This window comes from Symphalangus syndactylus, chromosome 17 (genome assembly GCF_028878055.3).
Source record: "Symphalangus syndactylus isolate Jambi chromosome 17, NHGRI_mSymSyn1-v2.1_pri, whole genome shotgun sequence".
NCBI classification, from domain to species: Eukaryota; Metazoa; Chordata; class Mammalia; order Primates; family Hylobatidae; genus Symphalangus; species Symphalangus syndactylus.
Window position 1 is genome coordinate 74,747 of NC_072439.2, and position 72,089 is coordinate 146,835.

Genomic DNA, 72,089 nt, shown 5'->3' on the forward strand with positions numbered 1-72,089 from the left:
TTCCAAGAAGCCTTAGAGATTGTTGCACATAAAAATATGAACCATATTTCTGATTCAAACTTTAATTAGAGAATTCTCTTTATTCCCTCTTCTGCATAAAATTATGTACCGTCACTCTGCTCTCCAGACAAGTAAAACTTCTTACCTGCTATCATTTGAGACACCCAAGACTCAGAACATATTATTTCGTATCTGAAAGTCCCAACAAAACTTCTCAGAACAAAAACAACAGAAAGTTAAATACAGAGAGACAGGGTATAAAACAGTGGTTACCAGGGGCTGGGGGTGAGGAGAGAAAATGGAGACAGAGAATTCAGAGGATGCAAAGTTGCAGATATGTAGAATTAACAAGTTGAGTGATCTGATGCACAACATGAGCACTGTAGGTATTAATATTTACTGTATTTGGCATTTTACTAAAAGAGTAGTTTGTGGGTACTATTTCCTCACACACATATCCAGAAAAAAAGTAACTGAGATTTTCAAAGGGAATGCTTCCAGTTTTTGCCCATTCAGTATGATATTGGCTGTGGGTTTGTCATAGATAACTCTTATTATTTTGATATACGTCCCATCAATACCTAATTTATTGAGAGTTTTTAGCATGAAGGGCTGTTGAATTTTGTCAAAGGCCTTTTCTGCATCTACTGAGATAATCATATGGTTTTTGTCATTGGTTCCGTTTATATGCTGGATTAAATTTATTGATTTGTGTATGTTGAACCAGCCTTGCATCCCAGGGATGAAGCCTACTTGATCATGGTGGACAAGCTTTTTGATGTGCTGCTGGATTCAGTTTGCCAGTATTTTATTGACGATTTTTGCATCAATCTTCATCAGGGATATTGGTCTGAAATTCTCTTTTTTGGTTGTGTCTCTCTCAGGCTTTGGTATCAGGATGATACTGGCCTCATAAAATGTGTTAGGGAGGATTCCCTCTTTTTCTATTGATTGGAATAGTTTCAGAAGGAATGGTACCAGCTCCTCCATATACCTCTGGTAGAATTGTGCTGTGAATCCATCAGGTCCTGGACTTTTTTTTGTTGGTAAGCTATTAATTATTGCCTGAATTTCAGAGCCTGTTATTGATCTATTCAGAGATTCAACTTCTTCCTGGTTTAGTCTTGGGAGGGTATATGTGTCCAGGAATTTATCCGTTTCTTCTAGATTTTCTAGTTTATTTTTGTAGAGGTTTTTATAGTATTCTCTGATGGTAGTTTGCATTTCTGTGGGATCAGTGGTGATATCCTCTTTATCATTTTTTATTGCATCTATTTGATTCTTCCCTCTTCTTCTTTATTAGTCTTGCTAGTGGTCTATCAATTTTGTTGATCTTTTCAAAAATCCAGCTCCTGTATTCATTGATTTTTTGAAGACAGGGAAGCTCTCTATCACCACTCCTATTCGACATAGTGTTGGAAGTTCTGGCCAGGGCAATCAGGCAGGAGAAGGAAATAAAGGGTATTCACTTAGGAAAAGAAGAAGTCACATTGTCCGTTTGCAGATGACGAGATGGTATATCTAGAAAACCCCATTGTCTCAGCCCAAAATCTCCTTAAGCTGATAAGCAACTTCAGCAAAGTCTCAGGATACAAAATCAATGTACAAAAATCACAAGCATTCTTATACACCAGTAACAAACAGAGAGCCAAATCATGAGTGAACTCCCATTCACAATTGCTTCAAAGTGAATAAAATACCTAGGAATCCAACTTACAGGGGATGTGAAGGACCTCTTCAAGGAGAACTAGAAACCACTGCTCAATGAAATAAGAGAATACAAACAAATGGAAGAACATTCCATGCCCATGGGTAGGAAGAATCAATATCGTGAAAATGGCCATAGTGCCCAAGGTAATTTATAGATTCAATGCCATCCCCATCAAGCTACCAGTGACTTTCTTCACAGAATTGGAAAAAACTACTTTAAAGTTCATGTGGAACCAAAAAAGAGCCCACATCACCAAGTCAATCCTAACGCAAAAGAATAAAGCTGGAGGCATCACGCTACCTGACTTCAAAGTATGCTACACGGCTACAGTAACCAAAACAGAATGGTACTGGTACCACAACAGGGACATAGATCAATGGATCCCAACAGAGGCCTCAGAAATAATGCCGCATATCTACAACTATCTGATCTTTGGCAAACCTGACAAAAACAAGCAATGGGGAAAGGATTCCCTATTTAATAAATGGTGCTGGGAAAACTGGCTAGCTATATGTAGAAAGCTGAAACTGGATCCCTTCCTTATACCTTATACAAAAATTAATTCAAGATGGATTAAAGATTTACATGTTAGACCTAAAACCATAAAAACCCTAGAAGAAAATCTAGGCAATACCATTCAGGACATAGGCATGGGCAAGGACTTCATGTCTAAAACACCAAAAGCAATGGCAACAAAAGCCAAAATTGACAAATGGGATCTAATTAAACTAAAGAGCTTCTGCACAGCAAAAGAAACTACCATCAGAGTGAACAGGCAACCTACAGAATGGGAGAAAATTTTTGCAGTCTACCCATCTGACAAAGGGCTAATATCCAGAATCTACAATGAACTCAAACAAATTTACAAGAAAAAAACAACCCCATCAACAAGTGGGCGAAGGATATGAACAGACACTTCTCGAAAGAAGACATTTATGTAGCCAACAGACACATGAAAAAATGCTCATCATCACCAGCCATCAGAGAAATGCAAATCAAAACCACAATGAAATAGCATCTCACACCAGTTAGAATGGCGATCATTAAAAAGTCAGGAAACAACTGGTGCTGGAGAAGATGTGGAGCAATAGGAACACTTTTACACTGTTGGTGGGATTGTAAAGTAGTTCAACCATTGTGGAAGTCGGTGTGGCAATTCCTCAGGGATCTAGAACTAGAAATACCATTTGACCCAGCCATCCCATTCCTGAGTATATACCCAAAGGATTATAAATCATGCTGCTATAAAGACACATGCACACGTATGTTTATTGTGGCACTATTCACAATAGCAAAGACTTGGAACCAACTGAAATATCCAACAATGATAGACTGGATTAAGAAAATGTGGCACATATACACCATGGAGTACTATGCAGCCATAAAAAATGATGAGGTCATGTCCTTTGTAGGGACATGGATGAAGCTGGAAACCATCATTCTCAGCAAACTATTTCAAGGACAAAAAACCAAACACCGCTTGTTCTCACTCATAGGTGAGAATTGAACAATGAGGACACATGGACACAGGAAGGGGAACATCACACACTGGGGTCTGTTGTCGGGTGGGGGGGCAGGGATAGCATTAAGACATATACCTAATGTTAAATGACGAGTTATTGGGTGCAGCACACCAACATGTCATATGTATACATACGTAACAAACCTGCATATTGTGCACATGTACCCGAAAACTTAAAGTATAAAAAAAAAAAACGTAACTGAGATGATGAATATGTTAATTTGCTTGACTATTGAAACTATTTTACTATGTATATGTGTATCAAAACAACTTAAATATGCAATAAAAATGAATGAATATGACATTAACTTCTCATGTGCTGTCACTTTGGATCTAATCTTGCTACGGAATAACAAAAGGTATAGAGATATAATAATCACTCACCATCCTCTAGGTGTTATGGAATATGTTGGGGGAGTGGTGATAGAAAAATGGGTAATTCACAATTATTAACCTCAAGTTGCTTGAAGTTGATCCTATGTGCCCTGTAGCTAAATTTTCATTAATTCATGGGATAATCCCAACTGATACAAACATTATCAAGTTGCCAGTCGTGCCAGCCTTGAAGTGTTGGTCAAACTTTTGATTCTTGGCTGTATTCATTTGCAGGCTCCAGTTTCTGTTTTGTTTTTTATGTAAGTAAGTATATGGACGTTGGCCTCTCATTCTTTAAATTACCTTCTGTTATAAGCTTCTGTGTCGCCATGTTTGCTTGGCTTACTTATGCCTCTAAGGTCTGCCATTGCTATTCTTTCTAGGCTTCTCTCATCAGCTCTTAAATTCTGGTGCTTCTCAGGAGCTGGCCCTCCATCCTCTGCTCTTATGATCTATAATCTCTTAAGAGTTATTTAATTTGCAGCCATGTCTCCAGAAACACCTGTCATTTTATTCCTCTTGAATCTGTACCTATGTTTTCAACATTCCTTTTCTGCTAGAGACACACATGGGCCTCCCATGGTACTCATGATCTCCACATGCTCGTTATGGAACTCTTCCTCTTCTCTTCTCCCATGCTTCCTCTTCCAACTTACTCCTCTCCTGCTTTGCACAGGCAAGTTATGGGAATACGACACACCTGGTTATCAAAGCCAGACACTCCACCTTTTTTTTTTTTATCTCCTGTCCATTCATCGCACCCCCTTCCTCCACTGTATCTGTTACATCACCAAACCCACTTAATTTTACATCTGATATAATTCTACTCTATCTAGCCTCATATTCCCTACCATAAACTTCTCTCACGTGGACTATATTATATTTTTTAAACTGGTCTTTTGCTCCTTTTCATTTTTATTCCTCTACAGTCCATCTTTTTGACATTGCTATGGCACTCAAATCTTCAGAATAAAACAAACTCTTTTCTGGAAATTTAGGCTCTTCAGGATTTAGAGACAGCAGCTATCATCCTTTGCTTGATATTCAGAATATCTGGGTAACTTTTTAAAAACACAGGCTCACAGGCCACTCATCTGAAATTCTGATTTAATTGGCCTGGAATAGGGTCTAGGCATAAGTAAGTATTTCTTAAACAAAAAACCAAGGGATGGAAATATGCAGTAAGGGTATATGTAACAAACCTGCATGTTCTTCACATGTATCCCAGAACTTAAAGCATTAAAAAAAGTTGTATTCATCGAAGAATAATTGTTCCCAGAGGCAGTGGGTAGGTGAGGAGTGAAGGAATGGGGAATTACTGGTCCAAAGTTACAAAGTTTCAGCTAGACAAGAGGAATAAATTTTGAGATCTACTGCAAAGCAGGATGACTGTAATCAATAATAATATGTTGTATATTTCAAAATAACTAAGAGTAGTTTCAAATGTATCACCACAAAAACATCAACGAAGTGAAGTGATGGATATGTTAATTAGCTCCATTTAATCACTCTAAATTGTAGACATATCAAAACATCACATTGTACTATATAAATATAATTATGAAAAAAAATCAGACCTGATGTTTGAAATGATAATTATTTTTATAACCTCATTTCAGATTTAACAATGTCATATTATATCTTAGTATGTATCCATATTACCCACATGGGAACTACATGTCTCTATAGAGTTACCCAGGTGTGATATCCAAGATATTCAGTCAAGAGGGAGTGTATAACTGTTACTTTTAGTCTTCATTCATGTTAGTACTGCCCAGCCACAGTTTGTACAATAGTTTTCCCACTTTACAATTTTAAAAACCTATCATTCTTGATTTTATTAACTTGCCATTCTATCAAATTTAAACATGCTTTTATTTTTTAAAAGACCATGTCCAAGTGGCAATTCTATCTTTATTTCCCTCAAAAAAGCATCAGTTGAAGAAATCTGAGAAATTCAACCAGCTCTGAACTCATCACTATTTCAATGTCTGTTATTTATTTATTATTATTATTTTTTTGAGGTGGATTCTCACTTTGTTGTCCAGGCTGGAGTACAGTGGTGCGATATCAGCTCACTGCAACTTCTGCCTCCTGGGCTTAAGTGATTCTCCTGCCTTAGCTTCCTGAGTAGCTGGTATTCCAGGTGCCCCCAACCATGCCCAGCTAATTTTTGTACTTTTAGTAGAGACGGGATTTCACCGTGTTGGCCAGGCTGGTCTCGTACTCCTGAGCTCAGGTGATCCACCCGCCTCAGCCTCCCAAAGTGCTGGGAGTAGAGGTGTGAGCCACTGGCCCAGCCCCAAGGCATTTTTTTAAACCAGGACTTCTGTATAATGAAACTTTTCTCGATATCTTTTTAACCACATCCTCTTACTTATTACATCCATTCCAACTACCTGTCTTCATCTCGTCACACTGAAGTACTCAAACTGTCCACAGGCTGCAGAATGAATTAACTAGGACTTTATATCATTTTTCAAATCATGGAATTACACAATCTTTTGAGTATGGAATTGGAAGGCCTTTATAGTTCATTCAGTAGAAAACTGGAACATTTTTGAAAGGTGATCTGCTTGACACCTTTCAAAGAGTACAAAACCTTGTGAAGTAGCAGATGCAATGATTGCCAATATACTTTATGAAATGAATTTCAGAGTTTGAGATTAAATTGGCTTTTCTGAAATATGTAAGTCTGGAAAAACACAACATTTCTAATCTTGCTATGGAAAGCCTTTAAGTAAAAATCAATTTCTAATCTTCTTTGAAATAAACATGGAATATCCTAAGGTTTTATTCATGTTTCATGAATTTCGCAGCATTCATCACATTTTAAAGTTATTTTTGATGCTTTGCATTGTATTAAAATCTCTCTTGGAATGAGAGGCCTGAAAAACAATCGTAATATACTGTTGTTGTCTAACAATATATCAAGTTTTTAATGACTCTTACAATGCAATATTTTTATCATTCTTGTAGTTTATCCACACGTATTTAATATTACTAGCAGAAATTTAGATTTTAGTAAATTAATTCTGATCTTTGTAAAATAAAACTATATCTATATCTATTAATTCTTTAGTCCATGAATCCATCTAACAATTATTATTGAACAAGTTCTAGGAGATAAGTACTATATAGTGGCTAAGAATTCTGAAAAATCATCTTATACCTATTATACAGAAGCAGAGCAAGAAAAATGAACCAAAACTTACATAACACTGTGAATGTGTTTCAAGTTTAAAGATCTTAAAAAATACCTTTCATAAAACTAAAGATAAAACTTGATACTTGTTTCTACTACATTTGGTTTTATATACTTAGGCATATTATTTTTGAGTCTGGTATTAAATAAGCCAACGTATGTTTGCAGTCTATATCTTTATTCGTGCCTTTGATTAAAATATTGAATAAGCAAGATCTAAAGAAAAGTAACATACTGAATATGCGACTAGAAACCTCTCTCCAAGTGACCAGGCTGGGCAAAATGCTGAAATCCCATCTCTACCAAAAAATAAGAGGTGGTGGTGCACCCCTGTAGCCCGAGACAGGAGGCTCACTCGAGCTCAGAAGGTAGGGGCTACAGTGAGCTATGACTGCCACTGCACTCAGCCTGACTGACAAAGTGAGACACTGTCTCACAAAAAAGGGAAGAAAACCTGTCTCTGAGATGAAAAAGGAGTAAGAGGGTATTTAAGGCACACGTCCCCAGTGAGGCAGTCTAAATCAATATGAGCTTGAAATCCTTCCTAAACAATATTTAGTTCACTTATATTGTTCTGTTCTACAAAATCAAAGTATTCCTCTTAGAAACAATATTTACCAAATTTTCCTTTAGTATACCAATTGTGGTACAATTATGCCACTTCTGTTTAATCCTGCCTAGTAGTCCATGTTATCTGGTATAGTGTTCAAATGTGCAGACTTTGAGCCACACCATACGGGCACAAAAATTTCTTCTGCCACTTAAAATTGGGTGACTTACTTCACCTCTACATGCCTCAGTATGACACTAGTTGCTACCTCCTATAGTTGTGAGGATAAAATGTGTGTATACAGGCAAAGCACTTAGTATTTAAATACAACTTAATTATAGTCGTAATTATTACTATTACTATGATTATGGTTATTATTTGATTAGCTCCCTCGATGAAAACAAAGCATAGGGAGTTGAATTAGAAAAGATTAGAATGGTGTTTAAGTTGGGTCCTGTGAAGTAAACAGAAGAGTCATGACAATTCCTTTGGCAAGAGAAGCCTCAAAACAGAATCTGGGTTTCAAAATCTTCCTCCAAAGTAGAGAGATATGAAAGCTGGAAATGACATAAAGCTGTTTAGGTAGTCAAGTGGATTTTCTTCTAAATCCATAGCTTTCTTCTAAATCTATAACAACCAGATGAATTAACCCTTTTCTTTGCTCAGGTACCTATTCTCAAATTTAAGGCATTCTGGATGCAGATTCCTTTGAGTTTTGAGATGATCATGATGGTCTTCATGCAGTCTTTCACCCAGGTTGACACGTGGTTATTTCACTTAAACAGATTAAAATCAATACCTGGAAATACAAAGAAATGTATTTTTTAATTTCTCAAAAACTAATATTCACCAGTATGGAATGAATAATTGCATGCCTAGTTCTCCGTGTACTTGCTCTTTTAAGTAATATAGCTTGGTTTGCTTTCTTTTTCTTTTCTATCTACAATCAAATTCAAACTGCTATCACTGGGTCATACATAATCAATCAAATAAACTAAAAAGCTACTGAAAGAATTTTCCATCACTAAGCTGCCTTTTGGCAGCTGTATAATTGGTCTGCTTTACTAGACAGTCAAGTGCATGCAAATGCGTTAGTGCTCATGACTTGCTTCCAGGCCAACCCCAGGCTCACACTGCCAATTTTTTTTGTCATTGTAGGTAGGTGACTTTATGTATTTTTGGATTTTTATTGTATAATAATAGGGACAAGAAAAATAAATGTTCACCTAGGCGTCAAAGATAATTGTTAAGCCACTATTTTAAGTGATAGTTAACTATGGGACTCTATTGTTTTGTGAGGAATATAGAAAAATGTTTTGAATAATTACTCTTCCTGGGACACTTTGAGGGGTCAAATGTATTCTGTTCTTAAGTATCAGTTAAAACGTCTTTTGCATTCTCTCTGATCTGAGTGTTTTGATGTTGTGTGCAATGAACCAAAACATTGCATTACAAAAAGAAATCTTTATACAGTTGACAACTTGTAGGTCTCTGAGGAATCTATTCAATTAGTGTCATGTCCTGGTTCCCTATAGTATCAAAATTCACAGAGAATTGAAATGTCTTAGAAGTTGTGTCTAATAAACCAAGAAAAGCATCATGAAATTTTTTCCTTAAAATGAAAGATAGAAAAAAATGTGTTTCTGCATAACTCATGTAAAAACAGTAGCCTAGAATCTGGCACTTAGTTGTTCATCACTGAAATGTGTTATCTGGGTCTGCTAACTTGACGTTATATAGCTATAATTAAAATCAAACCTACCTTGACTTTGACTCATGCTGCCTATTTTTTTTCTCAATGGAATCTGAGAAAATCCTATTTCTTGGGGAGGAAAGGACATCAATTTGATATTATAGATTGGAATCCAGCATTGGGATCAGGTGGAATAGGATAGATGCTCAGTGTGGATGGGAATGAGTAGAATCTTCTGGGTGAATGTCAACTGCTATCCATGGAAGGCAAAGAAAATGAAGACTAGACCAGAAGCCATATTGAACTTTATAAAGGCCTTTTCTGCATATATTGAGATAATCATGTGGTTTTTGGGTTTAGTCCAGTTTATGTGGTGAATCACTTTTATTGATTTGTGTATGTTGAGCTAGACTTGCACCCTGGGGATGAAGCCTACTTGATCATGGTGGATAAGCTATTTGATGTGTGTCTGGATTTGGTTTGCCAGTATTTTGTTGAGGATTTTTGCATTGATGTTCATCAAGGATATTGGCCTGAAGTTTTCTTTTTCTGTTGTGTCTTTGCCAGGATTTGGTATCAGGATAATGGTGGCCTCATAGAATGAGTTAGGGAGGAGTCCCTCCTCCTCAGTTTCTTGGAATACTTTAAGTAGGAATTGTTCCAGCTCTTCTTTATACCTCTGGTAGAATTCAGCTGTGAATCCTTCTGGTCCTGATCTTTTTTTGGTTGGTAGGACTCTCAGTAAAGTAGGTATTAAAGGAATATACCTCAAAACAATAAGAGCCATACATGCAAACCCAGAGCCAATATCATATGGAATCGGCAATAACTGGAAGCATTCCCCTTGAAAAACAGCACAAGACAAGGTTGTCCTCTCTCACTATCCCTATTCAGCATAGCATTGGAAGTCCTGGCCAGGGCAATCAGGCAAGAGAAAGAAATAAAGCATATTCAAATAGAAAGAGAAATCAAACTATCTTTGTTTTTAGACATGATCCTATATCTAGAAAACCCCATCATTTCTACCCAAAAGCCTCTTAAGCTGATAAGCAAATTCATCAAAGTCTCAGGATACAAAATCAATGTGCAAAAATTACCAGCATTTCTGTATGCTAACAACAGGCAAGCCGAGAGCCAAATCAGGAATGAACTCCCCTTCACAATTGCTACAAAATGAATAAAATAGCTAGGAGTACAGCTAACAAGGGAAGTGAAGGACATCTCCAAAGATAACTACAAACCACTGCTCAAAGTAGAGAAGACACAAACAAATGGAAAACATTCCACGCTCATGAATAGGAAGAATCAATATCATTAAAAAGGCCATACTGCCCAAAGCAATTTACAGATTCAATGCATCCTATTAAACTACCATAGATATTCTGTACATAATTAGAAAAAAAAACTATTTTAAAATTTATATGGACCCAAAACAGAGCCTGAATAGCCAAGGCAACCCTCAGCAAAAAGGACAAGGCCGAAAGTTATCACACTGCCCGATTTCAAACTATACAACAGGGCTACAGTAACCAAAACAGCATGGTACTGGTACAAGAACAGACAGATAGACCAATGGAACAGGATAGAGAACCCAGAAATAATGCTGCACACCTACAAAAATCTGATCTTTGACAAACCTGACAAAAACAAGCAATGGGGAAATGATTCCCTATTTAATAAATGATGCTGGGATAACTGGCTGGCATTAGTTGAAAAAACTGGAACTGGACCCCTTCTTTACACCATATACAAAATCAATTCAAGATGGAATAAGACTTAAATGTGAAATGCCAAACTATAAAAACCCTAGAAGAAAACCTAGGCAATATTATTCAGGACACAGACACTGACAAAGATTTCATGACCAAGATGCCAAAAGCAATTACAAAAAAAGCAAAAGTTGACAAATAGACCCCAATTAAACTAAAGCGTTTCTTCACAGCGCGTGCACACGCACACACACACACACCCACACACACACGAAAAAACAACTATCAACAGAGTAAACAACCTACAGAAAGGGAGAAAATTTTTGCCATCAATCCGTCTAGCAAATGTCTAATATCCAGCATCTATAAAGAACTCAAACAAATTTACAAGAAAAGGCAAATAACCTCATTAAAAAGTGGGCAAAGGACATGAATAGACACTTCTCAAAAGAAGACATACATGTGGCCAAAAACATATGCAAAAAAACTCATCAGTCATCATTAGAGAAATGCAAATCAAAACCACAATGAGATACCATTTAACACCAGTCAGAATGGCAATTATTAAAAAGTCAAAAATAACAGATGCTAGTGAGGTTGTGGAGAAAAGGGAACTCTTTCACACTGTTGTTGGAAGTGTAAATTAATTCAACCATTGTGGATGACGGTGTGGCGATTATTCGAAGACATAAAGCCAAAAATACCATTCAACCTAGCAATCCCATTACTGAGTAATTCCCAAAGGAATATAAATTATTCTATTATAAAGATACATGCACAAGTATATCATTGCAGCACTATTCACAACAAAGACACAGAATTAACTTAAACACCCATCAGTGATAGACTGGATGAAGAAAATGTCACACATATACACCAAGAAATATTATGCAGCTGTAAAAACAAACCAGATCATGTCCTTTGTGAGGACGTGGATGAAGTTGGAGGCCATTATCCTTATCAAACTAATGCAGGAACAGAAAACCAAACACCGTATGTTCTCACTTATAAGTGGGAGCTAAATGATGAGAACACATGGACACATTGGGTGAGGAACAGCACACACTAGGATCTGCTGGTGGGGGGCAGGAGGAGGGAGAGCATCAGGAAAAATAGCTAATGCAAGCTGAGCTTAATACCTAGGTGATGGGATGATCTGTGCAGCAAATCCCCATGACACACATGTACCTATGTAATAAACCTGCACATCTGCACATGTACCCTTAAAATAAAAGTTGGAAATAAAAAAATCCATATAAAAAAAGAAAATGAAGAGTAGAGAAGTTGGCTCTACTACCAACATCAAATAATGAACAAAGTTCTATGAATGACATTAAAAGCTTACCAAAAAAGTAGTTGGGGAGTTAAATATAGGCAGAAAATAAAGAGCAAGGAGCAAGTAGCAGGAGGAAGCAACCCAGGAATATTTTGTTTTTAGCTCCTCAAGCTCACTTTAGTTGGTTATTGTCACTATATTGTATAGCTTTTTGGTTATTGATTGTGTAATATTTGGTTGAAAGGTTTGGCATAAAGGTGCAGTTTTTACGTAGACAGCTTCCTTCCCAGGCTGCAATGACTGCACATCTGCTCCCACCTGCTTGATACTGGCCTCTGCTCTTGGAGAATATAGAGCGACGGATGGCTGCTTATGGCGCCATCGATGCCCCAATGGCTTGAATGATTTCTGACTCTACCTAGACCCACAGTCTGACTCCTTCAAATCTTTTGATTTTTTTTTCCTTTCTATGCCTATGTTCTTCTAGTTTTTCTTATTTACTGCCTATTAGATAGACTTCTTTGTCTCAACTTCCATTTCTGGCATGATGTCAATTCCTGGTTGCCTACTTGCCTTGTGTGCAGGTGTATCTTGATCTCTACTCTGTTATTGGTCCTGACTCTGCCCTATTCAAGTGGTCACAATTTATCAACAGCCTCACACTACACTCTTCATTCAGTTAATGGGCCCACTATTTGCCAAATTTTGTTTTTATCTTATAATCCTAGAAAGTAAATAATTAAACAGCAAGCATAAAATACATTTTCTCCTTTAATCAGAATTTGGTACCTGGAGACTATAATAATGACTGTCATCCTGGCAAGCAAATTGATGATTTTTGCTGGTGGGAGAGTTCTTATTTTAGAAATACTTTTGGCAAGAGATGCCTGATTTTCTAGCCTTGTCAATAGGAAACAGCCATGCATTTCAAAGATTTATGAGGCATGATTATCGGAAGACAAATGACTATATTTTATACCAAAAGTTGTTCCTCCTGTGTATGTGATGTGACTCCATATGTGTTCTGGAGAACTTCATATTTTAATCTGTGCCAGGTGTATCCTCACGGCATAAGAAAAGGCCTAGAGAGTTAAGTTCGTCGTCTTGGACCCATTTTTGTTTGTTCTTTGTCTCATGATTAATTGTTTCCTTTGAATAATTAGTAGAACTTACATTGGATAAGCTTTCTGATTCTCATGATACTGAATGCACAATCTAATCCTTTTTGCATTACTATTTACTCAATATCGTTTTGCTGTTATTAATCAATGTCCACAGTTCTAAGGCTGAAATCTACTAAAATCTCCAGGAGTAAGATCGTTTCATTATAAAGTCCTGTCATGAGAAAATAAATCATTGTGAATATATGAAAGAACTTATTTGAGCACTGCAAGGCAGATCATGGCTTTTACTTGAAGTTATTTATTTTTAATATATAACTTCTGTAATCTCTCTCAGAAATATTCATCAAGAAAAACTACCAATTATGTTAGTGCCATTTCTAAAAAGCTACCTTTTCTTTTTCTAGAAATATGGGAAAGTTGTAAAAAATTATATTTCCTCAAAATTTTAGGTAAATATAATTGCATAATACAACCTATGGCAAATATTTAAATCTTTATTAATCCAAAGGAAAATAAATTGGCTTTGTCTAATAATTACTAAATATCTACTAAATACTAAGACATGTGCTATGATTAACATGTGTTAATTAAATCTCATATGCCCCACCATTTTTTTCAGGTAGCAATTATTATTTATAGGTGAGAAAACAGATTTGAGAAGTTAAGGAGTAGGTAGTCCCTGGATTATATTCACAAAATGACAGAGGACAAGTTAAATCAGAGCTAGTTTAATGAATGCCCATCCTGTCTTTCCTACAGCATGCTATGTAATGTAACACTGATCTAAGCACACATTAGTATACGGTAAATTGGGAAAAGAGTTGCTCTGGATTCTGTACAATTATTAGAACATTTAATAATAATTTTATAGGAACTATTGATTTTTAGTTTAAAATTCAAAACAATTGATAGCAATTCATCTTTTAATATTTTAAATACATTTAGTTATATCTCTGTTTGTAACTGAATCAAACATTGTCAAATTAATTCCAACAAAACTACATTATTTATCATTTGATATAAATTATTAATTGTAATTTATTGATTGTGTGGTTATACATGTATTGGATTTGTCTTATAATTGCATAAGAACTGTAAACGTGAAAAGTTTGATAGAGATTTATGAAAGAGTTTAAATCAACAGTAGGAGCTGAGACTTTTTTTTTTGAAAAGGTGAATACCTTGGACATTTTCAGAAACAGAGACTAAAATTCCTTGTGCTTTGACAATTATGGTGGCCAAAGCTAAGAGATTACAGTTTGGCAGGGAACAGAATGCTCATGCATTTTGGATCTCATGGTGGTTGTTTCTCAATGCAAATCAACAATCTTTTAATTAAGTTATCTTTCCCAAATTTGTATATATTTTCAGTAGTGCCAGTTTCTTAGAGCCTGATTAGTTCTGGGCCCTCGTTTAAAAAGTGAAAGATGAGATAATAGAAAATAATCCCCAAATATTGTTGTTACTAGCCCACCTTCAACTCCATATTAAATTTTATACAAAAAGCTAAAAATTTCTAGGTTTTTAAAATGAGAAATTGAGGCACAAAATGCTTACTTCATCAAAATGGGGACATATATCATACATGAATGGGGAAAGATGGAAGGGAGACAGGAAGCACAGGTAGAAAGAGAAATGCATCCTACAATTTGACTTGAATTTAGGCATTGGGATAAGGATGTTTAGGCATTCGAGTTAAACAGTCAGCTACCTGCTTTCAGTATTTCTTCTAAGTCTGGTTTTGCTTTATGTGGATATTTGTTTTTCTAATAGAATGAATTAGTTTGAGAGAAACTACCACCGCTCAAAATTGAGGTATCATTTTAGCTATCATTAACAGCTAAGAAAGTAGTGGTATTCTAAAATTCCTGCATTTTTAACTCAATGTAATATCATGATGTTTCAGAGAGGTGGGTACTGGGATTATGCCCATTTTACTGATGGAGAAGTAGAGAAATAGAAAGATGATGTAATTTAAACAGACTGTAGGGATAAATTCAAACCAGTGTGCAGCTCCTCAGTCACTATATTGTATAGCCTTTTCCTGACCTGGCAAATCACTTTTGGCAGTCAATGGTTTGGCTTTTGTTTTATTTTGTTTTTGAGACAGTCTCGCTCTGTCGCCCAGACTGGAGTGCAGGGGCGCGATCTGGGCTCACTGCAAGCTCTGCCTCCCGGGTTCCCGCCATTCTCCTGCCTCAGCCTCCTGAGTAGCTGGAGCTACAGGCGCCGCCACCGCGCCTGGCTAGGTTTTTGTATTTTTTTTTTAGTAGAAACGGGGTTTCACCGTGTTGGCCAGGATGGTCTCGATCTCCTGACTTCTTGATCGGCCCAGCTCAGCCTCCCAAAGTGCTGGAATTAATGGTTTGGCTATTTGAAAGCCTCACTAGCGAACATATTTATGGACGATTTAGTTTAAGACATGGAATCTACAATGGTTGCTATTAAAGAGTATTGATTGTCTGTTGGGCGTGTCACAGCTAACTGCTATTCAGTAACTAAAGCTGGTATGTGATGCCAAGGATTGAGCACAGAATGCATGCCTGCTGGTCACTGTGATCTCTTTATAATACTATTCTAAGGACTGTGCATCACTATTTCATAATCTATAGGCTCAATATTTGATGAGATATTGTATCTCTATTGAACTTATTTTGCAATTAAAATTTTTTAAATAAATGGGTTATTATTTTAAGGTTTATGCCATATAGGTTGAAAATGTTACAGTAATCCTCATGATTTTATGAGTAAAAGTGAGGACTGTTTAAAGTGGAATGACTGGGAATATGTACACACTGAGGCAGCCTTACGCTCAATATCTCACAAATCAGTTGGTAGAATTAACTTTTAACATGGTTAAAGTTTTGACTAAACCTACATCCTTATTATGATTAAAAATGGGCTATGTATGAAGTGCAGTTTATGTAAAGAAATCTAATCATATTTTATTTTCCTCATAGGAATATTTTATTTTACTTTGATTTGATTTCTATTTATAATTGATTTGTATCAAATAGTGCTGCTTAAAATGATTATCATATTAATTAATATAAATAAAGTATCCCAATCATAAATTAATTCTATTTTCCTTTGGTAGATATTTCAAAGCATTTTGTCATTATTTATGACAGATACACAGATGTACATACACCTTCTTAATCTGTTAATTTTCCTTGTGGAGCCATCAGATTAAGCTTCTTTCTACTGAATTTCTAATTTGTGGTAGGTAGCCAGATGTAACTCTTTCAGTTGATTTAGTAGCAGGAGATAGATTCACCCACACTCCTTCTGCTAACGTTATGGTGGTATAGTGAGAAGAGAGCTTACAAAAAGAAGCATGCATAGTATTATGATCAGATACCTGAAAAATATTATAATGCCAGTGAAAAACTCAATGACGCTTCAGTATCCTTATATTCGTTTCCAAATTCAAGTACCTTTTATTCCTTCACACAAGTGTCATATCACAGCTATGCTTTCACAAAACCAATAGCTGGCAAACATCTACCTCTGTGAGTAAACTGAGTAGTTCCATCTATAATCAGTTATTTCTATATCAGCTGCTTGGTTGTTAAAATTATTTAGCTGTTGTTGAAAGATTATGATCCTTGTTCCGTTAGATAAGTTGATACATATGTAAAATATTTTGACCAGTGCCAGGATATAGTAAGCAATATAGAATGTGATGTGTTATATTTTTTTCTCAAATTAAAGCTTGGCTCTTTTGGTAGATTTTAAGATGAGACAATACATCTAACTTTCTAGATTTAAAATATCATACACACACTAACACATATTATTTAAAATATATCTTTTAATTTCATCCAGCAACCCTAATAGTGGGTATATCCCCAAAGGAAAAGAAATCATTATACCAAAAATACACCTGTACTTGTATGTTTATTGTAGCACTTTGCACAATAGCAAAGATATAAAATCAACCTGTATCCATTAATGGATGAATGGATAAAGAAAATGTGGTATACTTACACAATGAAATATTACTTCTATTAGTCCATTTTCACACCGCTGATAAAGACATACCTGAGACTGGGCAATTTACAAGAGAAAGAGTTTTATTGGACTTACAGTTCCATAAGGCTGAAGAGGCCTCACAATTATAGCGGAAGGTGAAAGGCACGTCTTACATGGTTACAGATAAGAGAGATTTTATATGGAAACTCCCCTTTTTAAAACCATCAGATCTCATGAGATTTATTAGTGATTATGAGAACAGCATGGGAAAGACCCGCCCCCATGATTCAATTACCTCCTACCGGGTCCCTCCTATGACACATGGGAACTCAAGATGAGATTTGTGTGGGGGCACAGCCAAACCATTTAATTCTGCCCCAACCCCTTCCAAATCTCATGTCGTCACGTTTCAAAACGAATCATGCGCTCTCAAAAATCCCCCAAAGTCTCAACTCATTTCAGCACCAACTCAAAAGCCCACAGTCCAAAGTGTCATTCAAGACAAGGCAAGTCCCTTCTGCCTAAGAGCCTGTAAAGTCAAAAGCAAGCTTGTTACTTCCTAAATATAATGTGGGTATGGGTATTGGGTAAATATAGCTATACCAAATGGGAAAAATTGGCCAAAACAAAGGGGCTATAGGCCCTGAGCAAGTCCAAAATCCAGCAGGGCAGTCAAGTCTTAATAGCTCCAAAATGATCTCTTTTGACTCCATGTCTCAATTCGAGGTCATGCCAATGCAAGGGATGGGTTTCCGTGGTCTTGGGCAGCTCTGCCTCTGTGGCTTTGCAGGGCATAGCCCCCCTCCTGGCTGCTTTCATGGGCTGGCATTGAGCATCTGTGGCTTTTCCAGGTGCATGGTGTAAGCTCTCAGAGGATCTACCATTCTGGGGTCTGGAAGATGCGGGCCCTCTTCTCACAGCTCCACTAGGTGGTGCCCAGTAGGGACTCTCTGTGGGGGATTAGACCCCACATTTCCCTTCTGCACTGCCCTAGCAGACATTCTCCATGAGGGCCCCGCCCCTGCAGAAAACTTCTACCTGGGCATTCAGGCATTTCTATATATCCTCTGAAACCTAGCAGAGGTTCCCAAACCTCAATTCTTGCCTTCTGTGCACCTGCAGGCTCAACACCATGTGGAAGCTGCCAAGGCTTGGGGCTTCCACCCTCTGAAGCCACAGCCCAAGCTGTACCTTGGCCTTCTTAGTCACAGCTGGAGTGGCTAGGACACAGGGCACCAAGTCCCTAGACTGCACACAGCAGAGGGTCCCTGGGCCCAGCCCACGAAGCCATATTTTCCTCCTAAACCTCAGGGCCTGTGATGGGAGGTGCTGCTGCAAAAGTCTCTGACATGCCCTGGAGACATTTTACCCACTGTCTTGGTGGTTAACATTCAGCTCCTCTTTACTTATGCAAATTTCTGCAACTGGCTTGAATTTCTCCTCAGAAAATGAGATTTTCTTTTGTATTGCATTGTCAAGCTGCAAATTTTCCAAACTTTTATGCTCTGTTTCCCTTTTAAAACTGAATGCTTTTAACAGCACCCAAGTCACCAAGCAGCACCTCTTTGCTGCTTAGAAGTTTTTTCAGACAGATACCCTAAATCATTGCTCTCTAGTTCAAAATTCTACAAATCTCTAGGGCAGGGCCAAAATGACTCCAGTCTCTTTATTAAAACATAACAGGGGCCACCTTTGCTCCAGTTCCCAAGAAGTTTCTCATCTCCATCTGAGACCACCTCAACCTGGATTTCATTGTCCATATCATTATTAGCATTTTGGTCAAAGCCATTCAACAAATCTCTAGGGAGTTCTGAACTTTCCCACATTTTCCTGTCTTTCCCTCAGCCTTCCAAACTGTTCCAACCTCTGACTGTTACCCAGTTCCAAAGTTGCTTCCACATTTTTGGCTATCTTTTCAGGAGAGCCCCACTCTACTAGTACCAATTTACTGTATTAGTCTGTTTTCATGCTGCTGAAAGACATACCTGAGACTGGGCAATTTACTAAAGAAAGAGATTTATTGGATTTACAGTTCTACATGGCTGGAGAGGCCTCACAATTATAGGTGAAGGTGAAAGGCACGTCTCACATGGTGGCAGAAAAGAGAAGAGAGCTTGTGCAGGGAAACTCCCCTTTTTAAAACCATCAGATCTCATGAGGCTTATTAGTGATCATGAGAACAGTATGGGAAAGACCTGTCCCCATGATTCAATTACCTCCTACAGGGTGTCTCCCACAACATATGGGAATTCAAGATGAGATTTGGGTTAGGACACAGCCAAACCATGTTATTACTCAATGATAAAACATGGAATCATGTCTTTTGTAGCAACATGGATTGAATTGGAGGCCATTATCTTAAGTGAAAGAAGTCAGAAACAGAGACAAATACCACATGTTCTCAGTTATAAATGAGAGCCAAATAATGTGTCCACATGAACATAGAGTGTGGAATAATAGACATTGGAGACTCAGGTGGGTGAAGTGGTGCTAGAAGCCAATGATGAGAAATTACTTACACAACCTACATTACTCAAGTGCTGAATACCCTAATAGCCCTGATGTCACACTGTGCAATATATCCCTGTAACAAAATTATACAAGTATTTCATACATTTATAGAAATGAAAAAGTAACAAAAGTAATATACATGAATTTATTTTGGATTTCAATGATTGTTTTCATTCATTTTTAAAACACTGCTTCTTAGGAAAATATGATTATGAATTTATTCCTTATGCCAGAAATAACTAACTCATGGGTATCATCTTACATAAATTTCATAAAACATAATTGTCTACTTTAAGTATAGCTACTTTTCTTACACATACAGTACACTTTGTGAGGGTGTTTGCCTTGTGAACCTATGAAGTAATTCTGAAAACTTTGTATAATTAAAACTTTCTAGATGCCTACTTTAAAAAGAATACTATAAATATTTTATATACCATTTCCCCCTTTCTAGCAATGAATTTCACACACAGAGATATGATTGGAAGAATGCATGGGTAAGCATGAGCATTGGGACTGTACACACTGTAATGGATACGTAGGGATTTATAAATAACCATGTGGGAGCTCTGAATAGAGATGAATTGAAAAAAAATCCTGCTTTGTGCTAGCCAACATGAACTACGGCCCAAACAACTAAAAGAAAGACTATATTTATAGTTTGCTGACCCCAAACTGATATATAACAGAAAATTACTGCTAAACATGATGTCAGCAGAAGCTACCTCTAATTATTTTCCATTGCTTTTTGCTGAAAAATGTCTGTTCTCTCAGATTAAAAACTTAACCCTCAAAATTGTTTTAAAAATCCAGTCCCAATAAATTTTGATTATTACCTGCTAAAGTTTATTTAACTGTTAAGATAAACAAAAAGAGAACTCTAACATGGCATTTCATCACTCATCTTTATTTTTAAAATGGTTATCTTGCAGTCATCCGATTTTTTTATCATTATTGTACTTTAAGTTTTAGGGTACATGTGCACAATGTGCAGGTTTGTTACATATGCATCCATGTGCCATGTTGGTGTGCTGCACCCATTAACTCGTCATTTAGCATTAGGTATATCTCCTAATGCTGTCCCTCCCCCCTCCCCCCACCCCACAACAGTCCCTGGAGTGTGATGTTCCCCTTCCTGTGTCCATGCATTCTCATTGTTCAACTCCCACCTAGGAGTGAGAACATGCAGTGTTTGGTTTTTTGTCCTTGCGATAGTTTACTGAGAATGATGGTTTCCAGTTTCATCCATGTCCCTACAAAGGACATGAACTCATCATTTTTTATGGCTGCATAGTATTCCATGGTGTATATGTGCCACATTTTCTTAATCCAGTCTATCTTTGTTGGACATTTGGGTTGGTTCCAACTCTTTGCTATTGTGAAAAGTGCCGCAATAAACATATGTGTGCATATGTCTTTATAGCAGCATGATTTATAGACCTTTGGGTATATACCCAGTAATGGGATGGCTGGGTCAAACGGTATTTCTAGTTCTAGATCCCTAAGGAATCACCACAATGACTTCCACAATGGTTGAACTAGTTGACAGTCCCACCAACAGTGTAAAAGTGTTCCTATTTCTCCACATCCTCTCCAGCACCTGTTGTTTCCTGACATTTTAATGATGGCCATTCTAACTGGTGTGAGATGGTATCTCATTGTGGTTTTGATTTGCATTTCTCTGATGGCCAGTGATGATGAACATTTTTTCATGTGTTTTTTGGCTGCACAAATGTCTTCTTCTGAGAAGTGTCTGTTCATGTCCTTTGCCCACTTTTTGATGGGGTTGTTTGTCTTTCTCTTGTAAATTTGTTTGAGTTCATTGTAGATTCTGGATATTAGCCTTTTGTCAGATGAGTAGGTTGTGAAAATTTTCTCCCATTCTGTAGGTTGCCTGTTCACTCTGATGGTAGTTTCTTTTGCTGTGCAAAAGCTCTTTAGTTTAATTAGATCTCATTTGTCAACTTTGGCTTTTGTTGCCATTGCTTTTGGTGTTTTAGACATGAATTCCTTGCTCATGCCTATGTCCTGAATGGTATTGCCTAGGTTTTCTTCTAGGGTTTTTATGGTTTTAGGTCTAACATGTAAGTCTTTAATCCATCTTGAATTAATTTTTGTATAAGGTGTAAGGAAGGGGTCCGGTTTCAGCTTTCTACATATGGCTAGCCAGTTTTCCCAGCACCATTTATTGAATAGGGAATCCTTTCCCCATTTCTTGTTTTTGTCAGGTTTGCCAAAGATCAGATGGTTGTAGATATGTGGCATTATTTCTGAGGGCTCTGTTCTGATCCATTGATCTATGTCTCTGTTGTGGTACCAGTACCATGCTGTTTTGGTTACTGTAGCCTTGTAGTATAGTTTGAAGTCAGGTAGCATGATGCCTCCAGCTTTGTTCTTTTGGCTTAGGATTGACTTGGTGATGCGGGCTCTTTTTTGGTTCCATATGAGCTTTAAAGTAGTTTTTTCCAATTCTGTGAAGAAAGTCATTGGTAGCTTCATGGGGATGGCATTGAATCTATAAATTACCTTGGGCAGTATGGCCATTTTCACGATATTGATTCTTCCAACCCATGAACATGGAGTGTTCTTCCGTTTGTTTGTATCCTCTTTTATTTCATTGAGCAGTGGTTTGTAGTTCTCCTTGAAGAGGTCCTTCACATCCGTTGTAAGTTGGATTCCTAGGTATTGGATTCTCTTTGAAGCAATTGTGAATGGGAGTTCACTCATGATTTGGCTCTCTGTCTGTGATTGGTGTACAAGAATGCTTGTGATTTTTGTACATTGATTTTGTATCCTGAGACTTTGCTGAAGTTGCTTATTAGCTTAAGGAGATTTTGGGCTGAGACAATGGGGTTTTCTAGATATACAATCATGTCATCTGCAAACAGGGACAATTTGACTTCCTCTTTTCCGAATTGAATGCTCTTTATTTCCTTCTCCTGCCTGATTGCCCTGGCCAGAACTTCCAGCACTATGTTGAATAGGAGCGGTGAGAGAGGGCATCCCTGTCTTGTGCCAGTTTTCAAAGGGAATGCTTCCAGTTTTTGCCCATTCAGTATGATATTGGCTGTGGGTTTGTCGTTGATAGCTCTTATTATTTTAAGATCAGTCCCATCAATACCTAATTTATTGAGAGTTTTTAGCATGAAGTGTTGTTGAATTTTGTCAAAGGCTTTTTCTGCATCTATTGAGATAATCATGTGGTTTTTGACTTTGGTTCTGTTTATGCTGGATTACATTTATTGATTTGCATATGTTGAACCAGCCTTGCATCCCAGGAATGAAGCCCACTTGATCATGGTGGATAAGCTTTTTGATGTGCGTCTGGATTTGGTTTGCCAGTATTTTATTGAGGATATTTGCATCAATGTTCATCAAGGATATTGGTCTGAAATTCTCTTTTTTGGTTGTGTCTCTGCCAGACTTTGGTATCAGGACGATGCTGGCCTCATAAAATGAGTTAGGGAGGATTCCCTCTTCTTCTATCGATTGGAATATTTTCAGAAGGAATGGTTTCAGTTCCTTCTTGTACCTCTGGTAGAATTTGGCTGTGAATCCATCAGGTCCTGGACTCTTTTTGGTTGGTAAGCTATTGATTATTTTCGCAATTTCAGAGCCTGTCATTGGTCTATTCAGAGATTCAACTTCTTTCTGTTTTAGTCTTGGGAGAGTGTATTTGTCAAGGAATTTATCCACTTCTTCTAGATTTTCTAGTTTATTTGCATAGAGGTGTTTGTAGTATTCTCTGATGGTAGATTGTATTTCTGTGGGATCGGTGGTGATATCCCCTTTTTCATTTTTATTGTGTCTATTTGATTCTTCTCTCTTTTCTTCTTTATTATTCTTGCTAGCAGTCTGTCAATTTTGTTGATGTTTTCAAAAAACCAGCTCCTGGATTCATTAATTTTTTGAAGTGTTTTTTGTGTCTCAATTTCCTTCAGTTCTGCTCTGATTTTAGTTGGCCTTCTGCTAGCTTTTAAGTGTGTTTGCTCTTGCTTTTCTAGTTCTTCTAATTGTGATGTTAGGGTGTCGATTTTGGATATTTTCCTGCTTTCTCTTGTGGGCATTTAGTGCTATAAATTTCCCTCTACATGCTGCTTTGAATGTGTCCCAGAGATTCTGGTATGTTGTGTCTTTGTTCTCATTGGTTTCAAAGAACATCTTTATTTCTCCCTTCACTTCATTATGTACCCAGTAGTCATTCAGGAGCAGGTTGTTCAGTTTCCATGTAGTTGAGCGGTTTTCAGTGAGTTTCTTAATCCTGAGTTCTAGTTTGATTGCACTGTGGTCTGAGAGACAGTTTGTTATAATTTCTGTTCTTCTACTTTTGCTGAGGAGTGCTTTACTTCCAACTATGTGGTCAATTTTGGAATAGGTGTGTTGTGGTGCTTGAAAAAATGTATATTCTGTTGATTTGGGGTGGAGAGTTCTGTAGATGTCTATTAGGTCTACTTGGTGCAGAGCTGAGTTCAATTCTTCATATCCTTGTTAACTTTCTGTCTCGTTGATCTGTCTAATGTTGACAGTGGGGTGTTAAAATCTCCCATTATTATTGTGTGGGAGTCTAAGTCTCTTTGTAGGTCACTCAAGACTTGCTTTATGAATCTGGGTGCTCCTGTGTTGGGCGCATATATATTTAGGATAGTTAGCTCTTTTTGTTGAATTGATCCCTTTACCATTATGTAATGGCCTTCTTTGTCTCTTTGATCTTTGTTGGTTAAAAGTCTATTTTATCAAAGACTAGGATTGCAACCCCTGCCTTTTTTTGTTTTCCATTTGCTTGATAGATCTTCCTCCATCCCTTTATTTTGAGATTATGTGTGTCTCTGCACATGGGATGGGTTTCCTGAATACAGCACACTGATGGGTCTTGATTCCTTATCCAGTTTGCCAGTCTGTGTCTTTTAATTGGAGCATTTAGCCCATTTACATTTAAAGTTAACATTGTTATGTGTGAATTTGATCCTGTCATTATGATGTTAGCTGGTTATTTTGCTCGTTAGTTGATGCAGTTTCTTCCTAGCCTCAATGGTCTTTACAATTTGGCATGTTTTTGCAGTGGCTGGTACCGGTTTTTCCTTTCCATGTGTAGTGCTTCCTTCAGAAGCTCTTTTAGGGCAGGGCTGGTGGTGACAAAATCTCTCAGCATTTGCTTGTCTGTAAAGGATTTTATTTCTCCTTCACTTTTGAAGCTTAGTTTGGCTGGATATGAAATTCTGGGTTGAAAATTCTTTTCTTTAAGAATGTTGACTATCGGCCCCCACTCTCTTCTGGCTTGTAGAGTTTCTGCCGAGAGATCAGCTATTAGTCTGATGGGCTTCCCTTTGTGGGTAACCCGACCTTTCTCTCTGGCCGCCCTTAACATTTTTTCCTTCATTTCAACTTTGGTGAATCTGACAAATATGTGTCTTGGAGTTGCTCTTCTCGAGGAGTATCTTTGTGGCGTTCTCTGTATTTCCCGAATGTGAATGTTTGCCTGCCTTACTAGATTGGGGAAGTTCTCCTGGATAATATCTTGAAGAGTGCTTTCCAACTTGGTTCCATTCTCCCCGTCACTTTCAGGTACACCCATCAGACATAGGCTTGGTCTTTCCACATAGTCCCATATTTCTTGGAGGCTTTGTTCATTTCTTTTTATTCTTTTTTCTCTAAACTTCCCTTCTTGCTTTATTTCATTCATTTCATCTTCCATCACTGATACCCTTTCTTCCAGTTGATTGCATTGGCTACTGAGGCTTCTGTATTCTTCACGTAGTTCTCAAAACTTGGCTTTCAGCTCCATCAGCTCCTTTAAGCACTTCTCTGCATTGGTCATTTTAGTTTTACATTCATCTAATTTTTTTTCAAAGTTTTTAACTTCTTTGCCATTGGTTTGAATTTCCTCCCGTAGCTCGGGGTAGCTTGATCGTCTGAAGCCTTCTTCTCTCAACTCTTCAAAGTCATTCTCCGTCCAGCTTTGTTCCATTGCTGGTGAGGAACTGCATTCCTTTGGAGTAGGAGAGGTGCTCTGCTTTTTAGAGTTTCCAGTTTTTCTGCTCTGTTTCCCCCCCATCTTTGTAGGTTTTTCTACTTTTGGTCTTTGATGATGGTGATGTACAGATGGGTTTTTGGTGTGGGTGTCCTTTCTGTTTGTTGGTTTTCCTTCTAACAGACAGGACCCTCAGCTGCAGGTCTGTTGGAGTTTGCTAGAGGTCCACTCCAGACCCTGTTTGCCTGGGTATCAGCAGCAGTGGCTGCAGAACAGTGGATTTTCGTGAACCGCAAATTCAGCTGTCTGATCATTCCTCTGGAAGTTTTGTCTCAGAGGAGTACCCGGCTGAGTGAGGTGTCAGTCTGTCCCTACTAGGGGGTGCCTCCCAGTTAGGCTGCTCGGGGTTCAGGGTCCCACTTTAGGAGGCAGTCTGCCTGTTCTCAGATCTCCAGCTGCATACTGGGAGAACCACTACTCTCTTCAAATCTGTCAGACAGGGACATTTAAGTCTGCGGAGGTTCCTGCTGACTTTTGGTTTGTCTGTGCCCTGCCCCCAGAGGTGGAGCCTACAGAGGCAGGCAGGCCTCCTTGAGCTGTAGTGAACTCCACCCAGTTCGAGCTTCCTGGCTTTGTTTACCTAAGCAAGCCTGGGCAATGGAGGGCACCCCTCCCCCAGCCTTGCTGCTGCCTTGCAGTTTGATCTAAGACTGCTGTGTTAGCAATCAGCGAGACTCCGTGGGCATAGGACCCTCTGAGCCAGGTGTGGGACACAATCTCCTGGTGTGCCGTTTTCCAAGCCCATTGGAAAAGCGCAGTATTAGGGTGGGAGTGACCCAATTTTCCAGGTGCCATCTGTCACCCCTTTCTTTGACTAGGAAAGGGAACTCTCTGACCCCTTGCACTTTCCGAGTGAGGCAATGCCTCGCCCTGCTTCAGCTTGTGCACGGTGTGCTGCACCAACTATCCTGCACCCACTGTTGGCACTCCCTAGTGAGATGAACCCGGTACCTCAGATGGAAATGCAGAAATACCCGTCTTCTGCATCACTCACACTGGGAGCTGTAGACCAGAGCTGTTCCTATTTGGCCATCTTGGCTCCAGCCAGCTTTTAATGAAGTAAGTTTAGGATACTCTTGTTTATTGTTTATCTAGGCTATGCTTTTAAGGTAAATGACTCATTTGTCATTTGAGACCATTTTTAGGCAAGCTAGATTTCAATAATAACAAAAAGCCATTATAGCTAAATTTATTTTTAATTTTTCTTCCTAGTATGCATCATGATGCATGAACTAACCAGATTAATTATCATAGTACAGTGTAGAATTTGTCCTTAATGGGTAGACTTCTATAGGCCCAGAAGTAGATTGATTCTATGATCTAAAAAAATCTATATGTGAAGAAAAATGCATGAAGGCATTTGCATACTCAACTCAGTCAGCTTTTTATCTTAAGTCCGTAAGGATCTACCACTTGGGATGGAATTTGTTTACCTTAGGGAAACATCTCATGAGTAAATAGTGATTATAAAGTATCATTTAATATGTCATCAATAAAGAGATCTCCCCCAGAGTCCCCAGGTAACAGGTAACATAAAAAGCAATCAATGAGATGTAAACTTATTTGTAAATTTGGAAAATTGACATCTGCTCTGTAACTGGGTTAAAATGAATCAGGGAATAATGTCATTGAGTAAAAGGAGAAGGAAATTAGTACAGATGTTAGTACCAACACTGACAGTTAAGCCTACAATTCAGAGGGATCTAGCTGACAACTTTCTAGCTGTGTGACACTGGTCAAGTTTCTAAACCTCTCTGAGCTCAACTCCTCTTAGATATAAAACTTAGCTAATAAAATTCTTCTCATTGTGTTGCTACAAGACATAAATGAGGAGTACTTAGATAAGTCTTGGTACACAGTTTGTACTCAATAAATCGAAGTTGTAATTACTCTTGTAATTGTTATTAGTATAACATATTAGAGTTGGACATTTTGAAAAAATGAACATTGAACTTTTTTTCACTGTACCTCTAATGATATTCACCATTTCTGACAATGGATAAGTAATTTCAAAGATGAATTTTACAAACTTTTTTTGTGTATGGAGAGTGACTATTCTTTACCTACTTTAAAAAAATCTTATTATTTTACTCTCAGTGGCACTGTTGTCATAGCTTCTTGGATCTCTCTGTTTCCCCTTTTAACCTGTTTGTTCTCTAAAGCGACGGCTTTTTAAAAATTCTTCAATGGCATTCATTACTATGAGGGTAAAGGCAACTCTGTTTATCACAGTGACAAGGCATCCCAGCCTGACAGCTTACTTGGTCCCTTCCCCAGGACCATGCACTTCCTCTGTCTGGAAATCTCTTCCCTCCCACAAACTTTAATCTGAAACCTTAAGGACCACTGTACATGGCTGTCTGCTAAGTGTAACTTCAGTATCTTTCAGATCTTCTCCCAAACTCTATATTCTGAAAATTTTATTCGGAAGTATTTATTCGCTGATATTTTTGACAGGAAAGAATTAAAGCCCTCAAACTGTCTTTTCAAGATCACATATTTGCTCACATAGGACGCTAGGATTTTCAATTCTTCAGAGTCAACATCCATTCCACTCCATCATTTTAGGCAAACTTTAGTTCCTTTTACGCCATATGTCAGAAAGTAAATTTCTATAATCAGTCCCCATATGCTATCAATGACTTTAACAAGTTTTATTTCAGACTTTTCTTTCTACTTCTGTACACCTGATTGTAATTTATATTCTCCACTCCAGGTCTAACCCAGGAACCATTTAATCAATTCCCTCCCCACATCCCAAATTTACATCAGTGCCTACCACATCATGCTTCTGGAATAATCTTTCTAGCTTCCAGATCTAATATTGTCTCTCTCTTACTCTTAAAAAACTTAAAGTTTTTTCAAGAAGTACAACAGTAGCTTCTATCTACAGTTTTAGGTGTAACTAGATAACTCGCTGTATCTCCACTCTCTCCCGCCTGACTGCACTAAAGGGCAGGAATTGTATATTGCTCAGTTTTGAACGAACCCACCCCCCTGTAAGTACACACTGAACCAGCCAGCCTCTAGCAACGTGGCACCTACTGAATATTGCTGTTGATAAACTTCATGATCACATAGCACTGTGACATAAACCACGTTGCTATAGTCAAATTCTAAGGATAAATTTAATGCATATTTAAAAATGGTTCTTTTGTAGGATGTTAGCCTTTAGAAAAAGATATGTATAATCTTAATTCTCATATGAGCTGTAACTCACACTTTTCAAATAAGCAAACTCAGAATTGTGAACAAAAGAGAAGAAACAGCCTGAACAGGAGCAATTCCTGTGTCCTTTGTCTGAGAAAACCTAGGGAATAAAGCATTAGATAAAATGCCATTTTCAAACAGCAGGTTGAGTCAGAATAAATGAATAATTTAAGGAAACTTCTTTTCTGGCTTTAATATCTTTAGTAAAGCATTAAGGTCTAGGCTCCCCTCCCCACTCTCCACTGCTGTCCCCACTCACCTTCAACAACAATGGTCAACATCAAAGTGACTTGCTGCTGGGCATTTCAGCATATTAATATGACATTCTAATTAATCCAAACAAGAAGTCTGGTTGCTTTCAGAAGCTAATGATCAGAGGAAAGCCAAGATTAGTCATGTCAGGTTAAAAAAGTTCATCAGTCTCATCCTTTCTTACATTACCAAATTGTCAGAAAGTGACAGTCCTTGAAAAAGACGACAGCTGTTTACCACTGTTTCAGATAGAATCAAAACAAATCCAAACAGCACAAAACAGATAAAGGGAGATGAAGAAATAGAGCAAGAGTAAAAAAACGAGAAGAAAGGGATTACTTAGCTACTACTTTCTATCCTGTAGTAGCAGCTTTCCATTCCAAGTAGAAAAGTCTAAGACATGCAGAAGTTTTCTTCAGCAGTTGGTGACACTTGCACCATATGCTCATCTTTCGAGCCTTTTCCTATCACTGGGGTGTAGGACGGAACTAGCCAATCACACCAAATGTGCCTTTCAGAAGGAAGTCAACTAGTTCGCCATGATACAAGCATAACATAATTAAAAGATGATGAGATAGATATAAGTAATTTTAAAATTATACTTAAAAGTGTATAGCAAGATTTTATTCAATGATACTTTTGGTAAATATTTTTAAATATGAAAGTTTCATATTTCTTCCTAAGAAATAAAAAAGTTGACATGTGTTACATGGAATGCGTAATTTTATTGTGCTAACTGAATTGTTAAGATTTGAAAATGTATTTTTATGTTTTGGCACATTTGGCATTCTAAAATGGTGAACATTAAAGAAATTGATAGTGACATTCACAGAGCAGTACTTAGTTTCTTACAAATTATTTATAGAAGTACATGTTGCGGATGCTATGAAAGACCCCATGTACAGTCACGTAATATAAACAAAATTAATTTTTACTACCCAAAATTCCAATGGAAAAAACGTACTGAAAATAAAATGCAAAACATCTCCATCTAAAGAGCAAACGACTTCCCTTTTAAAGCAGCTTGAAATCACTCCTAACTAGCTCAAAATCAGGAATCACATTACCTAGGATGTCTTGATCCAACTTCTTACAATGAAGATGTCCTCACATAGTTGCAGAATACTCCCTAGTTCAGCATGTGCTGCCAACAGTCAGCATGTTTAATTGATGGTGGAGAATGGGAACTGTGGTGGTTTTTATAAAATAGCCTCCACAAATTTTTTAGAACTTTTTTCCTTTTATCAATGGTCTATGTTGCCTACCCATGGAAATCTCAGCAGACTTGGGCTGGCTGAGAAGAAAGTGACACAGCCTGTCATCTGAGGCTCAGTCATAAAAGGCCATGCAGCTTCCAACTGGTTATCCTGGAATGTTTGCTCCCGCAGTGGTTTGTCTCCGGTGTGTGCTACTGGGACACAACTGTCATGCTGTAGGAAGCCCAAACCACACAAAAAGAATACATATAGGTGTTCCTGTTTATAGTTCTAGCCTTTGAGTGATTCCAACCCAGGGTCCAGACAAGTTAATGAAGACAACTCTAGACAATTCCACCTACTTAGGTCTTCCCAGCTGAGGCCCCAGAGTTTGTGGGCAGATTAGCCTTCCTCTCTGTACCCCATCTACACCCCTGACCCTCAGAACCATGAGAATCCTAAAGTGTTTGCTATTTTATGCCACAAATTTTAAGGTGGCTAATATACATGAATAGATAACCTGGAAACAAAAAAACTAATTATCAAGGTAGTTTTATATACTAAATCTGTGTATTTAGAATCCTACATATACTTCATTTAATCTTTACCACAACCTAAGAGACAGGTATTTTTAATCTGCTTACACATGGAAAATTGAACTTCAAAGAAGTTAAGCAACTTTCCTGAGAGCATTCTACTTTTAAGTGGCAAGGTTGCAATTACTCATGTCTGAAGTCTATTTTTAAAATGTTATTGAGTTTTTCCAGTCATGTTTATAAAAACTAAAAAAAAAAAAAATGATCTTCCTAAGTGGATATTTTAATGTTTCTCAAGCTCAGTATTCTAGATATTGTCAAACATGATTCAAATCAACATCCCATCATTTCAATGAAAAAGCACTTTTGGCCGGGCGCGGTGGCTCACGCTTGTAATCCCAGCACTTTGGGAGGCCGAGGCGGGCGGATCACGAGATCAGGAGATCGAGACCACGGTGAAACCCCGTCTCTACTAAAAATACAAAAAAAAATTAGCCGGGCGTGGTGGGGGGAGCCTGTAGTCCCAGCTACTCGGAGAGGCTGAGGCAGGAGAATGGCGTGAACCCAGGAGGCGGAGCTTGCAGTGAGCCGAGATTGTGCCACTGCACTCCAGCCTGGGCGACAGAGCGAGACTCCGTCTCAAAAAAAAAAAAGAAAAAGCACTTTTACATAACATGATCTGAAAAAAGGGGCAGTTGCTGAGTTCATATTTTAATTAGTCTGATGTCTGACTCTTTCTAGTGGATACTTAAACACACTTCTTGAAAAGATGAGTGCATGAACCAGTTCATGTTAACCTTAGAGTTCTTTGAGGAATGTTCTCGCAGATTGCTTGATACTTTCAAAGAAGCATGCAATAATCTTTCATGATCATATTTGCTTTTTCCTTCTCTATTTATTGTAAGATGAGAGTGACAGATATTTATTCCTTTCATTATTTCAAACCAGTAAAATATTTTATTTAAGTGAATACTTAATACTTTTTGATAATGCCTTAAACTAGAAAGTATAGAATGGAGATGCAGAATGAATTAACATTATTGAGCCATTTCTTCAAAGTGAACTTGAAATTACTGCACAGCAAGAATAGGTATCTTCCAAATCTCATAGAAGTGCTACAAGGTTAAAAATGATAAGACACAGGAAACATTTTTAATGTTTTGGAAGTTAAAATGCTGTTTGTAATAATGTCTCTTATTATCATCATTAAAATATTGCCATCTTTAAAGATATGATATTAACGTGTTTGTTGAAGACTTTTTTTGATGTTTCTATAATACTAAAAATAAGATAAGTAAAGACAAAAGATTGTAAGCCTCTACAAGTAGTTCAATACATCTTATATTATCATTGCTTAATTATTAGGTTAATGATGTTTTTAAGTGAAAAATATCTTCAGGGAGTCATGGAGGCTAGGAAGGTTAAGCACTTAACTGACAGAAACCTGCCCCTTCATCTCAGATTTATCATGACCCAATCTCATATTGATTTCATTTCATCATGGATTACCTTAGCTTTATAAGATTTCATACGGGGAAATTTTTCTATAAAGATATGGGCAAAACATTATTAAAAAACATTTGGACTATAGAGGAAAATTCTTAAAAGACACAATTCTGTTACAGAAATATGCAGTTAACAGATGTCTTCTGAAGACCTTTTGCTAATTACAAGTACTACTTGCAAATATAATCCATCAAACTAACAGAGATTAACACATTAGTTAAGTAGCTGCAGCTATTTTTAAAAAGTATTTCTGGTTTTAGTTTTTTCTTTGAAAAGTACCTACAGTCTAATTGGGGACCCAGATACTAAGCAATCACTCGAAATTCGTTGAGAACAAAGCTTAGAATCCAGCTACATATTGCTGTAAGAGCGTATTTAATAGGACCATTTTACTCATTAAATGAAGTGAGTGGATGTTTACTAAGAAATTGCTATGCTGAATTAAAATGCTGCTTCATCTGGCAGGGCTGAGATTAACTTTACTAATTAAAGGGTTTGAAATTCTTGGGGCACTACCATTTGAGGCTAAACAAAGTTGAAAGCCTGTTTTTGTGCTCATCAAAGTCCTTCCTCCCTGATTCTCATATCCTTTCTGGAGATCAGTCTTTTCTTAAGATGATTTGAAGAAGAAAATATGATCTGTCTTTAAGATCAATCTTACTCTACACACTACAACTGTATCCCAACTGGCAAGGCCACAAACCTGTGAAATCATACTCATTTAATGAAAACACGTCTCGTACGTCAAGCATCCAGGCCTGGTGAAACTTTGCCATGCTGGGGTTCATTTTTTTTTTTTTTTGAGACAGAGTCTCGGTCTGTTGCCCAGGCTGGAGTGCAGTGGGGTGATCTCGGCTCACTGCAACTTCCACCTCCCGGTTCAAGCTATTCTCCTGCCTCAGCCTCCAGAGTAGCTGGGACTACAGGTGCCCACCACCTCGCCCAGCTAATTTTTTTGTATTTTTAGTAGAGATGGGGTTTCACTGTGTTACTCAGGATGGTCTTGATCTCCTGACCTCGTGATCCACCTGCCTCGGCCTCCCAAAGTGCTGGGATTACAGGCGTGAGCCACTGCACCCGGCCTAATTTCTTTTTTTTTTTTTTTTTTAGGCAGAGTCTGGCTCTCTCACCCAGGCTGGAGTGCAGTGTCGCGATCTCGGCTCACTGCAAGCTCCGCCTCCCAGGTTCACGCCATTCTCCTGCCTCAGCCTCTCCGAGTAGCTGGGACTACAGGCACCCGCCACCACGCCCGGCTAATATTTTTGTACTTTTTTAGTAGAGACGGGGTTTCACCGTGGTCTCGATCTCCTGACCTCGTGATCCGCCCGCCTCGGCCTCCCAAAGTGCTGGGATTACAAGCGTGAGCCACCGCGCCCGGCGCACCCGGCCTAATTTCTTACAATCTTTCTATCTGAGAAGGAAGATCAATGCTACATGTCTTGTCTCCAGTGCTCTTTCTCCTCATTCCTTATTTCTAACTAATGACTCTACTTCACAAGTGCTTGAGAACCACCCATAGTTCATCACATCTACTACCACACGAGAACACAAACACTTTCCCCATAGAAGTTGCAGTATCTATAGAACCATAACTTTTAAAACAATTGAACAGCAATTTGAATTTCCTTCACTGCTGGATTTTTGGATTAAAGTATCCGCAATCAGGATATTCTAGTTTCTCTCAAGATAATGGGTCATATTTGCTTCATATATATGTAAAGAAATGATTGATTTTTACATTTTTCATAAAACCAAGGAATGCTATTTCTTACATTTGAATTTGTGTCCACCTCTTGCTAAACTGAAATAATATATGGCTGTTAAATAGTTGTTTCTGCTCCAGGTACCACTCAACATGGTTCAAAAATTTCAAGGTTGTTAGAGCCAGGACACACTTTGCTATTTGCAAAATAATGAATTCTGAATTCTAACAGTGAGGAGGCAAAACTGATGAGCATATTAAAAATTGAGTTCTATGTGGCAATACATCAAGTTACAAACTACAACTCTGAACTGTAGACTTTTAAGTTACTGTTTGCGTATACGGTTTTTGCATATTTACGGTGGGAGAAATATAAATCAAAATATTAGCTTACATCATTCATTCTTTACATATTTTTATTTAGACCCTATAGATAGAAAGATGAATAAGACATTCTTAAGAGTTGATTGGTGGAGAGTTATATAAATAAAGAAGTATATCAAAAGATATTTATAGAGTGAGAATGGTATTTAATAGGGGCATTTTACTCATCAAGTATAGAGGTTATGCTGAGTGTACCCAGGTGAGAGCTGATCATTTAACTTGGAACCAAAATTTAAAGGTCATAATAAATTAATTGAGGAAATGTTTTTAAGTGAAATATACATTTTTAAATATGACCGAGTCCTTTTGTAATTATCAACAGTTTAACATTAAGTGCCTCTTTGGTACACTCTTTCTTAATTCTTCACCAGCTTTCCCTGCCACCTGCTACGCATTACGGTTCCCCCAACTACCTTTTGTGCCCTATAAAATGAAACTCATCTTAATTTTAGTATGAATAAAACATAATAAGCAGGATGAATCAGCCACCAGAAGCTCACATAATATATTCCAGGAACAAATTATAGTGACATTTGTTTAATAAACTCCTTTTATATCCATGAACTGGCTTGTCTTCATTGAAAGTAAACATTCAAAGCCACTGTGATTGAACTAAAAAGTCAGAGTAACATTTTTGTACTCTCCCAATTTATTCTTGATTAGTGACTAAGGTATTAGGTTTCATTTCTTCTCAGTTCCAATAAAAATCAACTGTAGTTTCTGCTAATGCCTTTTCATAAAATGTAAAATACTTATCACTAATGATTTTCTTGTGTTGTGTAATTTAAAAAAATAAGATTTAATTTTCCCAGTAATAAGCAGAGTTTAAAATTTTTTTTCCACATAAGTTTATCATTCAAAATTTCAGAACTTGCTATAATTGCCACAAAAAGTCTCGATGTCACCTCCTCTGAAAACTATTTTAGGCAGAATAGATGGGCCAATCTGAGTCACAAGCAATAACTGTGTCTTGTAACTCTACGTACTATTATCCAGAGTTTCTGCTGTGCCACAATGGTCTCTAGAAGAGGAGAAATTTTCCTTCCTCTGGTGTTCCGTTTAATTAAGAGGGCTCCACGTAGCAGATGAGCTCCCAGTGTTAATTTAGTCAAATTCTTTGAATTCACTTGGCATTAATTTCCTCAGTACACACCCTGCCAATAGGATGGTTGGACTAGAAGCGATTGTGGTGTCATTTGTTTTGCATATATCAAACTAAAATTTCTTCTCCGTCCGGCTTTTGTGGCAGAGAATTTGTTAACAAATTTGTTCTTTTCCAATTTCTACAATCGCTTCCCTAAGACAATTTATTTTCCTTTTCTCCCATTTGGCCTTGGTCAAGTATCATAGCCTATGTCATCAGCTAAGTTATAGTAACTGTAACCTAAAAAGACACAACAGGTCGTGAGCCCGGGTTGCCATCCCCTCCCTGTGTAAATCTGTGGGCAAAAACAGAAATGTGCTCTTACTGAATACAGCATAATCCTGTACGTTCTACAAATGTTCTTATTCAGTAAATTATTGACGTTTTGTGGCCTAACACAGCAGTAATTTTCATAATTATGCTATGAATACTTAGGAAATATAGATCCTACAAAGTACAGATTTTACTATAGAGCTACTTGGTCGTTCTTACTGGTGTTATTATTCCAGGATCATTTCTACGTTATTTACGGGACTTTTTACTTTGTCAGAGGCGATTTCAAGTCTCTCTGTACGGTCGTGCTTATTTCACTTTGTATTTCTTGAATTTCTCCAAATTTTATGTATTTCTACAGTATCTTATTTGGGACATAAAGATTTCTAAATATTATATATTTATTATAAGTTGTATCTTTCAATATTAAGATTTCCTAATTCTGACACTACAATTTCAATTCCTAGTTTCTTCTCTCGTTTCTTTCCCAGGTTATATTTTTTGCTGTCATTTTACTTTCTGCTTTAGGTACTCTCACTGGGTCTATAGTATATACTTGCTGTGTGTTGTGTGTGCTTTTGTGTTTTCATAACACACTTTAATGATCTGTTTTTCATGTTTTCTCCCAATTTTTGGTTGTAATAGGTATTTTTTCAATTTCTGACATGAAGGTTTTTTCCCCTATTTTTAATAGTTTCTATTTTATTTGACTCCATATTTGTCATATTTTTTATTGCTATGTCATATTTTTTGCCATTTCCCAGTAATTTTAAAAGATTATAGGATTTTAAATATAATTTTAATAATTTTACACTTTTCAATCATATGTTTAAATGCACATTTCTCAGTTTCATCATACGAATGATCATTATTTGTAAAGTGAAGAAAGCTTATATATACACCTTTTCTTTGCCCCTTAATTGGGTCTAAATACATACTGAAGTCTTGACCACAGATTATTGAGCCTGTCAACTTACGTCCTGTTTTATACCTCTAAGTATAATTTTTCTTTGAAAAGGGACTTAATTCTATTTACCAATACAATATTAACATCAGTACTTTCATCCTAACACATTCGTTGTGAGTTATTTATTTTGCGCTGTCAAAATAAAGTCATCTTCTAGTGGACACTTTGAGGGAGAGGGGTACATGGGTAATAGATTTCCAGATTTTTGTTTTTATTAAGCAACGTTTTTCCATGATCTGGGAATACATAAATGTCAACTGCACTTGGCATAGAATATTTTGTTCTCATATTAAGACTTTGTCAACATCTTTTCATTTGTCTTTTGACATCAAGTATTCTGAAATGAAGCCTAATAAACAATCACTCTAACAAATTTTAGGAAATTTATTAAGTACCACAGTTTAAGAGAGAATCCTTTTTTTTATTATTATACTTTAGGTTTTAGGGTACATGTGCACAACGTGCAGGTTTGTTACATATGTATCCATGTGCCATGTTGATTTCCTGCACCCATTAACTCGTCATTTAGCATTAGGTATATCTCCTAATGCTGTCCCTCCCCCCTCCCCCTACCCCACAACAGTCCCCGGAGTGTGATGTTCTCCTTCCTGTGTCCATGAGTTCTCATTGTTCAATTCCCACCTATGAGTGAGAACATGTGGTGTTTGGTTTTTTGTCCTTGCGATAGTTTACTGAGAATGATGTTTTCCAGTTCAATCCATGTCCCTACAAAGGACACGAACTCATCATTTTATATGGCTGCATAGTATTCCATGGTGTATATGTGCCACATTTTCTTAATCCAGTCTATCGTTGTTGGACACTTGGCTTGGTTCCAACTCTTTGCTATTGTGAATAGTGCCGCAATAAACATACGTGTGCATGTGTCTTTATAGCAGCATGATTTATAGTCCTTTGGGTATATACCCAGTAATGGGATGGCTGGGTCAAATGGTATTTCTAGCTCTAGATCCCTGAGGAATCGCCGCACTGACTTCCACAATGGTTGAACTAGTTTACAGTCCCACCAACAGTGTCAAAGTGTTCCTATTTCTCCACATCCTCTCCAGCACCTGTTGTTTCCTGATTTTTTAATGATGGCCATTCTAACTGGTGTGAGATGGTATCTCACTGTGGCTTTGATTTGCATTTCTCTGATGGCCAGTGATGGTGAGCATTTCTTCATGTGTTTTTTGGCTGCATTAATGTCTTCTTTTGAGAAGTGTCTGTTCATGTCCTTTGCCCACTTTTTGATGGGGTTGTTTATTTTTTCTTGTAAATTTGTTTGAGTTCATTGTAGATTCTGGATATTAGCTCTTTGTCAGATGAGTAGGTTGCAAAAATTTTCTCCCATTCTGTAGGTTCCCTGTTCACTCTGATGGTAGTTTCTTTTGCTGTGCAGGAGCTCTGTAGTTTAATTAGATCCCATTTGTCAATTTTGGCTTTTGTTGCCATTGCTTTTGGTGTTTTAGACATGAAGTCCTTGCCCACGCCTATGTCCTGAATGGTATTGCCTAGGTTTTCTTGTAGGATTTTAATGGTTTTAGGTCTAACATTTAAGTCTTTAATCCATCTTGAATTAATTTTTGTATAAGGTGTAAGGAAGGGATCCAGTTTCAGCTTTCTCCATATGGCTAGCCAGTTTTCCCAGCACCATTTATTAAATAGGGAATCCTTTCCCCATTTCTTGTTTTTGTCAGGTTTGTCGAAGATCAGATAGTTGTAGATATGCGGCATCATTTCTGAGGGCTCTGTTCTGTTCCATTGATCTATGTCTCTGTTGTGGTACCAGTACCATGCTGTTTTGGTTACTGTAGCCTTGTAGTATAGTTTAAAGTCAGGTAGCGTGATGCCTCCAACTTTGTTCTTTTGGCTTAGGATTGACTTGGTGATGTGGGCTCTTTTTTGGTTCCATATGAACTTTAAAGTAGTTTTTTCCAATTCTGTGAAGAAAGTCATTGGTAGCTTGATGGGGATGGCATTGAATCTATAAATTACCTTGGGCAGTATGACTGTTTTCACGATATTGATTCTTCCAACCCATGATCATGGAATGTTCTCAGCAAATGTAAAAGAACAGAAATTATAACAAACTGTCTCTCAGACCACAGTGCAATCAAACTAGAACTCAGGATTAAGAAACTCAGTCAAAACCGCTCAACTACATGGAAACTGAACAACCTGCTCCTGAATGATTATTGGGTACATAATGAAATGAAGGCAGAAATAAAGATGTTCTTTGAAACCAACGAAAACAAAGACACAACATACCAGAATCCCTGGGACACGTCCAAAGCAGTGTGTAGAGGGAAATTTATAGCACTAAATGCCCACAAGAGAAAGCAGGAAAGATCCAAAATTGACACCCTAACATCATAATTAAAAGAACTAGAAAAGCAAGAGCAAACACATTCAAAAGCTAGCAGAAGGCTAGAAGTAACGAAAATCAGAGCAGAACTGAAGGAAATAGAGACACAAAAAACCCTTCAAAAAATTAATGAATCCAGGAGCTGGTTATTTGAAAAGATCAACAAAATTGATAGACCGCTAGGAAGACTAATAAAGAAGAAAAGAGAGAAGAATCAAATAGCTGCAATAAAAAACGAAAAAGGGGATATTGCCACCGATCCCACAGAAATACAATCTACCATCAGAGAATACTACAAACACCTCTATGCAAATAAACTAGAAAATCTAGAAGAAATGGATAAATTCCTCGACAAATACACCCTCCCAAAACTAAACCAGGAAGAAGTTGAATCTCTGAATAGACCAATAACAGGTTCTGAAATTGTGGCAATAATCAATAGCTTACCAACCAAAAAGAGTCCAAGACCTGATGGATTTACAGCTGAATTCTACCAGAGGTACAAGGAGGAACTGTTACCATTCCTTCTGAAAGTATTCCAATCGATAAAAAAAGAGGGAATCCTCCCTAACACATTTTATGAAGCCAGCATCGTCCTGATACCAAAGCCTGGCAGAGACACAACCAAAAAAGAGAATTTCAGACCAATATCCTTGATGAACAGCGATGCAAAAATCTTCAATAAAATACTGGCAAACCGAATCCAGCAGCCCGTCAAAAAGCTTATCCACCATAATCAATTGGGCTTCATCCCTGGGATGCATGGCTGGTTCAACATACGCAAATCAATAAATGTAATCCAGCATATAAACAGAAGCAAAGACAAAAACCACATGATTATCTCAATAGATGCAGAAAAGGCCTTTGACAAAATTCAACAACCCTTCATGCTAAAAACTCTCAGTAAATTAGGTATTGATCGGACGTATATCAAAATAACAAGAGCTATGTACGACAAACCCACAGCCAATATCATACTGAATGGGCAAAAACTGGAAGCATTCCCTCTGAAAACTGGCACAAGACAGGGATGCCCTCTCTCACCGCTCCTATTCAACATAGTGCTGGAAGTTCTGGCCAGAGAAATCAGGCAGGAGAAGGAAATAAAGGGTATTCAATTAGGAGAGGAGGAAGTCAAATTGTCCCTGTTTGCAGAGGACATGATTGTATATCTAGAAAACCCCATTGTCTCAGCCCAAAATCTCCTTAAGCTGATTAGCAACTTCAGCAAAGTCTCAGGATACAAAATCAATGTACAAAAATCACAAGCATTCTTGTACACCAATAACAGACAAACAGAGAGCCAAATCATGAGTGAACTCCCATTCACAATTGCTTCAAAGAGAATAAAATACCTAGGAATCCAACTTACAAGGGATGTGTAGGACCTCTTCAAGGAGAACTACAAACCACTACTCAATGAAATCAAAGAGGATACAAACAAATGGAAGAAAATTCCATGCTCAAGAGAGAATCTTAAAAACATTTACGAGAAGCATGAGGTCAACAACAAAGGTTTCCACATCCCACTTTTGCTTTCTCACGTATCCAAGTGAATAGTATGTGGTCAATATTTTTGGAGTTTGTATGAGATTGTTTTATTTCCTTGTTTCTTAATAAAGTTGTTTTCTTGATTTGGTGAATATTTTAGTTCATTTTGCTGCCACTCAGGGGAGGATAATCTGTAAACAGGAAATACCACCACATTCTCAAGAGTTGTATTTTCTCCTTTAATAATGGATTGCTAGCTACAAATGCAATAAAATAATCAAAAAGAGATAACAATTTAATTAAGCTAATTACAGAAAAAATAGATCCGTCTGCATCAAGAGTCTTAAAAATAGTACTTCATTGGATTAAAATTCAGCTAAACTGAGCATTTTAATTTTTTAGATGGGCCCATAGTCTAAAGATTTATCTATGTATTACATCTATTACCTAAATATTTAACAGCAACCCCAGGAATATAACAAGGTTTTCCCATTATCGCCCCAGATTTTTATCTATCACTTTACATTGTTCTTAAATATATGTGTGAGCTAATATGGCTGGTAGAACGAAACAGCCACACTGCTTCAATTGTGACTTGAAGATAATTGCAACATGATTACATGGGCCTCTGTGATATACTATCTTGTACATCCTTTATGAAAGAAGGACTGATTTTCCTAGCTGGTGGGAGAACTGTGGCAGAGAGCACTTAGCTGTCAGCCTTCTATGGGAAATTTCTTGGTTGTAGAAATTCCGGTGGTCATGTTCCTTTACAGGGAAGCCTTTACACAGTGACTGACTGATGTGTGAGGTACAGAAGCCCATCCTCCATGTCCCAATTCAGAAAACTCTGAAGAACTCTATAAGTTTGGCTGAAGAATGTGTTGATATTGCGTCACAGCTAACCTTCCTCTGCCCAATATTGCTTCCCTTTAATCCCAAGGATATTTCTTAATAAACTTTCAGCATATAAATTTGCATTTTAGTTTACTGGAAAACCCAAACCAACATGGGATAAGGAATAAAAAATAACCCTTTTTTGTACTAATAAAGCTAGATATATTTTTATTATCTTCAAATAAAAACTACACAGAAGCATTCTGTGAAACTTCCTTCTGTTCTCTGCATAAAACTAACAGAGTTGAACCTTACTTTTGATTGAGCAGTTGTGAAACACTCTTTCTGTAGAACCTGCAAGTGGACATTCGAAGCGCTAAGAGGCGTATAGTGGAAAAAGGAATAACTTCAAATAAAAACTACACGGAAGCATTCAGTGAAACTTCTTGCTCTTCTGTGCATTCAACTAACAGAGTTGAAGCTTACTTTTGATAGAGCAGGTCTGAAACACTCTTTCTGTAGAAATTGCAAGTGGACATTCGGAGCGGTAAGAGGCCTATAGTGGGAAAAGGAATATCTTCAAATAAAAACTACACAGAAGCATTTTGTGAAACTTCTTTCTTTTCCGTGAATTCAACTCACAGAGTTGAATCTTACTTTTGATTGAGCAGTTCTGAAACACTCTTTCTGTAGAAACTGCAAGTGGACATTCGGAGCGCTAAGAGGCCTATAGTAGAAAAAGGAATATCTTCAAAGAAAAACTACGCAGAAGCATTCTGTGAAACTACTTTCTTTTCTGTGCATTCAACTAATGGACTTGAACCTTACCTTTGATTGAGCAGTTCTGAAACGCTATTTCTGTAGAAACTGCAAGTGGGCATTCGGAGCGCTAAGAGTCCTATAGTGGAAAAAGAATTATCTTCAAATAAAAAATACACAGAAGCGTTCTGTGAAACTTCCTGGTGTTCTGTGCATTCAACTGACAGAGTTGAATCCTACTTTTGTTTGAGCAGTTCTGAAACACTCCTTCTGTAGAAACTGCAAGTGGACATTCGAAGCACTAAGAGGCCTGTAGTGGAGAAAGAAATATCTTCAAATAAAAACTACACAGAAGCATTCTTTGAAACTTCTTTCTGTTCTGCGCATTCAACTAACAGAGCTGAACCTTACTTTTGATTGAGCAGTTCGGAAACACTCTTTCTGTAGAAATTGCAAGTGGACAATCGGAGCGGTAAGAGGCCTATAGTGGAAAAAGGAATATCTTCAATTAAAATCTGCACAGAAGTATTCTGTTAAACTTCTTTCTGTTCTGTGCATTCAGCTAACAGACTTGAACCTCACTTTTGATTGAGCAGTTCTGAAACACTCATTCTGTAGAAACTGAAAGTGGACATTCGTAGCGCTAAGTTTCCTATAGTGGAAAAAGGAATATCTTCAAATGAAAGCTACACAGAAGCATTCTGTGAAACTTCCTTATGGTCTGTGCATTCTACTAACAGAGTTGAAACTTACTTTTGATTGAGCAGTTCTGAAACACTCTTTCTGTAGAAACTGAAGTGGACATTCGTAGCGTTAAGTGGCCTATAGTGGTAAAAGGAATATCTTCAAATTAAAACTACACAGAAGCATTCTGTGAAACTTCTTTCTGTTCTGTGCATTCAACTAACAGACTTGAACCTTACATTTGATTGAGCAGTTCTGAAACACTCTTCCAGTAGAAACTGCAAGTGGACATTCAGAGCGCCAAGAGGCCTATAGTAGAAATACGAATATCTTCAACTAAAAACTATACAGAAACATTCTGTGAAACTACTTTCTGTTCTGTGCATTCAACTAACAGAGTTGAAACTTACTTTTCATTGAGCAGTTCTGAAACACTCTTTCTGTAGAAACTGCAAGTGGACACTCGTAGCACTAAGAGGCCTATACTGGTAAAAGGAATATCTTGAAATAAAAACTACACAGAAGCATTCTGTGAAACTTCTTTCTGTTCTCTGCATTCAACTAACAGAGTTGAAACTTACTTTTGATTGAGCAGTTCTCAAACACACTTTCTGTAGAAACTGCAAGTAGACAATCGGAGGGCTAAGAGGCCTCTAGTGAAAAAAGAATATCTTCAATAAAAACTACACAGAAGCATTCTGTGAAACTCCTTTCTGATCTGTGCATTCAAGTAACAGAGTTGAAACTTACTTTTGATTGAGCAGTTCTGAAACACTCTTTCTGTAGAAACTGCAAGTGGACATTCGGAGCGCTAAGAGGCCGATACTAGAAACAGGAATATCTTCAAAGAAAAACTACGCAGAAGCATTCTGTGAAACTTCCTTCTGTTCTGTGCATTCAACTAACAGACTTGAACCTTACTTTTGATTGAGCAGTTCTGAAACACTCTTTCTGTAGAAACTGCAAGTGGACATTCGGAGCGCTAAGAGGCCCATATTGGAAAAAGGAACATCTTGAAATAAAAACTACACAGAAGCATTCTGTGAAACTTCTTTATGATCTGTACATTCACCTAACAGATTTGAACCTTACTTTTGATAGAGCAGTTCTGAAACACTCTTTCTGTAGAAACTGCAAGCGGACGTTCGGAGCGCTAAGTGGCCTATAGTGGAAAAAGGAATACCTTCAAATAAAAACTACACGGAAACATTCTGTGAAACTTCTTTCTGCTCTGTGCATTCAACTAACAGAGTTGAACATTACTTTTGATTGAGCAGTTCTGAGACACTCTTTCTGTAGGAACTGCAAGTGGACATTCGTAGCGCTAAGTGGTCTATAGTGGTAAAAGGAATATCTTCAAATAAAAACTACACAGAAGCATTCTGTGAAACTTCTTTCTGTTCTGTGCATTCAACTAACAGAGTTGAACCTTACTTTTGATTGAGCAGTTCTGAAACCCTCTTTCTATAGAAACTGCAAGTGAACATTCGGATTGCAAAGAGGCCTATAGTGGAAAAAGGAATATCTTCAAATTAAAACTACAAGGAAGCATTCTGTGAAACTCCTTTCAGTGCTGTGCATTAAACTTACAGACCTGAAACTTACTTTTGATTGAGCAGTTGTGAAAAACTCTCCCAGTAGAAACTGCAAGTGGACATTCGGAGCATTAAGAGGCATATACTGGAAAAAGAATTATCTTCAAATAAAAACTACACAGAAGCATTCTGTGAAACTTCTATGGGTTCTGTGCATTCAACTGACAGAGTTGAATCCTACTTTTGATTGAGCAGTTCTGAAACACTCCTTCTGTAGAAACTGAAAGTGGACATTCGGAGCACTAAGAGGCCTGTAGTGGAAAAAGGAATATCTTCAAATAAAAACTACACAGAAGCATTGTGTGAAACTTCTTTCTGTTCTGTGCATTCAACTAACAGAGTTGAACCTTACTTTTGATTGAGCCGTTCTGAAACACTCTTTCTGTAGAAACTGCAATTGGACATTCTGAGCGCTAGGAGGCCTATATTGGAAAGAGGAATATCTTCAAATAAAAACTACATAGAAGCATTCTGTGAAACTTCTTTCTGATCTGTGCATTCAAGTAACAGAGTTAAAGCATACTTTAGTTTGGGGAGCTGTGAAACACTCTTTCTGTAGAAACTGCAAGTGGACATTTGGAGCACTAAGAGGGTAATAGTGGAAAAACGAATATCTTCAAATAAATACTACACAGAAGCATTCTGTGGAACTTCTTTCTGTTCTGTGCATTCAACTAACAGAGTTGAACCTTACTTTTGATTGAGCCGTTCTGAAACACTCTTTCTGCAGAAACTGCAATTGGACATTCGGAGCGCTAAGAGTCCTCTATTGGAAAAAGGAATATCATCAAATAAAAACTACACAGAAGCATTCTGTGAAACTTCTTTCTGATCTGTGCATTCAACTAACAGAGTTAAACCATACTTTTGATTGAGCAGTTCTGAAACACTCTTTCTGTAGAAAATCCAAGTGAACATTCGGAGCGCTAAGAGGGTTATAGTGGAAAAAGTAATATCTTCAAATATAAACTATACAGAAACATTCTGTGAAACTTCTTTCTGTTCTGTGCATTCAACTAACAGAGTTGAACCTTGCTTTTGATTGAACGGTTCTGAAACCCTCTTTCTGTAGAAACTGCAAGTGGACATTCGGAGCGCTAAAAGGGTAATAGTGGAAGAAGGAATATGTTAAAATAAAAACTACACAGAAGCATTCTGTGAAACTTCTTTTTGTTCTGTGCATTCAGCTAACAGAGTTGAACCTTACCTTTGATTGAGCAGTTCTGAAACACTCTTTCTGTAGAAACTGCAAGCGGACATTCAGAGCACTAAGAGGCCTATAGTGGAAAAAGGAATATCTTCAAATAAATACTACACAGAAGCATTGTGTGAAAATTCCTTCTATTCTGTGCATTCAACTAACAGAGTTGAACCTTACTTTTGATTGAGCTGTTCTGAAACACTCTTTCTCTAGAAACTGCAATTGGACATTCGGAGCGCTAAGAGGCCTATATTGGAAAAAGGAATATCTTCAAATAAAAACTACACAGAAGCATTCTGTGAAACTTATTTCTGATCTGTGCATTCAGCTAACAGAGTTAAACCATACTTTTGATTGAGCAGTTCTGAAACAGTCTTTCAGTAGAAAATGCAAGTGGACATTCGGAGCGCTAAGAGGATAATTGTGGAATAAGGAATATCTTCAAATGTAAACTACACAGAAGCATTCTGTGAAACTTCTTTCTGTTCTGTGCATTCAACTAACAGAGTTGAACCTTACCTTTGATTGAGCAGTTCTGAAACACTCTTTCTGTAGAAACTGCAAGGGGACATTCGGAGCGCTAAGAGGCCTATAGTGGAAAAAGGAATATCTCCAAATAAATACTACACAGAAGCATTCTCTGAAACTACTTTCTGTTCTCTGCATTCAACTAACAGAGTTGAGCCTTACTTTTGATTGAGCAGTTCTGAAACACTGTTTCTGTAGAAACTGAAAGTGGACATTCGGAGCGCTAAGAGGCGTGAAGTGGAAAAACAAATATCTTCAAATAAAACTACACAGAAGCATTCTGTGAAACTTCTTTCTGTTCTGTGCATTCAACTAACAGAGTTGAACCTTACTTTTGATAGAGCCATTCGGAGACACTCTTTCTGTAGAAACTGCAAGTGGACATTCGGAGCACTAAGAGGCCTGTAGTGAAAAAACGAATATCTTCAAATAAATACTACACAGAAGCATTCTGTGAAACATCTTTCTGTTCTGTGCATTCAGCTAACAGTGTTGAACCTTACTTTTGTTTGAGCAGTTCTCAAACACTCTTTCTGTAGAAACTGCAATTGGACATTCTGAGCGCTTAGAGGCCTATAGTGGAAAAAGGAATATCTCCAAATAAAAACTACACAGAAGCATTCTCTGAAACTACTTTCTGTTCTCTGCATTCAACTAACAGAGTTGAGCCTTACTTTTGATTGAGCAGTTCTGAAACACTCTTTCTGTAGAAACTGCAAATGGACATTCGGAGTGCTAAGAGGCGTGAAGTGGAAAAAGGATTATCTTCAAATAAAAACTACACAGAAGCATTCTGTGAAACCTCTTTCTGATATGTGTATTCAACTAACAGAGTTGAACCTTACTTTTGATGAAGCATTTAAGAAACAGTCTTTCTGTAGAAACTGCAAGTGGACATTCGGAGTGCAGAGAGGCCTATAGTGGAAAAAGGAATATCTTCAAATAAAAACTACACAGAAGCATACTGTGAAACTTCTTTCTGATCTGTGCATTTAATTAACAGATTTGAACCTTACTTTTGATTTAGCAGTTCTGAAACACTCTCTCTGTAGAAACTGCAAGTGGACATTCGGAGCGCTAAGAAGCCAATAGTGGAAAAAGGAATATCTTCGAATAAAAACTACACAGAAGCATTCGGTGAAACATCTTTCCGATTTGTGAATTCAAGTAACAGAGTTGAACCTTACTTTTGAGTGAACAGTTCTTAAACACTATTCTGTAGAAACTGTAATTGGACTTTCGGAGCGCTAAGAGGCCTATAGTGGAAAAAGGATTATCTTCAAATAAAAACTACACAGAAGCATTCTGTGAAACTTCTTCCTCATATGTGCATTCAACTGAGAGATTTGAACCTTAATTTTGATTGTGCAGTTCTGAAACACTCTTTTTGTAGAAACTGGAAGTGAACATTCGTGGCGCTAAGAGTCCTATAGTGGAAAAAGTAATATCTTCAAATAAACACTACACAGAAGCATTCTGTGAAACTTCTTTCTGTTCTGTGCATTCAACTAACAGAGTTGAACCTTACTTTTGATTGAGGAGTTGTGAAACACTCTTTCTGTAGAAACTGGAAGTGGACATTCGGAGCAATATAACATGAATATATTTTTACTTTAAGCATATGAGTATAAGTGTAAGGGAACATGCCTGCAATTCCGCAAGGTTTGATTTTATCTTACACGTAGTTCGTTATCCAGTCAGTAAGTGTTTGTTGTACTCTATCCTGTGCCAAGTGCTGGGAATTGAGTTATGAGGACAAAGTTGTAGTAACTCGGCCTATTGAGATTCTATTCAAAAGGCTCTCCTCAGTATAAGTTAGTAATCACATAAATAGACGAGATATTGACATATTATAATATATGCTATGAAGAAAAATCAGATTGAGGATTTTTAAAAGAGGTTGAAGGTGAAGTGAGATAAGGTGGGATCAAGAAATGCCTGTTTGAGGAAATTAATCTCAGGCCTGAAAGAGGAGAAGATGACAAGATATTTCCAGGCAACCAGAAGAACACATGACAAGACCTTCTAACAGGAGAATGTTCAGCGTGTATGAGTAATAGAAGTCCATGGTGGCCGGAGCATAGTAAGTGAGCGATGCATGAGATGAGGTTATACACACATTTAGAGTTAGGGGGTCCGAATATGGGTTGTGAGCTTTCTTGCACAAGTATTTGGAAGCTTCTGCAAGATTTTTCTAGGGCAATGACCTGATGTTATTCCTTTCCTGTTTTCTTTTTCTTTTTCTTTTTTTGGTGATTACTTTCTTTGCTTTCTAGAGAACAGATGGTAGAAGGGGGAAGTGGAAATATGCAGACACATTAGGGATCCATCAAAATATTGAACCGAACTGATGGGTTTGGCCGTGGTTTGACCTAGAGTGGTTATTATAGAGAATGAGCAGAATGGATGCATTAGAGAGATTTCTCAAGTTTGATATGGTTGAGCTACAGATTGGATACAGGTAGGAAGATGGTAAAGGAAGGGATGACATCAGGTATACTTCGAGTTTGGTGTTGACAAGCAGGGTGCATGGTAGAGCCGTTTATGAGAAGGCTTCAGGAGAAAAAGGAGACTTGGAAACTATTCCGAAAGGTCAGAGACTGTGTTCTGAATCTCATGGTAGAAACAGGAAGGATTCTATTGTATACAGTAACAGGAAGAAGAATGCAAATGCAACTTTTTTGACCAGCTTTACAGAGTTCAGCCAAACAAGCCATACCTGGTTCAGCCTCAGTTTAGAGATGAGCAAACTGAACTTCAGAACCTGTAAACAACCTGTCAGAATCAAAAACGAGCCAGAATAATATTTCGCCCATTACATGATACTTTGTTTATTTAAATAGTTATAATTATTTTAGATATTTTACTTTCTTGATTTTATTATTAAGCACAAATAACATTGTACTTAAAGTTTATCTCTATTTTTCACTTTTCTTATTTTATCATAATTTCAGGTAAAAATCAATCAAAAAATTATATTGAAATTGAAATACTGAATTTTATACTAAAGACAAGGCATCCAAATGAAAATGAAATTTTCCAGGTGAAAATTTCCAAATCATAAATATGTAGGGACAAAAAACTTTATTTATAAAGAAAAAGATAATTCTAATTAATTGATGATTCAAAGGTTTACAACTTTAAAAGTAAATATTATCTTTGAAGTAAAGTCCATTTAAATTATTTATGCAGCCAAAGTTTTAGTAATTGTATATGTATATCATGTAAACTTTTCCGAGAAAAATGGAATTGGAAATGTTAGAGTATTATGCGGAAAAAATCACCTAAATGAAAAAATTATCTCCTCATGAAGGATTACTTTAGCCACTTTGACAGGTGTAGGTAAAAGAACACTAAATGCACATCAATATGATTAGGAGATGCGCGCTTAGAAATACGTTATCATTGAAAAGAGAATTGTACTATCAGGTTTGCAGGGGCCCTTCTTATCCTTCATATTTATGTAACTTTGTCATCTATAGAAAGATTATAGGAATTTTAAAAATAGCTGATAGTTAAGAAACATCACCATAAAACTGTGCTGAATGCATAATAAAACATTTCCCTTCTCTCCAAAAGCCTTTTAAAATTATGTACCATAATCAGTATGGCCAGCAGGGGGTCATTTCCATGTTCAAGTTTCTCTGTTTCTCGAGGGTGAGAATCCTTCTATAGTCTTCTGAGGGTGACACTGTAGGGTTTTCTTATCCTGATTATTTTTACCTATTTTTTCCGATCCTTTCCTTTGTATATTTACATTTTACATATTGAAAGTTATTTTTTCAAATATTTTATATGCAAGTTTACAAAGTACAACGACTGTACATTAAAATAACTTATTTATGCCATATGGAAGTTTAAATATAATTTTACAATATCTAATATTGATTGTTTAGTTTCTAATCATTGATACTTGACATGATTTTTCCCAGCATACCTCAAAATATTCTTCAAAATCCTGTGAATTAATTCCTGTAACACTTCTGAGGTGTATTAATAAGCTAGAGATGTAAAGAAGATTTGCAGAGAAAATTAGGTTCCCAAATTAGAAATTTTGTCCCACTATCGACTAGAAACCTCTTGAAATGATCAAAAACAATAATAATGCATGTCATAGAGGAAAACCAATAAGCCTGCTGCAGCATGACTACCTCTGTGACCTCAGACAAGTTACGTGTGGGTCCGCACTTATTTTCTTCATCTCTAATAAATATTTGACAAATCTCATTTTCAAAAGTCTTTTAAGGCCTTTCCACCTTTTTTTTTTGAGATGGAGTTTTGCTCTCATTGCCCAGGCTGCAGTGCAATGTCGTGGTCTCGGCTCACACAACCTCCGACTCCCGGGTTCATGTGATTCTCCTGCCTCCACCTCCTGAGTAGCTGGGATTACAGGCGCGCAACACAACGCCCAGCTAATTTTTTGTATTTTTAGTAGAGATGGGGTTTCACCATGTTGGTCAGGCTGGTCTTGAACTCCCGACCTCAGGTGATCTGCACGCCTCGGCCTCCCAAAGTGCTGGGATTACAGGCATGAGCAACCGCGGCCTGTGAGGGCTTTCTACTTTTAAGATTCAGGACGCATAGCCTGGGAGGTAAATGGTAGTATATATATATATATATATATATATATATACACACACACACTGTATATATATACATATATACGGTATATTATACTATATATACATATATACTGAATATTATACTCTATATATACATATCTACTGTATATTATACTGTATATATATATATACACATACACACATACACACATGAGACAGAGAGAAGAGATAGACAATTTCATGTGAAAATATAAACTGTTAACATAAAATTTTGCTTCTCTGAGGAATATTTAGCATTGTTCTCAAACTTCTCTGCAGAATTTAAGCATTTTTCTCAGAACTCACCAGATAGAATGAGGGAGGGGCCATATGATAGGCGCCAGAGATGAAGGGAGAATAATAGAGAGGGTGCTTTGGGAAAAATAGTACAGTAAGGCTAGGGAATACTTCTCTCCAACGAAAAGACCAAGGTCACAGCTATATCTCTTCAGAAGCCAAACTTTCTTTTAAAATGTCAATTTCCATCTATTTCTTGCTTCACAGACATTCCATTCATTGCTGGATTTCAAATAAAGCCTTTCCATGTGCAACTTTTCTATAGAAAAAGAGAAATATGGGGGACAGTACAGTCTAAGAAGTGATTAAGAATATCTAATGGACTTTCCCAGACTGTAAATCTTTACATATATCTGAGCCTAATGAGGTGATTTATTGTGCTATAATGCACAGTGAACTATACAGATGCTTCTTTTTGATCATGCTGCAGAATGGAACTAAATACTAAATACCAAATAGCACTCCCATGATTCTTAGAGATGTCATTCATATGGCATATTTATGCTTTTTTATATAGCAATTCTTATTCTTAGCTCTTAGGCAATTACGGAATCTTTTTTGTCATTTTAATAATCATGCTCCATTTGAGTTATGCAAGGTAGAAATTCTAAGTAGAAAATCTTGTTTTTATTGAACGTTTTTAGTAAACATTTTGGAAAAAGTCTGTTTTTTGATGCTACTTCTGCACGCTTTCTGAACATGATATTACTTGGTATTGTCCTTATTAACCATAGTACACCATATTCTGCAAATATTAGAGAGGGTTAAAAATCAGTCATGTGTAAGTGTATTGTCCTTATTAACCATAGTACACCATATTCTGCAAATATTACAGAGGGTTAAAAATCAGTCATGTATAAGTAAAGTTAATGAAATAGAAAGGAAACCACATGTAGGAAATGGAAGGCAGAAGCAAATGTATTAACCGTGAGTTAGAAACGGTTTGGTCTTTGGAATGAAGCAGCAAGAGTTTAAAAATCTTGTTTGTGATTCACTAGCTTTGTGACCTTGGAGAATTACTTCAGATTTCTGAGTATCAGTTTAGTAGGTGATATCAATTGCAACTTCGCAGAATTATCATAAGTATTAAATAAAGGACTTAGTATTTGGGAGAGCATAGAAAATTACTAATAGTTACATTTTTGTTAATATTACCGTTATTATTATCATACGTATAGTATTTTCTTTCACTGACAATGCATTTAGGACATAAGCAGAACTATAGAACAGTGCTTCTCCAACTTAAATGCAGAGCATGAATCACCTGGAGTTTTGTCAAAATGCGAATTCTGACTCAGTAGTCCTGCAAACTAAGGAAATCTTGGTAATGCTGGTGCTGCTAGTTCACCAACAGACCACACGTTTTGCAACAGCTATATAGAATGTCCTGTTTCTTTTTTTAATCACAAAACATGGCAAGCTCTAAAATAAAGCAGAATAACAGATTTAAATGTTAATACTCATGTCCTCAATTTATAATTTCTCCCTCCCTAACAATGGTATAATTCTGATTAAAAATTAGCAAAGAAAAAAATGGAAATTAATCTTCCTATGTTTATTCTTTTAACAAATTCTGGGTGATTACTACTGGGTTACTTGCTGTAGGAAATAGAAAAATTGCTTTGACATAGATCCTCAAGAATCTGTCCCACTACAAGCTTATTTTTGTAGGAAGCTAAAAGATTTATATATATAACCGTAATTAAAGAGACAAATGAAGAAGTGCAATGAAAGACGTAGGCAAAGTGCTAGAGGAGTTCGGGGTGGAGGAAAATTATCCTAAAATAATATCTATGCATAACATTATGCTATCTTCCCTAACCAGCGCTTGACCAGATTGTCACAGTGAACTTTGGTCCTTTCTTATATCTTAGTTTTGGTTCCCACATCCTTCTGTTTGGGGAAGTTCTTGTTTTCCTCATGTAATGACAACAACACTTAAACAATGTATACTAGATAAAAGGAACTATATTGCTTGCTTTATTTACATAGTTAATTTAATTTGCACAATGAACTATGAAGTAATCAGCATTATTTCCTTCATTTTACATATGAGAAAATGGAGAATCAGCGACATTGAATCATCTCGAGTTTCTAAAATATCCACTCTCACCAGGCTGTTTCCCTGTTTTTGTCTGTATGCTGCTATAACAAAATGCCACAGATTGAGTAATTCATAAAAAACAGAAATGTATTTCTCACAGTTCTGGGGCTGAGAAGTCTGAAATCAAGACAGCGGAGATTTGGCAGTTGGTCCCGAGGTGGCACCTTCTTGCTTCGTCTTCAGGTGACAAAAGTGGGCAAAAACGGACAATGTAAGGACATGGCAGAAGAGACTGAGGAGCCCGGCATTCCTCTAAAGCATCTTTTACGAGGACGTTTATCTCATTCATGAGGGTGGATCCTTCTTCACTTAATCACTTAACCAAAAGCCCCATCTCTTGATGTCATTGTCCTGGGATTTTAGTTTCAACATACAAACTTTGGATGGGCACATAGGTTCAAATCATAGCACCCTCCAAATTATAATGCCTCTCTCATGCCTGTTCTCCTTGAAGTACCCTCTGGTTTTGCTCTCTTCATTCTTGCCATCACAGTTAACCCTTCAGTTCCATTTCTTTAAGTAATCTCTAAATTTGTAAGATGGTTCCATCATTTTTTTTTTGTATATGGCAGTCTCTCAAACATATTTGTCATATGAACTAAGTAGGTAAATATGTAAATGCCTGCTAAATTTTAGTGAATGATATAATGGCCTAAAGATGTATCTACCCTTCAGCCAAATATATTTACTTTTAGTAGCAATCTCCTGCCATATACAAAGTCACGACTCTAGGGGTAAACATTTTAGCCTGTGGGTAAGATGTAAAGCAGTGGTATGTTATACTGACAACTCACTGTCATAGCACTGGGACATGCTCCTCTATCTGCTACAAATTGAATCAACAAAATATATATGATTTTGTGAGATTTAAATGTATGCTCCTGTTAGTAAAATAAAAGTATGGGAAAACTTTACGGAGTAGATTTAATAGAAATGTTTTCCTGAGTTATCTGCCTTCTTTATTTTTATGTTATGCTTTAAGTCTATGGTCAATGTATAGAGCTATGATTGATGTGCTTTTCCAATTCTGTTCAGATCAGACAGGTTAATTTTCTTCTTTTAAATCTTCTTGAATTTTGTCTAACACATTTTGTTCCAATTTCTTACTAGATTATACTCCCTTCCCTAACTGCTTCATGATTACTTATACACAAACAATATTATGATATTTACACATTGAATTCATTTTAGGTGATGATTTTGGTCATAAACATGAGCAGGTTGTGAACTGTTTCAGCCATCCCAGGGCATGGCTGTCAGTCCCTTGTCTAATGTTTCAAAAAAATCTTGAATTTGTGATGATGCTGTGATGGCCCCTCAGATATTCTTACACACATCTTTGCCCCTTGTTCCCTCTAACTTTCCTCTTCTGAGAAAAAAGCAAACACTGCCAAGCTCACATGGAATTACATTTGGATGCAAGTGTCACTATGCGATGGTTGCCAATAAAAGTACACAAGGAATTTTATTATGGTGAATTAAAGGCAAACAGACTTCAGAGAAATGAGCACGAACATGAAAATGGCGCATGGTATGCGGATCTCACTGGAAAGTCATTCGGTACACAATGTTTTCACTAGAAAAATCCATTAGCTTTAGCTAGAAATTGAAATTACTTTGTAGGAAATCAGAATAAAATACGTGAAAACATTATATTCTGTGCAAGATTAATACCACGCATGGTGTTGAAAGGTTTGTGGTCTTGCTTCGACGATGCTAAAAGGTCAGAAACCACAAAGATGCATATGTGCTGTCGTTTGCACAGTTACTAATTTTTCTCATTATTTCCATAATGCGATGTGTTGTTTCAACAGAGAAACCCTCTGGAGAGTGGCTTGCACTGTTTTCAGGCAGCTCTTTTGCTTTCATGTTTTGGCCTTGGCCAGGGAATTCAGACAGACTTTTCAGTTATTTTCGACAAGAATGTATTCATTTATTGTTTTAAATAATAATAAATAGATTTTAAAATTACTGTACATTACTGCACTTTAAACTCCATGAGGTCAAGGACTCTAAATTCTGGACATCATTGTATACCCTACATCTTGCACAAGGTTTAGAAAAAATGGCATGGACACCTATTTTTTGAATCAGTAAATGAATACATAAAAGAATTCCAAACTCTAGTCCAAGGTTTTAGATTAATAATGTATTAAAATGCGTAAAATTTATAGACAAAACTCTTCTTATTTAGAAGTTTATTCTTTAGTTGGAGAGATAAAATATATGCACATAAAAGCTTAAGGAAAAATAATAAGGGTTTTGAAGTACTTACTATGTGAAAAATTTAGCATAAACCTTACATCCATTTAGTTAACACATTTTATACGTTGCATTATTTATATATAGTGCTGATTGGTAGAATTTATATGTGAACGGAACTATAAAAATTTTGAGGATAAGCACTAGAAACACAGAATAAATAGAGTGTTAACATGCAAAACACAGAAATACTTACATTGACTAGGTGAAAGAAAAGATTTCTGGTTCCATGTACACTGATTATTGAGGGATGAGTATGACATTATTATGCCAGAATCAATAAATATTTTAAATAGGGAGAAAACTATAATTATATATCTTTGTGTTCAACAGGAGTAGCAGTATTGATAAAGTAGAAGTTTGTTATACCTTGTTTATAGTCTTTTAAAGTTGTTTATAAATAAAATCTACTCCTAGTTAATTAATGGTTGATGTTCATTGAAGTGTTTTAAAATTTTTGACCTCTGAATTGCCTTGTACATATGGAGAAATAAAGCTTGCCTAGCATAATTTCTTGAGTGGAGAATTAATGATCTGGATAGATTTGTTGACAATAAATATGTCTGTACTTATTTTATTAATTCATTAATCTTCATGAAGAAAAATATAAAAGTCATATTCTAGTATTTTATACCATGGAAAAAATATCTTATCCTTTTCCTAAGGAAAAATACATCATGACACAAAAGTAAAGTTAATTAAATTACTTAGTTTGTTAATTAACTGTCTATTATTTCTATGGGTTGAAGTAAATTTGATACTCAATGCTATTTAATCTAATTCTAAAAGCTTGAATGAGTAATGATTTTTTCATGTAAGGTTAGTTGAAATAAATTATCATTGATTTTCAGATTTAATATTAATTAGCTATTGCATATTCTTAATGGGAAATAAGTGTCTAAAAAGCCCTTTTTGGTTGCAAAAAGACCACGCCCATTGTAGACTTCTTAGAATACATCACATCTGGCCTCTTTTTTAGAGTGGGGAATTCAACTCATAAGTGGCTGGACATTGATTCTGAACATTTTGAACATTATTTGCCTGTCTTCACTCATACTGGTTGCTGTTCTTTTATAAGTAATCACCATGTTTAGCATGCACTTGAACTATTGTTACTTAGGGTGCTTGACTATTTACAAGTCTCACTAGGATTCTAGGTATTCATTAGTCTCGTGGTGTGTATTTGCTGATGGTCCTATTATCTTTGTTGGTTCAGTTACACAGTACCATCCAAGATGCTGCAACACATTATACACAGGGTATGGGTTGTGGGAGCTACAGATTTCAGTTATTATTTAGGCTCAGAAACTTAGAATCTCTGCAAGGTTGGACATGTTCCTTAGTCTTGTTTTAAGACCGTCTTGTTTTAAAAGTTAGTCCCAAATTCTTAAAATATAGAATAGGGGTGCTAGTAGTGCTCACAGAATTGTAGTAAAGATCAGCTGGGAAAAAAGAGCCTATTAAACAGAGCCTGGTATTTAATAAGTATCAGCTGCCTTCAATTAGGAATCTGTGTTGTCGTGATTAGAAGATTGCTGGTTTATTTTACAGATCTGTAAGTATAGCCAAAATATGTCAAAATAACCACCAGAAAGAATCATATACCGTCCCTTGAACATTTCATCCCTAGAATCTAGCCAGATTAGCATCTCTATACTGGCAATACTGTTAACACAGATTGTGCTCAAACCCCTCATTGACTTTTCAGCACCTGTAAATTACTGGAGATTTAGGAAGAAGTCTGGGGTTATGGCTTAGTTAAGCTGAGTGGCCAGAAAGTGTGAGATGCTGGATGCCTCCTCCAGTTCATTTCTCCAGCGGCCGCACCAGGCGTATCCATAGCTCCGCTCCCGGGAGCTCGTCTCCGGCGTGGGGCGTGTGCGCACCCCTGGCCGGGCGGAGCCTGGAGCCTGCTCATTAGCAGCGCGGGCAGCTCGTGCGCCCGCAGGAGGGAGGCGGAAGCACAGCCCTGCGCCGCCAGCAGGAGGAGGGAGCGCGGCGGCTGCAGGCAGGGGAGGGAGAGGAAAGAACGGAGGGACGGTTCCCGGACAGAGCGGGAGGAATCGGGGAGCGGCCAGTCCAGGGGGAGCTGCTCCGCTGCGCTGCGCTCGTTATTCACAGGACGCGGCGGCGCTTCCCGGGGCCGCTTCCCGGTCCCCTGGGTGGAGGCTGCCGTCTAAACCTGACTCCAGGTGAGTTCCCCAAAGAGGTGAAGCGAGGGGTCTCGAACCAGAGAAGTGGAACTGGCGAGGCTGCTCGGCTCCCCAGGCGCTGCTGCCTTGACATTTCCCGATTCACGGGAGGTTTTGGGGGCGGCTGCACAGGCTGGAGGGGCGGATGGGCGGTTGCGATCCTCAGCCGGCGTGGGGGCGTTCGGGAGGAATTAGCTTCAGTGAACGGGGTTTTAGGAGATGTCCCCAAGACACGCGCTACGTATGCGTTTCTAGACGAGCTTTTGAGACAGAAATTTGGCTTTCCGGATGCCCGTTTTGGCCTTCTGTCCTTCCTTTTGCTTGCCTCATGCCCAATTTTCCAAGCCGAGGAAAGGACTGGAAGGGCGTGGAAGTAGGAGGTCTGGGCACAGAATGCGGCAGGGCAGCCCTGGTCTCCAAGTTTGGGGGTGGGGGGTGGGACTCTTTTCCTTTCAGCCTAATTTACCAGGGGAAAACCCGCAGAGCAACTTGAGGTGCCTTTGCTCCGCACCCTCCATAAGCTTATTAGAGGGAACTTCAGGCTCGCTAGACAGCCTGTGACAGGTGACGGCAATTGAGCTTAAAAGCCATGTTGGTTCACTTCGTCTCCTCTTTATCCTTTGTTGCAAAATTGATACCTTTTTGGATTTCTTTAACAGCACAAAGTTTAAGTGGCCGGCTGACAGGAAATATTTCTTTTGAAACTGCTATGAGAAAAGTGATGAGTTAACGTTGAGAGAAAGGCAACTTTATTTTCTTGGAAGAACTTTGGGGAAAGAGATTGATAGAGAAATTCTGGGCATGAAATTATGGACATTTCCCACAGAACTTCCTTCATTTATTTATTTTTTTACATTTCCTTCATTTTTTTAATCGTGTGTGTGTGAGTGTGTGTGTGTATCAGAGAGACAAAATTCCTTGGAGGTATTAGGACTTTATTTGGTTCAGAAGTTTCTTTCTTACTAATAGCACTAATTTTTGATCATCAAGATTGTAAGAATTTACTAAGTGTTTTGCTTTTAGGTGTTTTGGATCTGTTTTTTTTAAAAATTCAATACTTACTTTGTGGGCCTTGCTGAATACCTGTCAATAAAATCGGTGGGCGTACAGCTAGTCACATGACCCCTGTGGATTTAATAGCAGGTAAGTATACAAATGATAAGTTTAGGAAATAAATGTCAGAATCAACATTTAGGTGTGAAATTGAAATATCTTTCAAATATTTACCAAATTCTCTTTTAGGATCCAATGTCATTTTATGGTCAAGAGAGCTTAAAGGTTTCTCAGATTGAGATATATGTATCTACTTTGTTAATCCAAATGTAATGTTTTATTTTGTTCTTTCTTTAATGACTGTTTGAATTCAACAAATAAAACTTGCATATTTAATGTAAGGTTCTTTCACATATATTACTTCTCCAATTTTTAATATAAATTTAAGGAGAAAAGCAATATTAATTCCATTTTGTAGATGAAGAGACTGTGTCACAGAAGTATTACTTTACCTAGATTTCTGTAATTATTATGTTATAAACTTAGAAATTACATATTATTCTGGAACATATAAAATATATGAATGTTATAAACCATAAGAATTCAGACCTATGCTATTTAACTTCAAGTTTAGTTCTTTACCCAAACAATTGCATGACTACATTGAGACTACTGAAGTAATTATATATAAGCATGCTATATGAAAAAATAAAACGTTTCTTATTTTTCTCGTTTCTCTTTGATATAAAATATACTATAATTTTATGGAGTTATATTCCATATTTAGATGCTCCTAACTTCCAAATAACACCTAAACTCCTAAAAACTGACCTGTGTCCTTCTTGATAGAAGTGGCTTGACAGGGAGACTCAATTTTTACTAAGAATATTCTTGGGATAATTTATGTCTTATAATCAAGATAAAGACAGGCCACATTTAGTTGTATTTTTAAACCACTTAGTGTGAACTTGCAACGCAGACATAACTTGCTTCCAGGCTACACTGCCAGCTTTGCAGTGAATAGTCTTTAAGATTCCGTGGAAACATTGGCAGATATAGCTAATGTATATCTGACGTAGGATTTATGAGAAAAGGAGAGGTAGAAACTGAATGCTCTTATATTTCATATGTGACCACATTCATAAAACTTTATTGATAAGTACTTTGTTGTCTGACACGGGCTGATACAAATAGGCTTCTTCAAGAGTTGAGGAAGAAAACAAAATCCCTATAATACAACCTTTTTCCTCCTTTTCTTTCTTAAGTGGTAATAGTGGATCCTAGCTTTTGTGTGTCTATGCATGCTCAATACAGTTAGGGGTATAAGGAGAAGATAAGCAAGAATATTGAATGCTAGCTAGGAAACTTTTTGGAGTCTCAAATACTTTGGAACGATTTTTCACATTATATACATAAAATTCATAGTTACACTTGGGAACTAAGTATATTATACACAACTTTGCATCTGATTACAGGATTCCCTGTACATTTATAGCTCAGGTATTCTGGAAAGAGTCAAGATAATTAGTTTTATGGCTCTTGCCCGTGTGACCTGTTTCTTTCTGGTCCTGATATTAAAAGGATGACTTAAATTTTCTGGAATGTCAAAATTTTCTCTTCCCTTGGATCCTACAAAATACTTCAAGCAGTGTATGTGTGATTCTCGCTGTCATTCCAACATTTCCAATCCTCCTGAGAATGCTAAACAATGCCCTAGATTTCTTCCTTTGTAATTCTTTCAGATAGAGGGTTAGCTGAGTTAGGAAGAAAGGAGAGAGGGAGAGAAGAAGAGAGATGACATTTTATCCCTCAGGAAAGAACAAGACCAATTGTATTCCTAATTTAGAAATATTATTCTACAAACATTCCTGAACAAGAGGGCTTCGCATATACATTAAAGCAGAATACCTAGTCAACTTCTAGTTGTGCCATGCAGTGAGATGGAAGTAAGATGAGCAAGCCGAGATCATTTTTGTTGGAGAACTGAGACCACATGAAATAGGTAACAGAGTTACCCCAACTGAGGGGCAAGAGGACTTGAAAGTTTCCTCCATAAATTTGCAGTTAGTACAGGGCTGCTCCAGTGACCAGAGTCATGAATGCCCTAGAGTGTCTGTATAACCCTGTACACAGGCTGAGACAGCTCTAATGGCCCAGAAAAGCCTCTGGACAGAATCACTGCACCCTTGGACATTGTCCGACCGCATGTATGAGAATAGTGAGTGCTGAGGAGTTGTGGGTAGCTCGGTACAACTCTTGCTAAAGGAGTGTCATCAACATTCATTGCTGAAAGTGAATTTTTTCATTCACATATGTGATGCCTATTAGGTCATGATTTCTTGGATACAAATTTGTACAAGATATGAATTAATTTTTGAACATCCTTTCTTAAAAGTACCATGTTCATATAGTTGCTCATTTTAATATGAGTAGTTCAGATGGGACATAATAGAGTAAGGAAATGATTGAACATCCTAAGATCTAGTGTATATACCTTTGTTCATGATGAGATTCATCCCCTGTCCCCCTTTGTAGTGACACTGATGGCATAAGGAGTATTAGATGAAATTTAATGCAGAAAACAATGGGATATATGAATGGTAGATATGGTTGACAACCACCATTTTCACTGAAGTTGTTTCAAAGCAAAGAAATTTGGGATAAATTCATTTTATTTGCTCCTGAAGGGTAATTAGGAATAAGTAGGAATTGTGAAGAGGCTGTAGTGTTGACATTAAGAGAAGTTTTTGATTCTTAAAATAGGATATATTACACAAGAGTGAACAAACAGAAGATACTGAACAAATATTCTGTCATAAGTAAGTGATGGATTATTCGGACTTGTTGAACTATGTTTTTAAATGTATTATTTAAATATTTAAATATTATTAAAACCTTAAATAATATTTAAATATTATAAAAGTTATAGAAAATTATGTTTTCAATACAAATATACACTTATAAGCTATATTGTAGATATGGGAGTAAACAATGCAATTTTTTTTAACTGAGTGAAAAATTTAGTTTTTTAAAATTCCAAATGGAGCTAACAGCTTAGTGTGATACATATTTTGAATTTCAAAATTTGTAACCAAATAGGACAAATGTGTTGAAGTGTACTTTTCTTGAAGAACCGTGATAAGAATGAGCGGTGAAAAAATTACAGCATACTTACCAGGGATCAAATACTTGCTTAGGGTTAATAAGAAAAATCTCAGCAAACGCTAGAAATGAGGTACACGATCTATCACAGACCCATGATTAAGGTGGTATCTTGTTAGGTATATGAGCTTGAAAAGAAACGGCATGGCTTCACTTTACCTCAGTTGCTTCTTTTGTAAAACGGGGAGACTAAGAGTGTGGTAACTCAAAATCCTTTGTTAATGATTTTCTTCTTAGAACAGTGCCAGGTCCAATTAGGATTAGATTTCTATTTTTATTATTGATATTTGCCCTAGTTCTGCCTTTTATTGACTGTGTGAAATTGGTGAAGATCCCTTTCTGAAGCTTTGTTTCTTACCTACAAGCTGGGAATAGAATACCTGCTATGAAGAGTGGTTGTTAGTACATTAGAAAGGCTGGGTATTTGTTTATATAAGGGGCTCAGCGCATGGTAGAAATTTGATAGCATTTTTTTCTTGCCCTCCCATGTATTACTGTGGAGACATCCCACATATTATGTCCAAGTTTTTATTTTCCCCTCAAATGCAATGTCAAGCACAAAACATTCCCATCTCCCAATTCTCTTCTGATGTTCTACAACCATTAAAGTATAGAAAATTAGAATGAGTGTTTTTATAACTTTTGCTGTACTTAAGCATGTGGAGAGAAGAGCACTAGATCACAGGACACACTTTGATAGGAAAAGGGAAATATTTACACCGCAAACAACTTTCTCCTCATGCTTAACAGTTTTATGCTGTCATTCTGTCAGCACCAAGTGAGATTTTTCTCTTTAAATAGTTTTCTATTTGTGGTATGATAATTCATGTATGGACTTCATGTAATTAACATAAATATAATGGATAGTTGAGAAGTGGTTTATTTTTACCAAGAGGAAAAAATGTGTACACGATTTTTTAAAATATTGCTTTGAAAATATTTAAAATTAATTTTGATTCAGTTGGTGGAAGATAGTGTCACAAACTCACTGCTAGTGGTATTCTTGAGAAGTAATGTTTGAATTTTCTAGGTATTGTCCCCAGACTGGCTTAAAAGAATTTAATTTTAGATGTAAATTTTCTGCTTAACATGGAAGATTTTTCCCTGAAAATATTAGCTTCATCAGATACACAGTTGCTTAGGGGTAGCTACATGGAATTATGGGAAGGATGAAATAGAAAAAAATTTTCATGTCTAAGTTATACATACTGGTGTAATCATATTGATTGGATGATAATGATAATTACAGCAATAATGTGATTGAAAGGGTAAGCAAGTAACATATACTACAGTTACTAATATAATCCTGTGATTGAGTTTACCACTTCGTTTCTCTTTTCTGGAATCCCTTAAGTTTGTCACTATTGCACTTTATTTCCTTTGCTTATTGTAGTGGTGTATTAGTTGTATTACTGCTGCTATAACAAATTACCACACATTTACATAACTTAACACATATTTATTGTCTTGCAGTTTCAAAGGTCAGAAGTCCAAAATCACTGTAATTAGGCTAAGTCAATGTGTCTGCAGTGTGGGTTCCTTCTCGAGGTGCTGAGGGGAGAATCCATTCTCTTGCATTTTCTGCTTCTGGTGGCACCTGTCTTCATTGTCTTTTCCCCATTCCTCCATTTTCAAGGTGCGTTGCTTTTATTTCTGTTTCTGTCTCCGCGTTGTCTCCTCCTTTAACTTTGAGTCCTTCTCTCCACTTCATCTAAGGACTCCTGTGATTACTTTGGACTCACATGGATGATCTGGGATAATCACCTTGTCTCCAGATCCTGAACTGAATCGTATCTACAAGTCCTTTGGCTGTGTAAGGCAGCACATTCCCAGGGCCTGGAGATTAGGTGAAGAACATCTTTTGGGACTATTATGCAGCCTATCACAAGTGATAATAACACTTTTATGCCTTGAGACCCTGAAATTAATGTACTTGCTTACACATGGAAAAGCAATGTATCTGTGGGGGTAACAGTTTATTTTTGAACCATTAGAAGGTATTGATGGGGAAGTTTTCATCTGACAACAGATACTGATAAATTAAATACCCTTAGATTTGTCAAAACTAGCTTTAGTAAAATATAAGTAAAAGTATTTGCACTGCTAGGGTCAAAAATATTAATTAAACCCATTATTTATCAAGGCCAAGTCCTGGATTAGTTAGGTTTAAATTAACATGGAACATTATCTTCCATAGTGCTTAATTGTGAAGCTTAGTTCTTGTTGACAAAAGCTCATCCATATAAGAAAGCATCGAAAGGTTGGTGTTTTTTTAACCTTTGCAGAATATAAATTTTCAAAGGGATATTAGACAGTAGTTCCATCACAATTGATGCAGTTCACAAACATTCATTGTGAATATTTTATCTCATGATTTATATCTATGACACTAATCATAGACTTCTAGAATAAATTTAGCAATGGTCATGTCAGCCTTTCAAATCTTTCTGTAACCTAGAAGAGGATCATTGCATAAGATAGATTCATGTTCCCCTTTATTCCATTGTTGCCAGAGAGAACTTGAAATGCCCTGTTCAAATTAATTTAATGCAAATGAATTCTTGCTGCCTCACAAGTAGTTTGTCCTTCATTTTTCTTAAAATTATATTGAAAATGGATGTGACATGCTTTACTGGTTGTTGTGCAGGAAGCATTGTCCTTCCTGAAAGCTCCCTCATTTGTCAAAATGAAGCCATTAAGAGTAAAGTAAATTATATTATCTGATCATAGTATCACAATTGACCTTAAAACAATAAATTTTGTAATCAGTGCAAATTGCTGAATAGTGTTTGCAGTTGTAGAAATTTCAAAGGAAACCCTGTTTGAGATACAAAGCTGCTATAATCATTTTTAAAATCTTTGTTTTTCTTTTACTTTGGAACAGTAGTGCAGTAAGTACTTTTGCCTTATTGTTCTCTCTGCCTTCCAGAAACCCTCATTCAAATATTCTAAGTTTTTAAGTCTTTTTCATTTCTTTTAATATTGTAACATTTAACAATGTCAAAGAAAGTATAATTTTTCTGGAAATCAAGCTAAAAATAAAGAGAAGCCGATGTAAATGAACATCAAATTAACAAGATTGATTAGGAAAAGTAATTTTTGAAAAGGGCCCAAAATCCCTTTGCACATAAATGCAAAAGAATTTAGTGAAAGAAGGTGAAACTGGAGTAAAGAACTCTACGGATGCGTAAGTAACTCTTAATAAGAATGAGTAACGTACATGCATATCTTTAGCTCCCAGTTTCAGAGATACAGTAGTTGTACAACAAATGGTCCTTTCCTGCTCTTAAGGAAGCCTCTCCTCCTCCAGCCATGCCATTCCTCAGAGCAAGCTCTTCCACTGAGTTTTCAGCAACCATAAGTAAGAAGGATGGTACGATAGGCTGCGTGTACATATGGCCCTCATTAGCAGGCCAACTGTTCCTTTTGCCCACCCACATCACTGGGGACATATGGCGTTACTTTGACTGTTGAAACAAGTGTGTGTGGACATATCTTGGTATGAGTAAAAGACTGTTGATTGTCTTTCTCTTGTCGCTCGTGCAACCGTCTCCTTGTGGAGATCGTATTATCCATAACACTAGATTTGAGGATGATAAATGACGTTGTTATTATTAACTGAATTTGCCTCTCTAGTTTGATCACAAAACCAGCGAATGTTTGCTTATGGAACATGTAAAGCTTATAGAAGACGGAAAGCTTACAGAAAGAAATGATGGCTTTTCTAAGCATAAGAGTCAGGTCTTTTTCAATCAAAAACTAACTCATTCAAAAATTCAAGAGTTCTGTAAAACCAGAACAGCAGAGGTTTCAGAAATGCTATTGAGATCATTTATTATAAAATAGCCATTAATGAAATGTAATAGTGAGTCTGTTGTTGTGACTATGTGGAGAAATGAATGAGAAAATATAAGATAGGCTGGAATGAAGAGAGTCATCGGATCCCAGCATAATTCATTTTGTATAGTTCACAGTATTGTAACTTTAAAAAATTATGAATTTTTTCAGTACTGTGAATTCTGAATTTGCAATATGAGGCTTTTCAATCCTTGCAACAAGTGTGTATTTTTCAGTGGTTCTAGAATTATCGGGGCTTTCGAGCTGCTTCTGATAAGAAGGCAAGGCTAGAGGACTTGTGTTGAGGTGGCATTTGCACAGGACTTTAGATAACATACATCGATGATGTAGAGAGAAGAGCGGGTGATGTTGCTGTGGATTATAGGGGAAAGGCACCTTTTGCTCCCTCTGCTGACCTCTTTGTGTATTCAGCTGTGTAGCATATTTCTTGTATAATTACATAGTAATTTCACACACTACATTAAGAAAATCTGAACAATTTTTACTAAACTCATGTTTTCTAAATATTAAGTAAATAAAACCAATATTTGGCTAGGTAACATTTATAAAAACAGGATTTCTAGATAGATGATGATAAATTTTCATCTATATCTATAGAGCTGATAAATTTTCAAAACCCTTTGAATATCACTTGTACTACAAAGTCTCGTTTCAGTTTCAGTGCCATGGCACATTGATTAATCACCACTAAAGCGGTACATGAAATATTTGGCAATATAGGTATTTGGTAATGGTGATTGATGCACAGAATACGGCACCGTTATTATGCACTGGCCTTGAGAACTTTAGTTTTCATCTTCGATCACCTGATAGAGAACAAACTAACAGCTTTTTTCTTTCACCTTGCTGGAGAATAAACTAACAACTTCAAATTATCTGATCCATCCAAAAACTTATTTCCGTGAAACTCACTGATTTATTTATTATTTCGTGGGGATCACTATTATTTGCTGTAGTAAAATATCAAATGATCGATGTTTTATACCAACATGGCAGCTCACATGGTAGGCAACAGAATGAAAACAAACAGGTTTACTACCAAGAATTATACTATATTGCTTTTATTGACAGAAAAAGCATACAGATAATTTTATTCAGAGATTTTATGTGAATTATTTTGATAAGTGTACACATATATTTATAACTGACCTTTCTTTGTCAAGTGTGTGCCCACACACGTATTCATACTAAATCAATCTTAGAGATCTTATCCAAAGATTGAATTTCTTAAAGTGACTGTTCCAAATATGTATAATTTATGGCAAAAAAGTCACAAAATGGCAATACAAGGAGGCATAAAACTGAAGATAAAGGGGGAGATGATGGTTAAAAACACCTGTAAATGAATAATTGATTTTGATTTAAATTCTTTTTAGTTCTTAGCTGATGAAATGAATATAAATGAAATTATTATGCAAAACACCTCTATTTGTTGTATATGCATGTACATATATGTGTTACAAATACAAAACTGATAGGATATTATTTAACATATATTCACACTCATAATGTGCATATATGTACAAAATGAAAATGAGTGCTTGTTTTATATGTATGTATACACACACATACACATATTGCATACTTTCATTTTTTAAAATTTTACTTTAAGTTCTGGGATACATGTGCTGAACATGCAGGTTTGTTACATAGGTATACTTGTGCCATGGTAATTTGCTGCACCCATCAACCCGTCATCTAGGTTTTAAGCTCCACATGCATTAGCTATTTGTCCTAATGCTCTCCCTCCCCTTTCCCCACACCCACCTACAGACCCCAGTGTGTGATGTTCCTCTCCCTGTGTCAACATGTTCTCATTGTTCAGCACCCACTTATGAGTGAGAACATGCAGTGTTTGGTTTTCTGTTCCTGTGTTAGTTTGCTGAGGATGATGGTTTCCAGCTTCATCCATATCCCCGCAAAGGACGTGAACTCATCCTTTTTTATGGCTGTGTAGTATTCCATGGTGAATATGTGCCACATTTTCTTCATCCAGTCTATCATTGATGGGCATTATGTTGGTTCCAAGTCTTTGCTATTGTAAATAGTCCCATGATAAACATATATGTACATGTGTCTTTAGAGTAGAATGATGTATAATCCTTTGGTATATACCCAGTAATGGGATTGCTGGGTCAAATGGTATTTCTGGTTTTATATCCTTGAGGAATCACCACATTGTATTCCACAATGGTTGAACTATTTTACAAGCCCACCAACAGTGTAAAAGTGTTCCTATTTCTCTGCATCTTCTCCAGCATCTGCTGTTTCCAGAATTTTTAATGATCACCATTCTAACTGGTGTGAGATGGTATGTCATTGTGGTTTTGATTTGCATTTCTCTAATGAACAGTGATAATGAGCTTTTTTCATATGTTTATTGGCCATATACATATCTTCTTTTGAGGAGTGTCTGTTCATATCCTTTGCCCACTTTTTGATGGGGTTGTTTGTTTTTTTTTTCTTGTAAATTTGTTTAAGTTCCTTCTAGATTCTGGATATTAGACCTTTGTCAGATGGATAGATTGCAAAAATTTTCTCATATTTTGTAGGTTGCCTGTTCACTCTTGTGATAGTTTATTTTACTGAGCAGAAGCTCTTTAGTTTGATTAGATTCCATCTGTCAATTTTGGCTGTTGTTTCAAGTGCTGTTGGTGATTTAGTCATGAAGTCTTTGCCCACACCTATGTCCTGAATCATATTGCCTAGGTTTTCTTCTAGGGTTTTTATAGTTTTAGGTTTTACATTTATGTTTTTAATCCACCTTGAGTTAATTCTTTTATAAGGTATAATGAAGGGGTCTAGTTTCTCTTTTCTGCATATGGCTACCCAGTTTTCCCAGCGCCATTAATTACATAGGGAATCCTTTCCCCATTGCTTGCTTTTGTCAGGTTTGTTGAAGATCAGATTGTTGTAGATGTGTGGTGTTATTTCTGAGGCCTCTATTCTGTTTCATTGGTCTATATATCTGTTTTGGTATTAGCACCATGCTGTTTTGGTTACTTTAGCTTTGTAATATAGTTTGAAGTCAGGCAGCGTCATGCCTCCAGCTTTGTTCTTTTTGCTTAGGTTAGCCTTGGCTCCACAGGCTCTTTTTTGCTTCCATATGAAATTTAACATAGTTTTTTTCTAGTTCTGTGAAGAAAGTCAATGGTAGCTTGATGGGAAGAGCATTGAATCTATAAATTACTTTGGGCAATATGGCCATTTTCATGATATTGAGTCTTCCTATCCATGAGGATGGAGTGTTTCTCTATATGTTTGTGTCCTGTCATTTCCTTGAGCTCTGGTTTGTAGTTTTCTTTGAAGAGGTCCTTCACATCCCTTGTAGGTTGTATTCCTAGGTATTTTGTTTTCTTTATAGCAATTGTGAATGGGAGTTTACTAATGATTTGGCTCTCTGCTTGTCTGTTATTGGTATATAAGAATGATTGTGATTTTTGCACATTAATTTTATATCCTGAGACTTTGCCAAAGTTGCTTATCAGGTTAAGGAATTTTTGGGCTGAGGTGGTGGCGTTTTGTAAATATACAATCATGTCATCTGCAGACAGAGACAATTTGATTTCCTCTCTTCCTATTTGCATGCTTTTATTTCTTTCTCTTACTCGATTGCCCTGGCCAGAACTTCCAATACTATGTTGATAAGAGTGGGGAGAGAGGGCATCCTACTCTTGGGCCAGTTTTCAAAGGTAATGCTTCCAGCTTTTGGCCATTTAGCATGATATTAGCTATGCATTTGTCATAAATAGCTCTTATTTTTGTGAGATATGTTCCATCAATACCTAGTTTATTGAGAGTTTTTAGTATGAGGGGTGTTGAATTTTATTGAAGGCCTTTTCTGCATCTATTGAGATAATCATGTGGTTTTTGTCATTGGTTCTGTTTATGTGATGGATTATGTTTATTGATTTGCATATGTTGAACCAGCCTTTCATGCCAGGCATGAAGCCAACTTGATCGTGGTGGATAAGTTTTTGATGTGCTGCTGGATTCTCTTGCCAGTATTTTATTCAGGATTTTCGCATCGATGTTCATCAGTGATATTGGCCTGAAATTTTCTTTTTCTATTGGGTCTCCGCCAGGTTTTGGAATCAGAGTGATGCTGGCCTCATAAAATGATTTAGGGAGGAGTCTTTCTTTTTCTATTGTTCAGAATAGTTTCAGAAGGAATGGTACCAGCTCCTCTTTGTACCTCTGGTAGAACTCGGCTGTGAAGACATCTGGTCCTGGGCTTTTTTTGGTTGGTAGGCTAGTAATTACTGAGTCAATTTCAGAACTTGTTATTGGTCTATTCAGGGATTTGACTTCTTCCTGCTTTAGTCTTGGGAGGGTGTATGTGTCCAGGACTTTATCCATTTCTTCTAGATTTTCTAGTTTATTTGTGTAGAGGTGTTTACAGTATTCTCTAATAATAGTTTGTATTTCTGTGGGATCAGTGGTGATATCCCCTTTATCGTTTTTTAATGTGTCTATTTGATCTTTCTCTCTTTTCTTCCTTGTTAGTCTGGCTACCGGTCTATCTATTTTGTTAATCTTTTCAAAAAACCCACTCCTAGATTCATTGATTTTTTTTTGAAGGTTTTTTTGTGTTTCTCTCCCATTCGGTTCTGCTGTGATCTTAGTTATTTCTTGTTTTATACTAGGTTTTTAATGTGTTTTCCATTGCTTCTTTTGATTGTGATGTTAGGGTGTCTATTTTAGATCTTTCCCACTTTCTAATGTGGACATTTAATGCTGTAAATTTCCCTCTAAACACTGTTTTAACTGTATCCCAGAAATTCTGATATGTTGTGTCTTTGTTCTCATTGGTTTCAAAGAACTTATTTATTTCTGCCTTAATTTTGCTATTTACCCAGTAGTCATTCATAAGCAGGTTGTTCAGTTTCCATGTAGTTGTGCAGTTTTGAGTGAGCTTCTTAATTCTGAGTTCTAATTTGATTACACTGTGGTGTGAGAGATTGTTTGTTATGATTTTCATTCTTTTGCATTTGCTGAGGAGTGTTTTACTTCCAATTATGTGGTTGATTTTAGAATAAGTGCTATGTGGTGCTGAGAAGAATGTATATTCTGTTGATTTGGGGTGGAGAGTTCTGTAGGTATCTATTAGGTCCACTTGGACCAGAGCTGAGTTCAAGTCTGAATATCCTTGTTAATTTCCTTTCTTGTTGATCTGTCTAATATTGATAGTGGGTTGTTAAAGTTTCCCACTATTATTGTGTGGGAGTCTAAGTCTCCTTGTAGGTCTCTAGGAACTCGTTTTATGAATCCTGGTGCTCCTGTATTTGGCATATATATATATTTAGGATACTTAGCTCTTCTTGTTGCATTGATCCCTTTACTACTATGTAATGCCCTTCTTTGTCCTTTTTTATCCTTGTTGGTTTAAAGTCTGTTTTATTAGAGACTAGGATTGCAACTCCTGCTTTTTTTTTCTTTCTTTCCATTTGCTTGGTAAATATTCCTCCATCCCTTTATTTTGAGCCTATGTGTGACCTTGCAAGTGAGATGTGTCTCCTGAATACAGCACACCTGTGGGTATTGACTCTTTATCCAATTTGCCAGTGTATGTCTTTTAATTGGGGCATTTAGCTCATTTATATTTACCGTTAATATTGTTATGTGTGAATTTGGTCCTGTCATCATGATGTTAGCTGGTTATTCTGCACATTAGTTGAAGCAGTTTCTTCCTAGTTTCATTGGTTTATATATTTTGGTGTGTTTTTGCAGAGGCTGGTACTGGTTTTTCCTTTCCATGTTTAGTGCTTCCTTTAGGAGCTCTTGGAAGGCAGGTCTGATGGTGACTAAATCTGTCAGCATCTGCTTGTCTGTAAAGGATTTTATTTCTCATTCACTTATGAAGCTTAGTTTGGCTGGTTATGAAATTCCATATGTACATCATGGAAACGAGTGCATGTGATACACACACACACACACGCACACACATTGCATACTTTCATTTTTGTGTCCATTTCTTTTCTGATTTTATCAGCAGCCAACTAAAGAAAATAGAAAAAAAAATTGGTAATTCGATCTTTCATGTTCTGCATCTTCCAGCTTCACAACTTATAGTTTTCTATTTTTATTGTTATTGTGATCAGAATGAAAATGTATACAATAGAATCAGAATCAGGTCAGAATCAACAAAAATACTATAATGTTTGTACATGCTTTCGATGCAGTTTGTCTCTGCAAAGGGTGTGTGTGTTTCTATGCACATGTGCATGTACACAAGTGTGTAAATAAGTGTTTTATTCATGATGGAGAAAGGCTGGTCAAAATGATTCTGAATGAGATAGCACCACTAC